At 33.8% G+C, this 72,089-nt stretch overlaps 3 protein-coding genes across 52 annotated transcripts; all 3 read left to right on the top strand.

Annotated features, from left to right (window-relative positions):
- Positions 1–22,131: 22,131 nt before the first annotated feature.
- Positions 22,132–23,669, top strand: LOC136063239 (uncharacterized). The gene is made up of 3 exons (XM_065763287.1): positions 22,132–22,846; positions 22,942–23,319; positions 23,449–23,669. Exons 1-3 carry the CDS (start codon positions 22,132–22,134, stop codon positions 23,667–23,669), a joined length of 1,314 nt encoding a protein of 437 aa, XP_065619359.1.
- A 24,936-nt stretch (positions 23,670–48,605) lies between these two features.
- LOC112036513 (TMV resistance protein N-like) lies at positions 48,606–49,155 on the top strand. Its single transcript, XM_065763286.1, has 2 exons — positions 48,606–49,069; positions 49,131–49,155. Exons 1-2 carry the CDS (start codon positions 48,606–48,608, stop codon positions 49,153–49,155), a joined length of 489 nt encoding a protein of 162 aa, XP_065619358.1.
- A 2,158-nt stretch (positions 49,156–51,313) lies between these two features.
- Positions 51,314–68,463, top strand: LOC111992719 (uncharacterized). 50 transcript variants are annotated; one of them, XM_065763305.1, is made up of 19 exons: positions 51,314–52,281; positions 52,403–53,553; positions 55,019–55,182; positions 55,285–55,311; positions 55,440–55,516; positions 57,134–57,238; positions 57,640–57,714; positions 58,553–58,710; positions 60,061–60,200; positions 60,478–60,613; positions 61,941–61,975; positions 62,669–62,745; positions 63,018–63,113; positions 64,057–64,156; positions 64,669–64,773; positions 65,599–65,701; positions 67,050–67,207; positions 67,743–67,986; positions 68,071–68,463. In XM_065763305.1, the coding sequence occupies exons 1-2, from the start codon at positions 51,445–51,447 to the stop codon at positions 53,501–53,503; spliced, it is 1,938 nt and encodes a 645-aa protein (XP_065619377.1). In that variant the 5' UTR covers positions 51,314–51,444; the 3' UTR covers positions 53,504–53,553; positions 55,019–55,182; positions 55,285–55,311; positions 55,440–55,516; positions 57,134–57,238; positions 57,640–57,714; positions 58,553–58,710; positions 60,061–60,200; positions 60,478–60,613; positions 61,941–61,975; positions 62,669–62,745; positions 63,018–63,113; positions 64,057–64,156; positions 64,669–64,773; positions 65,599–65,701; positions 67,050–67,207; positions 67,743–67,986; positions 68,071–68,463. The 50 variants fall into 50 exon arrangements, with proteins under 50 accessions (XP_065619377.1, XP_065619398.1, XP_065619382.1 ...); XM_065763326.1 differs by adding an exon at positions 62,508–62,534 and having other exon boundaries at positions 62,669–62,720; positions 67,743–68,463; XM_065763310.1 differs by adding an exon at positions 62,508–62,534 and having other exon boundaries at positions 67,743–68,463.
- The last annotated feature ends 3,626 nt before the right edge of the window (positions 68,464–72,089 follow it).

Here is a 72,089-nt window from a genome sequence, read left to right as displayed (position 1 = left end):
AACTTGGGAGAAAAGATGGAGGATTTTAAAATTGTAAGGAAGATCCTTGGGTCACTGCCAGAAAGTTTCCGTGCCAAAGTAACGGCCATTGAAGAGAGCAAGGATCTTGACGATATCAAGGTTCAAGAGTTGGTTGGTTCATTGCAGACATATGAATTGTCCCTGCCCACACAGAAGAAGAGCAAATATCTTGCTCTTAAAACAATTGATGAGAGGGTGGCATCTCATGACCCTTCGAAATAGGATGTAGTAGATAATGATGTGGCGTACCTTGTAAAGAACTTTCGGAAATTCTTGAAACTCAAGAACGGTGAGACATTTGGCGACTTGTTCGCAGGTGGAAGGTCCAGTCGCGAGGGGTACTCAGAGATTTTCGCGGCTCTTCTCGCGACTATCATGCGGGTAGACCTTCCAGTCACGAAAAACACTTAGAAGATTTTTTGAAAATCTTGGTTTTACAGTGTTTCGTGGCTTAACCTGGTAACTAACTGGCGACATAATCCAGTCGTGAAAAACGTGTGTTTTGCGTTTTAAAGACAGTTTTTAAAATTATTTTTCAGTTTTTCCCTCGAATTTCAGTGACTGTTCATTGTCTTCCCCATTTCTCTCTCTCAAACACTCCGTGTCTCACTTGAAAAAGCTTCATTTTTGCATCATGTCTTCATCAAACACCAAGAAAAAGGTATGGGTTTTCTTGTCTTCACTTCATACTTCATGTTTTTATTGTTGTTTTCTTATATCTGGGTGTTGTGATGTTGGTTTGTGTTTTGAAGCATTCAAACATGGGTTTGCCTAAAATGTTGGGTATGATTGTTTGAGGTTGTTTTCTCTTGTTGCTGAGGTATTTTAGTGTTATGTGTTTTCATCAGGTTGCTAATCTTGGCCTGAGCTTTGATATTTGATAGATTTTTGCTCTTTGGGCATATGGGTTTGGGGTTTTCTGTATTTCTATCTGAATGTGGTGTTAGTTTTATCAGTTTGTTTGAGTTTTTGGTGTATGTGGCTGGCATTGTTTTTATTTTAAATCACCATATCTTGTGTGTGCTGCTGCCTTTGATTTCTTTCTTGCACATTTCATACTCATTATGTCATGTCTCATTGGCATATGCTTACATCTATCTGAATGTGTTTTACAATGTCATTTTTTTTTCTTGCTCTTGTCTGCACTGACAGGAATTTAGACCCCTTAAACACACAGATTGCGTAGCCTAGATTAATTAGCCAAGTTGTTACTTAGTCAAATTAAGCAATTCTAGGTTAAAACAATCCAAACAATCATATCAAGAATATAAAGCAGCGGAAAATAAATAACACAAGATATGATCACCCAGGAAACCACACGGTAAAAACCTGGGGAGGATTTGACCCACCGATCCTCAAGGCTAACCTGAATTCACTATGAAAGAATTGAAGTTCATACAAAAGGACTACAAGCTCCCCGCTCGACTTCCTAATGCTACCCACCAGTAGAACTTCCTGACACGACCACGCGCAGGCTCCGAATCCACGGACTACTTCTTTCTTGAATTCTTCAATCAGCTACAAGCTCCCCGCTTGCTTTTCTTTTAATCTCCAATGGTTGCAACAATAATGATCTTCAAGATGTTGAAATAATCTCCACCATGAAAACCCTAAGTTTTGTGTAAAGGAAAGCTCCTCAAAGATCTCACACGAGATTCACACAAAACAGCAATGTATGAGCAACAATACAATATGGACAACCTTCAAAAACGTGGCTAGGGTTTTGTTTATATACCTAGGGTAAAAACATAAAACCCTAAACGTTTAATGAAGTAGGGCTGAGTTGGAAATTCTGCAGAAAATTCAACCTGTGCGATTTTCGATCGATCGAGTCTATTCTTCGATCGATCGAGCCAGGCCGAAAGTCCCAAGTACTTCTGCAGCCACTCGATTCCAACTTTACAATATTAAACCAACTTTGAGCAAGTCTAAATAAGACTAAATACAATGTTTTGATCATGGTTTGCCAACATTACAAATTAGAGTTCTAAATACATAAAATCCTAAGACCTTAGAACCTAACAAACTCCCCCTTTGGCAATCCGTGACAAAACCCTAATTAACAGCTCAAAGTTTTACAAATAAAAAGCCCTTTACAAAGATAATGCTCATAAAATTCAATTCAGCCTAACTACTATCCATAGTTGCAAGTGTAGACAGCAGCTTAGTTGAATCAACCTGTATAATCCTGAAATACTCAACAAACGCATAAACGCATGTGTGACAGTAAAGAGTAAAACAACAGGTATAACATTCTTGTAAGATCCACACAACACAAAATAAAGACATATAAAAATGAACAAGTCATAAATATAAATCAATACGCAGTGAATCATAAAGCAACAAGAATCAATAAAAAATATCATGTATATCAATCAATGTTACTCCCCCTAACATGAATATCCCAAAAAATGATATACAAAGTGAAGCACATAGATACAATCTAAAACTCCACAAGCTCCTCTAAAAAAAAAAAAATCTCCCCCTAACAACAAAAACTCTACTACAAGTCAAAACTCCACTCCCCCTTTTTGTGACGGAATGCCAAAGGGCAATCACAAGTCGCCATCAAAAGGAGGTGGTGAGGGTGAATGAAGACGCGCAAGATCAGCTCGGAGAGCACGCATCTCATCCAGCAAGTCCACCAAAATCTGACCATGAGCCTGCTGAACAGTCATGACAGTCTCCAAAGTACGACGAACATCAAAGTCGGCCGAAGGAGGTGGAGGAACATCAGCAGCAGCAGCATCATCACCAACAGGAATAGGAATATCCTCACCAGCCATACCTGCAGAAGAAGAAGGAGGAGGTGCGCTACTAGAGGGCTCAGATCTAGGGTGTTTAGAACCAGCTCGAAGATGAGCGGCCCTCTGTCTAAGAAAAGACGCACCTAAAGGACCTATCACATGGACGGGCTCAGAGGAAGGAAAGTCACTAAGACCAAGATAGAGAAGAATCCTATGAATGAAAATAGGATGAACAAGAGCATGAGCAGTAGATGAACTCCTATAAACTTCGTTCAAAGAACGAAGAAAAAGATGGGGAAAACTAATAGGAGCATCAGTAACAAGAGCGTACAGAAATACACACCTCTCAAGAGGAATGGTGTGAACATGGGAAATAGGCCAGATCGAATGACAAGCTATCCGAAAGAACAGATAGTGCAACCCAGAGAGCTCAGCAGAAGTGATCCGAGGATCAGAACCCCACTGGACAGTAGTACCAGTGACGTATGACAAAACATCGCTAATCTCGGGAGACTCATCATAAGGATAGACAGGATGCTGGACCAAAGGTACCCCTAGAGCATCAGCCACTACCCGAGGAGTAATGGTGTACTCTACGCCTCGTATCCAACTCTTAACTAGAGTGTTGGAATCATAGACGCGGATAGAGATGTTCGAATAGAACTCTCTAATCAAGGCAGAAGGTGGAGGAGGATCAGAAACATCCACCAAGGGTAACCAACCCCGACGCTCAAAATTTGCCCTAATGGCAGGATCAAGCTCATCTAATAGCACAGAACGCTCAGCCCAAATCTTTCTCTTAACGGTCAGTTTCTCAAAAGTCTCTTGGTTTGCCTCACTCGGAAACCTCTCACTATCAAAGGATGGAGGGGGTGAAGGAGAAGGTGAGGGAACACTCCTACGGGCTCTAGTTTTCCTAGGCATAGTGCTAAGGAAAGGACAGAGACACACAGAGAAAAACACAAAGAAACAAGAGAAAACAAAACCAAGGGCAGACTGCAAATTAGCACAATAAATAATATAGAACAAAAATCTATATGATGCATGAACAATAACATGTTGTGATGCATGATCTAAATGCAGTGACAAATTAATTTTAATTGAGAGTAATTGGACAAAATTGGCTTGAACAAGGAATTTCTATCAAAAATCCCAAAATTTGAAAAACCACTTGAAAATTTTGCAACAAATTGATGAATTAAGCATTACAAAACACAGCACATAGATTATAATGCTTAATTACACCAACACAACAAGCCAATTTCATCAAATTCTATCCAATTTAACAAAAGCCCCAATTCGGATCAAGAACAAACCCTAGAATTTTCAATTTTTCACAAAACACAAAATTGATCAAATTAACCACCAAGGATCATTAATATAATGTGTCCCCACAAAAACCCAATGATCAATTTCATAAAATAAGGTTTGAATCAACAGAAAATCCAAAAAGAATAAAGTCCGAAAATTACCCTTAAATGCATGGATTTATGCATGAAATAATGAAAATAACATCAAAAGGAAGGGCAAAAGAGTCTTACCGGCTTGAGGAAAGAGAGATTTTGCAAAAACAACGGAGGAAAACGACAAAAATCTGAACTGTGGAGTCTTGCCAACGCGGAGAGAGAGAAAAAGTTTGAAAAAGGTTTGAATAGAACCTTTGAAAAAGTCAGAACTGGACTTTTAAAAAGCTTTTCCACGATATTCGATCGATCGAAAATTACATTCGATCGATCGAAAAGCACAGTCATTTTAAGACAAATGAGAGCACTTTTTCGATTGATCGAAAAACAGGTTGGATCGATCGAAATGGGCAGAGGCTCACTAAATTTTGGAAAAATCACAGTTTTTGAAAGACACAAGCCGAATTTTGAAAATAACTCCTCAAAGCATTAAATTGAAGAAACAAAATGCATGAGTATGAGATGGAATGCTTTTTCAAAAACCCAAAATTTTGAACCCAATATTCTTAAACAAATTGCAATCAAACTCCCATTGTATTTTCTCAAGCAACAAATATGTTGTGCATAAATCTCAAGATATTTTCAAACTTGGTTGGTCAGACCAAAAACACACACTAGCATGTACAGTGTTTAACAAAGAGTAACTTGTGTCGTGTGTGATACTAGCAAAAACTTGAGATACATGTGAGGTGATATGTGAATAGCAATCAATCACAAAGTCTACACAATTCATCACATAGAATTTAAAAGAGACTATCACCTAAAGAGTTACATCCTATAACTCCCACATCTCCTAGAACAAAAGCTTGCAATCATGTAAGTTTCTTGCATTTTTGCCTCTTATTTGTATGAGATGGCATTCAGCCTAATAGTACACACCGGTTTGAATTAAGTGAATTGGCATCAAGCCTAATAGTACACACCAGTTTTAATTTAATTTGAGGCTACACCTTATGTTCTTTTTGTGCATGTGCTACACTTTCTCGAGCACAGAATCTTATGATATGCACTAAGGTGTTCATGATTGGCTAGTGAACAGTGGTGAGATGGTTATTTATGCCTTTCTCAAAAGGATCAAGTCCGACAGTCAAATAACATGTGACTTCAAGATTAAGACAAAGTGATAAACACCATAAACATCTTTCCCACACAACATGCACTACAAAACTTCAACTAGTAAAGTGCAATAAATAAGCTTATCAAAGCTAAACAAGGTACATAAACATGTTATGTAAAGATAATATGGCCAATCCTTGATTATAAATCCAAGATATATAATACAAAACACAAAAATCTTTTTGGTTTTAACAAACTTTATAACCAAAAACAAAAAAGCACATATTATGCTAAATGAACAATGCAAATGCAATGCATGACAGTGCAAAACTAAGCTATAAAGGGTACACAAACAAGAAATATCAATTTCTTAATTAACCCTTGAGTACATGTACAAACTAGTACATACTCATTCAAAATCAAAAATAGCTTAGCACAAACTATTCAAGTTTCTCCACAATGTCAGGCATGTTCTAAATCAAGAGAGATATAACAATTCATGTAATCCTCAAAAAGAAAAACTAGACACAAAATAAAATATTTTTGTCTTTTTGAAATTTTTCAATGTTTTTGGTTTTTTTTTTTTTTAAAAAAAACAACCTAAAAAACAAAACAACCAAAAACAAAAAACAAAACATGTCCACAAATAATTGAAAGAATTAAATCAAGAACAAGTTAGCAACACTCACCTTGGAGAATCTTTTCTCACCCATTTAGCACGAGTATTCGGCTTTGTAGGTGAAAATCCATGAGAAGTAGAGTGCATTTGAGGAATTATACCAATCTTTTGAGAGAGACTGAAATCCTGCAAATTCCTTTCACAAACCAACAAGCTCAAATTTTTCAAAAGCATATGAAATAATTTATTTGAACCTATGGCAGGAGAAATATCATCACATATCCTAAATTGAAACATAGAATGCTTAAATTTTAATTTATGACAATTAGGACGAATGTGACCGGAGACACCACAAAAGTGACAAACAGGAACAAATTTAGGAACATCAGTATTCCTAATAGCAAATCTAGTCTCAGATTTTGGTTTTTGCCTCAACAAAGAACAATTTGGTCTAATATGACCAACAACACCACAAAGGTGACAAGTAGGCACAAAAACAGATTTATTATGCTCTCTAACAGTAGGATTAGACTTAGGTTTAGAAACTTCAGCGTCTACATCAGAACTTTTACCTTTGTCTAACCTAGCAAAATAAGCCTTTTCTTTATTATTCCTCTTAAAAGGAGGGATATAAACTTTCTCAGTTTTAGGCTTAAGAGAAACAGAAACACTTCTGTTATCATCAACAAGTTTGGTATTAGACAAATTTTCCAATTTAGCTTCAGCCTCAGCTAACTTTTGTTCCAAACTTTTCATCTTCTCATCTTGAGAGGAAATTTGATTTCTCAAAAATTCATTCTTTTTATTAGACTCATCTAATCTCACAATCAAATCCTCTTTTTCAAGATTAGCCAATTTTAACTCTTCCTTGAATTTCTTAGAAATTTTCAAAGATTTAGATAATTCCTTACGAAGAGTTTCAAAAGCATCAAAAAAATCAACAGAAACAATAGTGTCCTTTTTATTCAAAACATCACAGGCATCAATAAAATCAGCAGAAGCATGAGCAGAAATATGATCAGAAAGACACTTCAAATTATCCATGACAACAGGGGTCAAGGATCAGCTCTTAGATCAAAAGATCTACAACAAGAAGAGCTACCCGCTCTGATACCACTTGATGGAAATTTAGACCCCTTAAACACACAGATTGCGTAGCCTAGATTAATTAGCCAAGTTGTTACTTAGTCAAATTAAGCAATTCTAGGTTAAAACAATCCAAACAATCATATCAAGAATATAAAGCAGCGGAAAATAAATAACACAAGATATGATCACCCAGGAAACCACACGGTAAAAACCTGGGGAGGATTTGACCCACCGATCCTCAAGGCTAACCTGAATTCACTATGAAAGAATTGAAGTTCGTACAAAAGGACTACAAGCTCCCCGCTCGACTTCCTAATGCTACCCACCAGTAGAACTTCCTGACACGACCACGCGCAGGCTCCGAATCCACGGACTACTTCTTTCTTGAATTCCTCAATCAGCTACAAGCTCCCCGCTTGCTTTTCTTTTAAGTTCCAATGGTTGCAACAGTAATGATCTTCAAGATGTTGAAATAATCTCCACCATGAAAACCCTAAGTTTTGTGTAAAGGAAAGCTCCTCAAAGATCTCACACGAGATTCACACAAAACAGCAATGTATGAGCAACAATACAATATGGACAACCTTCAAAAACGTGACTAGGGTTTTATTTATATACCTAGGGTAAAAACATAAAACCCTAAACGTTTAATGAAGTAGGGCTGAGTTGGAAATTCTGCAGAAAATTCAACCTGTGCGATTTTCGATCGATCGAGTCTATTCTTCGATCGATCGAGCCAGGCCGAAAGTCCCAAGTACTTCTGCAGCCACTCGATTCCAACTTTACAATATTAAACCAACTTTGAGCAAGTCTAAATAAGACTAAATACAATGTTTTGATCATGGTTTGCCAACATTACAAATTAGAGTTCTAAATACATAAAATCCTAAGACCTTAGAACCTAACATGCACATATACTGATTAAACTTGTTTGATTTGATATGTCCATCTTTTGGTTATCAACTATGCTTGATTTGTGTTCTGTCTGGTCACTCTGTTACTCTCTTTGTAACTAACTTGTTACTAATGTGTGTGCATTTCCACATTTTGTGTTTTGTTCTTGTTGTGGTCATTTCTGCTTGTTTACAGATGGCTGCATCTCCTACAAAGAAGAAGACTGCTGCTAAGAAATCTGACAAAAGGCTGAAAATGGACTCTAACTTATTTAGGTCGGTTCAACACTTTGAGAGATATAGGGATTTTTTCTTGAAAGGAACCATCATTCAGGAAAGATTTGTTGATCTAAATGAATTGAAAGATACCTTCATTCCAGAATGCTTTGAAGGCAGGGGATGGGAGAAGTTGCTGGGTGACTTACCCCTTGTGTGTGAACCCTTGATACGGAAATTCTATGCAAAGGTTGTTATAAAGGAGGATGAGCTGAACTATTGGATTAGAGGACGTGAGTTCACCATAGATGCTCATGATATTGATGAGGTTTTGGGGCTAGAGAGATTAGAGGATTATGAGTTCACAAACTACAAAGACAGGATGCTATCTTTGGACATTGTCCAGTCTCGACTTGGTGGTGTTAAAGAAAAGAGATCTCTCAACACTACTGATTTTTCTACTGAATTGAGGTGTTTGACCACAATCATGATGTTTAACTTGTATCCTATAAGAAAGATGACCACTCTTACAAATGCCAGAGCTATCTTCCTCATGGAGCTCAAGGAGAAAACTTTCATTGATATAAGTTTTGACATATATGACACAATTGTGAATGAGACTAGAACTACCTCAAAGACCAAGCTGATATTTCCTAGTCTTCTCATGAGAATTTTCAAAGCAAAAAGAGTTGCAATCCCTCAAGATATCAGTACCATGACTCCTCTATTGGCCATAAACAAATTTACTCTCACAATGACACAAAGTCATCTTCCAGGTGAAGAAGAGGAGGATGTCCAAGAAGAAGGTGATCCAATGGAGGCTGAAGCTGAGGCTGCAGGACAGACATCCACACCCAGAAGCAGAGCCAAGAGGAGCAAAGCTTCTACTTCATCAGCTGTACATCCTAATGCATTTCAGACCATCCTAGAGAGGCTTAATGGACTCTGAGATGTTCAAAATCAGCATACTGAAAGGATGATAGCAATGCAGGATTAGCTTGATGTAGCTAAGTTTGACAGCATCCACACCAGCTAGGAGCACTGACCCTTTGGCCATTCTGGTCAAAAAATGGGAGAATTTTTGGGGATACACTTGAGGGGGAGTGCTTGTTTTGAGGGGGAGATTTCTTTATCATATGATGTTTTGTGTACAGCTTTGATATTTTTTTTGGTTATCTGCTGTTATTATTAGTTTGATACACTGTGGTGTTAGTTGTTGTTTGGCTAAAACTCATAACTCTTGGTTAGTTTGAATTTTTGGTGGTAGTTATTCAGTATATAATATGATGTTATTCATCATATCTTATTTTTTTGTTTTTGGTTTGTACCTAGTACCTTTGTAGGTTTTTAAGGTTTCTGTTTATGATTTGTACACATATTGCTTTTGTAAGCTGTTAGGGTTTGCTTTTATGCACTTTGTAGGCTTTATGATATGTACCTTGCTTTATACAGCCTGTATGCTTTGCTAAATCAGTACTTATAACTAAATGTTATGCATTTTCTTCCAAGTACTATCACTCTTGTGCTCGTGTAAGACTTTATTCCTCGATGCATATACTTCATGTACTGTGCATTGGTTGAGTGTTGGTCATTCAAGTGATTTGCTTTGTGTTTGTTAGCTTGAATGTCCAGATGTTCATTTCAAGTGTGACTGAGCATTGTGATCACTTGTTTATAGTGATTGCTTGTTTTGGTCTTTTCATGGTTTATTGCTTTATTTCATTGTGCTTGATCGCATTATGCTTGCTCCATTTGCATTACAAGTTTTCTGCATACAATGAGCTTATTGTGTTGTTGTGTTTCAGGAGTTACTTATTCTTATAGTTCAAAAGCTTCACAAATTCTAGAGTTAGATGTGAGTGAGTTTTCTAATTGTTTCCAACTCATGCGTTAAGTCTAGAGTTTGTTACAGGGTTTTGTCACGGAATAGCCAAAAGGGGAGATTGTAAGATTGAAATTTATCGACCATCTTGTTGACTTTATTCCGTGCCAATTTGCTTGTAATTTAGCACTTAGTAACCCTATATTTAGGTGGGATTCATGTAAGGGTTGTGTGTGAAGAGAGTGTGAAGAATTGCTCAACTTTGTGCCAAGAAGCAGGGACTCGCAGCTAGGACTCGTGACTGACTCGCGACTTGCAAGCCGTCAACTACTGTGCATGTGAGAAGCATGCGGAGAGGTGAAGGGTCACACCAGCTGTCGCACTACAAGACAAAAATCCTAGATTGGGCAGGCCGTTATCTCGCGACTTGAACTCACGACTTGGACAAGTTGCAAGGCCAAGCCGCCAATTAGCCCTGTTTGGGAAAAACTGACTCTTCGTATTTCAAACACACACCACTATATATAGACCCTTATACCCATGAAATGTAAAGAGCTTCCGGAGAGAATTTTGTGAGAGAAACCCTAGAGAAAAAAAAGATTGCCTCATCCCCAATCTTCACTAAGAGACTCTACAAATTTCTCTACTCTCTTCCTCTCCATTGATACATCCTTGAGAGGTCATTGACCAAATCCTTTTCTCATCACACCCACGTCTGTGAGAAGGTTCATTTAGTGCTAAGGGAAGCAGTTTGGAAGGGACCAATGGTTATTGGTTGATGCTATGGGTTATAGCGGAATCCGGTAAACTAGAAAAGAAAAAGGTTTGACGCAACCTTGTTGGAGCAAGAAGCTTGGAGGGCTTAGGTACCCGAGTAGATTAGGCTTGGAGAGTCTATTGCTATTCATGTATCCCAACTACATTTTCTAGTGGATTATTGACTGCTTGGAGAGAGGCGAAGAGGTTTTACGCCGAGGGCTTCAGTTTCCTCTTCGATAACACATCGCGTGTTGTCCTTGTGTTTGCATCTCTCTTCCCTTTATCTTTACCATTTAATTACTGTTGTGATTGTGATTATGTATGGTTTAGATTGTTTATCAATTCTATCATAAGGTTGTTATCATTTTTCGCACATATATTGTTTGATATAAAGCTTGAATTGGTAATTTTGTAATTAAGGGTCTAAACGTTCATAGTGTTTTCCATGCTATTTGAACATTCATATCGAATACCAAATTAAATGGCCGATGGATCGATGTTTCTCCCATGATCAATCAAGGAGACTTCATTTCTTCTTCCACTCGCCAATGGGACTATGACGTTTTCTTGAGTTTTAGAGATGAAGATACTTGCAATGGTTTTGCTAGCCATTTATACGAAGCTTTGTGTGAGAAAGCTATTAAATTTTGGTGGAACTTTACAAAGCTATTAAATTTTCAATGATTTCAATTATCATATTTTCAATGTTATATTAGTTACTTAAGGAGTCAAAGAAACAAAATTATGTCCTTCGAAGACTAGATAACGTTATAGTTTCTCCCACCAATTTTTTTTTAATCCAAAATTTCTTGATTGTTTTGGTCAAGTATGGAAAGCCAAAATATGACTGAGTAGACAACCACTCAGGGTGTAATGGATTCACTTTAACTACTTCCAATTAGATGGCCAATTAAATTAGAACAACCACTCAGGGTGTAATGAATTCACTTTAACTACTTCCAATTAGATGGCCAATTAAATTAGAACATTGTGGTTAAGATGAGTGAGGAAAAATATTAATAAAAAAAATGGGTTTAATACCATCTTATGGTGATGCCTCAATTTCCTTTATTTTATTTTTATTTTTCAGAAGTGCCTCAATTACCTTTATCTTTAGCTCAAAGGTAACACTAAAAAGGAGAGTCCCTCCAATCTAAAAGGATAGATAAAAAGAGATAAAGTTATGACATCATTATTTTTTGTTGTAAATTTACGAGATGGCAGACCATGAATGCATTCTTCATTATACAAGAAAAGAGGTTGCTTGCCTCAGCAAGCACCCTGTGGGTGCGATCAGTATGTGATGAGAAGCTTTATTTTATTTTATTTTTTAAGTAACTAAATGCGGTGGGTTGGTAGCTACCCAAACAATCTCAACAGTTTAATTTAATAATCCATACTTGTAGTTTGTTAAATGCCCAGTTAAGTTTATCATCGTAGCTTCAAACATCTCTCCTAGCCAACATATTTTTTTGAACACCTTCTTCCAAACTCTCTTTTTGAAATAGCAATCAATATACAAATGATTTTTTGAATAATATTTTGGGTTGCTATGATTTCTTATCATGATGATGATAAATGTAGGATCTATGATGCTTGCTTAGTATATTAGTTACATAAATGGTTTGTTTCTTTTAGATATGCCGAATAAAACAAAATAGACTACAAAATTGTTTTCATCTCTAAACATTACTAAAAGTTCAACTTTCGTAAACTTTGAAATGTTCATTTTTGCCCCTTAACTTTTGTAAACAACTTTATTTCATGTCAATTCCTCTATCTCCGTTAGTTTATCTACTACAAAGTCTAATTGAGTTTTCAAGACTTTTGTTAATTCAAACCCAATATGTTTTCAAAAAAAAAAAATCAAATCCAATATCCTTCATTCATGTATGACAAAATTAGTGATTGTGTTGACTCATTCAAAGCGTTAATTACATAAGTTTTGTCATGTGTGACAAAACTTGTGATCATGTAGACTCATTCAAACCCAAATTTTGTTTTTCAAAAAAAAAAAAAAAAAAGAACTGTGGCAGTTGGGACTGATGTGGCGGTGAGTGTTGTGGCTAGAGCGTTGAAGCCGTCGAGGCTAGCTAGGTCTGGCAGTGGCACACAAAACAGAGGGCCTCCGATGAGCTTGCGGTAGAGTGAAACTAAATAAGTTTGGCCATTTGGTTCGATGGCAGAGGCTGGGGTTTTTTAATGTGGGTTTGGTTTCTCTAGATTTTCGAATATGGGTAGAATGAATATGCATTGTGGGTGGTTTGATGGGTTGAGTGCTTTTTATTTTAATAGATGGTGGTTTTGGAGAATTGGATCAAATTTGATGTGAGTTTCGGGCATGAGCATTCACAGATAAATCCCACCATCAATAAAAGTTCATGTGTTTCAATCGATGGAAAGGCAAGTCCTGCGCCTTTGCCATCATTTTCGATTTATTGCAAAGTCGTTGTAAGACGCATATCATCTCGAATGGCTCTATCATGTTTGCTCAAAGTCGTTGTTCCATCCCACATGTGTTACCTACACCAGTTTTCACTGTAAAAACTAAAACTTTTTCATGGCGGTCTTTCTGTACTCATTTCTCTTTGTGGTTTTATCTACCACCCTTTTCTTCTTTCTTCATTCCTCACGTTGCCGGTGGCTAAGATTGTCACCTGGGAATCTTGGGCTTCCTTTTATTGGTGAGACTCTACAACTTTTTCAGCTTACANAGGACACATGGTAGATAAACAATCTAAAGGCTAAAAATATGCCATGTCATTCTCTCAAAAAAAAAAATTTTTTGGGGTCTCTTTTTCCCTTCTTTTCCTCTTTCTCCTGTTAGCACTCTCATGGTCTGAGCATCAGAGGTGTTCAGTTCAAAACATGTTGGAAATTTTTTGTTATAGTTTGGTTACGTGCGACTGTGAGGGACACACCCAAGAAACTGTGGCAGTTGGGACTGATGTGGCGGTGAGTGTTGTGGCTAGAGCGTTGAAGCCGTCGAGGCTAGCTAGGTCTGGCAGTGGCACACAAAACAGAGGGCCTCCGATGAGCTTGCGGTAGAGTGAAACTAAATAAGTTTGGCCATTTGGTTCGATGGCAGAGGCTGGGGTTTTTTAATGTGGGTTTGGTTTCTCTAGATTTTCGAATATGGGTAGAATGAATATGCATTGTGGGTGGTTTGATGGGTTGATAGTGCTTTTTATTTTAATAGATGGTGGTTTTGGAGAATTGGATCAAATTTGATGTGAGTTTCGGGCATGAGCATTCACAGATAAATCCCACCATCAATAAAAGTTCATGTGTTTCAATCGATGGAAAGGCAAGTCCTGCGCCTTTGCCATCATTTTCGATTTATTGCAAAGTCGTTGTAAGACGCATATCATCTCGAATGGCTCTATCATGTTTGCTCAAAGTCGTTGTTCCATCCCACATGTGTTACCTACACCAGTTTTCACTGTAAAAACTAAAACTTTTTCATGGCGGTCTTTCTGTACTCATTTCTCTTTGTGGTTTTATCTACCACCCTTTTCTTCTTTCTTCATTCCTCACGTTGCCGGTGGCTAAGATTGTCACCTGGGAATCTTGGGCTTCCTTTTATTGGTGAGACTCTACAACTTTTTTCAGCTTACAAGACTGAGAACCCAGAACCCATTATCAATGTTCCTTCAAAAAAAAAAAAAAAAAAAGGAAAAAAAGAACCCATTATCGATGAGAGGGGGAACCGGTTCAGCCCCATATTGCACACTACTATTTGGAACAATTTGAAGTATAGGTTATTTGATGTTACTATTTTGAACATGTAAATTTAGTTAGTAATTTTTTAATTAAAAACATGCCACATCATTAAAAAAAAGTGTCAAGTTATTGTTCCGTTAGTCACGTAAGTAACATCGTTAACACCCGTTAGTAAAAGGACTAATACAACTCAATTTTAAAACTTAAGGGACTAATTGTGCTCACTTCAAACTTGAAGGACCAATTTCGTACATAGGGCAAACTTCAAGGACCAATAATATAGTTTCACCTAAAAAAAATGAAAAGCCTACCCTCCCCCACTTGACTCCTTGTCTCTATTTCCACTTTTTACCCTTCCTTTCCCCGTTCTTTGAAACTTCATCTTTATCTTCTTTTATTTGTATGTTTTCATTTTTCTAGTGTTTAATCTGTTGATCAGAGCGAAGACTGAAATAGTCAATTGCGCGTTGTCAAAACAGTCAGAATATTCATTATTTTGTCATTCCCACTTTATAATTTAAAAAAAAAAAAAAAAAAATGAAAGAGCCAATCTGTTCGAAGGTTTGTGCCATGGAATCTTCGTGGAAGTGATACTTTACTTCCCTACTTTTAATTTGCAAACACAATAACACATCCGATGAGCTTTAATCCCATGATCTCACATTTCACCCACACTTGTGAGAGGAGTGTGAAAGGAGGAAGTGTTGTTTAAATAATGGCTTAGCACCATAATCCTTTCTAAAAGTATTATAAATGGGTTTTCAATAGGCTTGTTACCTCATCTAAGGTGAAGTTTCCATGCAACTACTTGCCAAAAGCTTAAAACAATTTCTTATTAAAAAAATAGAAAAGAAGAGAATTAATCAAATTCAAAGTTGTGAGTAAAGTATAGAATGACCTATATAGCAGTTTGGCAAAGAAACCAAATTATGCCTTTCGAAGACTTGATAACTACCACCGCACACTCTTGGTGTGATGATCACTCTACAAATATAAGTGCTTGTGGAGTGTGGGGGACAAGGGCCGGGTTTCAAGTCTCTAGGAGGGAGCTTCACACGCATATACACTTAGATTAGGCTAGAGTAGAATTCTATTTTGCATCCAAAAAAAAAAGACTTGATAACTCTATTGCTTCTTCCACAATTTTTTTTTTTTTTTTTTAAATCCAATATTTCTTGATTTTTTTGGTCAAGTATGGAAAGCCAAAATCTTATTCCCAGAAAAAAAAAAAAAAAATGAATGATACTTCTCACATACTTGAATTATGTCCTTTATTTCAATTGATAATATGTCAAGTATAGGCTATAATATACAAAACTAGACATCTTGATTCTTTTATTTTCATGTTCATATTTTCAACTAGTCCAACTCATTTAATTAATGTCTCGTATGCTTTGTGATTGGGCAGCAACCAAGAATACAAAATCATCCAAGAAATTATCGAAAATATATCGAATACCAAATTAAATGGACAGATCTATGTTTCTCCTATGATCAATCAAGGAGACTTTATTTCTTCTTCCACTTGCCAGTGGGACTACGATGTCTTCTTGAGCTTTAGAGAAGAAAATATCTGCAATGATTTTGCTAGCCATTTATACGAAGCTTTGTGTGAGAAAGGTGTAAAAACCTTCATTGTAGATGAAATCCAAAGAGGAGAATAAATTTCAATGGAACTTTACAAAGCTATTAAATTTTCAATGATTTCAATTATCATGTTTTCTCAAAACTACACATTTTTGACTTGGTGATTTGAAGAATTTGTCAAGATTCTTAACTGAAAGCAAAATGGACAATTGGTTCTACCTGTTTTTTACGAAGTGGAGCCATCTGAACTATGTAAGCAAGAAGGTAATCTCAAGGTAGCACTAGCTAAAAAAGAAAACAAATTCAAGAATAACATAGAGGTGGAGGTGAAGGGCGGCTCTAGTTTGGTTGGAAGGCATTTTGAGGATAAGTATGTATCTTTTAACTAATGTTATGTGCTTTTATAACATTAGACTTCTAATGGTTTTGTTACAACCACAACATGCCAATTAAATGTGAAAAAAAAAAAAAAAAAAAAAAATCTATCATTATCATCTCTACAATTACTAAGGCAACTTAGCCTATAGAAATAGAATAATTTAATCATACAAATTAAGAGTTTCTAACTTTTATTTTTTGAGTTTTTTCCCCTATTGGTAAGTTGCAAACATATTTGATGAGCTTTAATTTCATAATCTCGATCAACTTTCATCCACACTTGTGAGAAGAGGAAGTGTTGTTCGAATCAAGGCTTATCGACATAATCCTTTCAAAAGCATTTCTCTAATTTTCTTAATCATTTTGTTCAAAGTATTATGGGCTTTCAATAGGCTTGTTACCTCACCTAAGGAGAAGTTTTATGCAACCACTAGCCAAAAGCCTAAAACAATTTCTTACAAGAAAAAAAAGAAAAAAAAAAAAAAAAGAGAATGAATCAAAATCATAGTTGTGATAAAGTATAGAATATCATTTTAGTTTGGCAAACAAACACAATAAATATACCTTTCGAAGACTGATAAATGTTATAGTTTCTCCCCCTAATTTGTTTTTTTTTTTTTAATCAAATTTTTTTTGATTATTTTGGTCAAGTATGGAAATCCAACATCTTATTCCCAAAAAAATATTAATGATGTTTCTCAAATCCTTGAATTATTTCCTTTAATATAATCCATTATGTGTCAAGTGTAGGTTTTAATGCAAAAAAACTAGACATCTTGATTCTTATATTTTCAACTAGTCCAACTCATTTAATGTTTCGTATGCTTTGTGATTAGCTAGCAGCAGCCCAAAATACAAATTCATCCAACAAATTATTGAAAATATATCGTATACCATTTTAAATGGTTGACAACTATTTGTTGCTAATTATCCTGTTGGAGTAAATTCTAGGCCCAAGGCCATAGAATCGCTTTTAGATATTAAGGTAAATAATTTTCAAATGGTAGGGATTCATGGTCTTGGGTAAATAGGTAAGACAACTATTGCAAAAGCTGTTTATAACATAATTTTTGAGCATTTTGAAGGAAATAGCTTTCTAGAGAATGTTAGGGAAAAGTTTGGAATAAATGATGGCATAATCCAACTACAAGAGAAACTCCTTTCTAATATCTTAAGGGGAAAAAATTTGAAGGTGGAGAGTGTAGCCCGTGGAATCAATATGATAAAGGAAAGGCTTGATAGAAGAAGGGTTCTTTTAATTCTTGATGTCGTAGATAAATCAAAACAAATAGAAAATTTGTTTGGAAATTGTGATTGGTTTGTTTCAGGAAATCTCTCCTTATAACAACAAGAGACGCACACTTGCTAGCTACTCTTGAAAAAAATTGTACAACTTACCAAGTGAGGGAATTGGACAGACATGATGCTCTTGAACTCTTTAATCAACATGCCTTCTGAGGAAATAAACTTGAGAAAGATTATTTTGAACTTGCAAAGGAAGTAGGGGTCTTGAATTTGTAGGGAATTCAACCGAAATTCCCAACCTGTGAGAAACAAAAAAATAGATAAAACACATGCCAAAGAAAACAATCACACGCACAAGAAAATATTTACGTGGTTCGATAATTTGCCTACGTCCACGGAATTGCAGAGATTTCACTATTATCAGGGAAAAAATACAAAGTGCTGCTACAATATTTTCACTCTCTCAAAAACAACAACAAGCCCAAAACCCTAATCACCAAAAACGGTTTCTATATCCTGCGCACAAGATTCATAGTGGGTTACAAAATAGGCCAAAAAAAATTTCCCAAGGGCATTGCCCCCGGACCCCCTAGAGGCTTGTCCATGAGCGTCTGGCTTGGGCTTGTCAACCCAAGCATCTGCTCCATAGACTAAGCCTCAAAAAATATCCCATTAAAAACCACACAATATTATTTTAGGTCGGGTCACCAACCGAATCAAACACAACTAGGCTCCACAAAGCTCAACAGAATTTAAATCTCTATGGACATGCAAGTCAGAAATCCAAATTTAAATCTCAATGGATATTCAAGTTAGAGGTCCAGAATTTAAATTTTGATGGAAATGTCAGTCAGAAATCCAAAATTTAAATCTCGATGGACATACAAGTCCGAAGTCCGATCCAGAATTTAAATTTCGATGGACATATCAGTCAAAAATCAAGAATTTAAATCTCCTGGTTGAAATTATAACAGATTTTGGTTTCTCTTTTAAAGTGTATTGTTACTCTCTAAAAGATTACTTCATAGCAAATAAAATGAAAAGCTTTTGAAGTTATACTTTCTCCCCATTTGTTCTAATTTCAAGTGCTAGTTTGTTCTTCTGTATACTGTGTAAAACACACTTTTTTTGGGTACTCTATCACTCTCTCTTGATGTATAACTTTTTCATTGTTAAGAGTTTCAAAACAATTTTTTAGTTTGGGCTTTTGAACGTTGTGAAAATCCATATATTTTGGGTTCTCTCGAGCTGGCATGACCATTTTTTTTAGTCGGCTATGATGGAAAGATATGCCGCCATGATTTTGTTTATTTGCAGTATGTAAAAAATTGGTTTGCCAAAGCAAGAATATATTCACTATGTTGATATTTCCCAATGTATTGTATATTCATTCCTCCTAGACTCGTTTCAAAACTTTCTGATACCTAATTTTGTAATTCTAGTTTTGTCTTTTTAGTGGCATAAAAGAATAGAATGAAAAGAACCGACAAACACAACACAACGGAGGCTATTCATCTCAAACCGAACGCCAGATCCAAGTGGCCCTTCCAAGACTATCCATAAATTTGATCTGTTTCAAAATTTGCAATTTTAAAAAATTCTAAAATAGTACGAGGTAGGTTGTCAAGTGGTAAATAATAATAATTTTTTTTTTTTGAGAGGTAGTAAATAAGGATAATTCTAATGTCACAATTTGTGCCACAACTCACCTATGTGACGAGTTATGATTGGTGGAAGAGTGATGGTAGGTTTATATGGGAAAATCGCCCATGTGGCACTGGCAATGCTCAGTAAATAATTAATCTTGTTGGTAAAACCCATCAATTTTCTTCGCAGTTTTAGCATATTTTAAATTGTAGCTTTGGAGCAGTTAAAGAAGTGTACAAAACCCAAAAGTATAGAGTTATACAGCCAAGGCAAGATCAAGAATTGAAAATTGAATTTAACTAAAATATTCCATCAATTACGCCTGAATCAAAGAAACCCAGTTGGGAAGAGAGAGATGAGAATGTGATTCAAACAAATGGAAAGAAATTTCGTTTCTCCTTCATCTACTAGTAAAGGACAGACAACTCCACCCACTTCCTTAATTTGCTGAGAAATATACAAAACCCCAAGAAAGTTCCACCTTTTTACACTCTCCTTACTAAAATATGTATATAACTCACAGGCCTGCGTTCTAATACATGCGCTCACGCTAGCATCATTACCCATAACATGCAGACACAGCGTGCTTGCGCGAAGTTACGTCGAAATTCCATGCCGACTCTCTCTGTTATAGTATTGGGTAAACTATTCATTAGATACCCACGCCACCTTTTGCCTTTTGTTTTTCAAAAGCAGATACCTATATTTTTTTTTTAATACAATCTACTAAAGATTGTTCATTTCTTTGCTAATATATTACTATCCCAGCTCAAAGCCCAACTGTCCTCCATTTGGATTTTCAATCATGAGAAACTTCGTGGAAGATGGATTTTCGCTTTTCCTTTTCTTTTTTAATTCTAGATATTTCCATTTGAATTCAATTTTTTCTTAGGTAAATAATAGAAGAGAAAGAAAATGTATTCTTCAAATTGGGTTCGGATTGTTACTTCAAGATTACCTCTTGGAGTTTGCACATTTATTTTTTTTTCTCTTCGACATGCTAATTGATCTGCTCACATATTAGACGAAATAAAGGGAATTTCAATTTTTCTGCTTAATTTCATGTGTTTGTGGTGATTTAATTTAATGTTTTGTTCAATTAACTTTTTAATGGTTGTTGGTGGGCCCGAAGCTTCGAGGTTGGACACAACCTCAGTCGTCCAGTGTTCTTATCCCAATACTTCTCACTTTGAACAACCTTTACCCCATGAGTTGGCCCCTCATTCCCCAGTTCTTCTTTTGCTTACAAGGTTAGACTTGGGGAATCCAATTGTTGGAAACATAATAGAACCAAATATTAATATATGTGAGGATTGTCAAAAACTAAAAATGTTTTCTAAACCAACTGCCATATTAATATAAGCTTATACAAATATATTCCTTATTTTAGCTTGGTTTGTAAATAGCTTCGTGAATTTATGAGAATACAAAGAGATTAGGTCATATAAATGTATCATTGATGACTAACTACATTAAACACATATACGACAGTCATATGTTGAAACTCTCTAAAAAAAAAAAAACACATATACAACAATTAATATTTAGACTCAATTATCAAGGAGAGAATCACGATTTAGTCTCAAGAGACTTGCCTATCACAGTATATGGGATCTGTAAGGTTGAATTTAATCAACCATCTAATTGGCTTTATTCCGTGACCAATTTGCTTGTAATTTAGTACTTAGTAACCCTGTATTTAGGTGGGAAAATTGTAAGGGTAGTGTGTGAGAAGATGTGAAGAAATGCTCAAGAGTGTGCAAGAAAAACAGAGTCTCACGACTAGGACTCGCGGGTGGTTCACGACTGGCAAGCCGCGAAAGGCAGTCACGTGAGAGGCACACTGGGAAGCTGAAGGGTCGCGCCAGCTGTCACGTTACAGGACAAAAGTTCCAGTCTGGCCAGGCCGTTACGTCGCGACTTGATTTCGCGACTTGGCCAAGCCGCGAGATCAAGTCGCCAACTTGCCCTGTTTAGCAAAAACTAATGTTTTGCATTCCCTTCTCACCCTACTATATATACACCCTTATACCCATCATATTGAGAGAGCTTTCCAAAGAGAATTTTGTGAGAGAAAACCCTAGAGAAATATAAGATTGATTCATCCCCAATCTTCATCTAAAGAGACTCTACAAATTCCTCTACTCTCTTCCTCTCCATTGTCATACCCTTGAGAGGTCATTTACCAAACCCTTGTCTCGCCACACCCACGTCTATGAGAAGGTCCATTTGGTGCTTTGGGAAGCAGTTTGGAAAGGAACCAATATACATTAGTTGATGCTATGGTCAAGTAGCGGAATCCGGGAAGTTAGAGAAGAAATAGGTTCGGCATAACCTCGTTGGAGCAAGAAGCTTGGAGGGCTTAGGTACTTGGGTAGATTAGGCTTTGAGGGTCTTCTGCTGTTCATGTATCCCAACTACATTCTTTAGTGGATTATTTGACCGCTTGGAGGGCGGCGGAGAGGTTTTACGCCGAGGATTTCGGTTTCCTCTTCGATAACACATCGTGTGTTGTCCGTGTGTTTGCATCTTCTTTCCCTTTACCTTTGCCTTATATTTACTGCTGTGGATGTGTTTATATTTGGTTTAGATTGTTCTATCAATTCAGTTATAAGCTCGTTATCATATTCCGCACATTAATTGTTTGATATAAAGCTTGAATTGGTATCTTTGTTATTTGGGGTCTAAACGTTCAAAGGTGTTTTATACTCTTTTTTAACTTTCAATTGGTATCAGGGCGGATGCACTTGTTGTGGTTTTAATACCTGAGTGTGATCCTTGACCCCTTGGTGAGATGGATAGGTCTCAATCTCTCAATGTTCCACCATTTTTTTATGGTAATAATTATGCATTTTGGAAAGTCCGAATGAGGGTGTTTTTGTGTTCTATGGATGAGACTGTATGGGATGCAGTTGATATAGGTTGGACTAAACCGGAGGCTCCTAAGGCAAATTGGGATAAGGATGCTCTTGCAGCAGCAAATGCAAATAGCAAGGCATTGAATGCTATCTTCTGCGATGTTTCTCTAGAAGAATTCCACCGGATTTCTCACATCTCCATTGCTAAGGAAGCATGGGAAATTCTGGAGACAACCTATGAGGGAACTAAGAAAGTGAAGGACACAAAACTTCAAATGCTGACCACTCGTTTTGAGGAGTTAAAAATGAGTGAGGAAGAGTCGTTTGATTCATTTTATAGCAAACTGAACGAAGTGGTTGTTGGTAAATTTAACTTGGGAGAAAAGACGGAGGACTCAAAGATTGTAAGGAAGATCTTCCGGTCACTACCAGAAACTTTCCGGCCTAAAGTTACAGCCATTGAAGAGAGCAAGGATCTTGACGACATTAAGGTTCAAGAGCTGGTTGGTTCTCTACAGACATATGAATTGTCCATGCCCTCACAGAAGAAGAGCAAATCACTTGCTCTTAAAACAATTGATGAGAGAGTAGCATCTCATGATATTTCAGAAGAAGATGGAGTGGAGAAGGAAGTAGCATATCTGGCGAAAAACTTCCGAAAATTCCTGAAGATGAAGAACAGTAGAAAACCATTCAATGATAGGAAATTTTCATCTTCAAGAGGTGATAGGAAAGAGTTTACGAGAAAAGAAGGGAAGGAGTCTCAATCTTCCTCGAACACTTCAAAAAGGAATGTCCCGATTATTTAAAAACAAAAGGAAAGGTCTATGCCACAACTTTGAGTGATGCTGATTCATCAAATTCTGACTCTAAAGATGGCTGTGACGGAGAAGGAAATTACTCCGCTTTCATGACCATTGCACATGTGGAGACCTTGGATGAGTTGGGTACACTTGTAAAGGAGCTTGGGGAACATTCTGATTTGGAGTCTATGGGAATAGTCGAAGAGTCTGAAGATGAGGAAGTTGGAGAAACAGTGGGATTGCAAGAGACTTACAACTCGCTCCTTGAGAAGACCGGTGAATATGCTAAAATGGCTAATGCAACCATCAAGAAGATGAAGAGAGCTGAGGAAGATTACAAAAGTCTCCTGGCACGATATAAGGAGGCAAAATGTGAAATTGAAACACTTAATGGTGAGCTATCAGAAGCTTACACTAAAGTGAGATTCCTTGAGCAAGAGGTAGTACAATCTCATGCCAAGGTAGATAGGATCTCCTCCAGGAAGCTAGATGATGTTATTTCATCCTAAAAACATGCCTCAGACAAGTCCGGGTTGGGATATACCGGAGGGAGCAGCTCATCAGCCAAAGTCACCAAGGAAGTAAAGTTTGTAAAAACCAATGAGACGGTTGTTGATAAGCCTGCTCTAGAGATAGTTGAGGCCAAGAAGAAACAGAATGTGGCAAATCAACGGGAATTCAACAAGTCCCGAAATCAATCTGAAGTCAGATTTGGAGCTAGAGGAAGATCTCTTCCAAGATAGCAGCAGGGTCCTAGAATAAACTATATTTGTCACTATTGCGGACTGCAAGGACACACTAGACCCAACTGTCAAAAGCTAAGAGCAGACAACAATGCGAGTATACCTCGGTCACGAGGAAGAAGAAATGTCTTGAGGTCTTGGGGTGGTAAGCAATCAAGGAGCCAAAACCATGATCCCGGAATGGCGGACGTGATGAAAATGATTGGCGCCTTCACCACCTGCTTTGAGAGCTTCAACAGGAGGTTTGAAAGTCCTAACTCTCGTACCCGATCCATCAAGGATATCACCCCAAACGCATGTGACGTGTGGGTGACAAAGGGTACTCATACATAAGCATCATAACATGTCCATGCATCAATTCTTCCTATGATTTGTGGATAAGATTGGTTAGTTGCTTTGTGTTTTTGAGCATTTGTTTAATTTGTGGTTTGTTTGTGTTTAAAATGCTTTTATTTTTTTTCTTTCTTCTACTGTTTTTGTGTCAAAAATCCAAAAACACATAAAAAGTTGAAAATCCAAAAAGTTTGATCACTTTGTTGAGTTTTGTCTCCAAGCATGTTTTGCCCTGTACCTTTGTACTTATGGCTTTGTGCATTTAACGAGCTTAGCTTGTCTCTCATGCACTCGTATCTTTGTGGAAGAAATTCTGAAATCTATGTGATTGTTGTAAATTGATCTTCAACCTTGTCATGAATGATTAGTGAATGGTTTTGTTGATCTGGAGACATGCATAGACTCATGCCTATATATCTTCCCACTTTTTATTTTTATGCTTTAAAAGAGCTCTCTAAATGTAAATCTCCAAATGAAAAGAGATATAGAGCTGCAAAAGCCTGTCGCACACACTAGTATTTGACTAGGAAAAAGGGAAAGCGACCAAAATAGAATGTAATGAAAGATGCCCAAAAAGCCAAAAGCTAACTCATAAATTGAAATATCAAAAATTTCAGGCATCTATCTCTCAATGAGAGTATCTTTGCTCAAAATTGGCAAATGATATGTGTATTTGGAGCAAAATGAAAAGTTTCAAAGAATTGTTATCAAGTACTTGTGGGAGGTCATATATGCATGTTTCTACAATTGAGATAGGTCACATTATCTAGTGCTAGTTGTGTATGCCTTGATTGAATTGATCATTGAAGCTTCACATTGGACTAAGAACTATCTCATTTTTGATATCCACACACATCACACAAGTCTATGCTCAACGAATGCCATATTCATTTGTGTGATTGTACTTGTTTAAATGTGTTTTCACATGCTCAATCGTAGTGGACAAACACAAAAAGATTTTTGAATGTTTTGTTTTGTTTTTGGAAAGTACTTTGTTTTTACAAAATTGTGAAATTTTCTCAAAAACAGTGGTACCCTGTTTTGGCGACTAAGTCGCGGGTAAGCACAGTCGCAAGCCCCAGTCGCGAGCTCAGTCAGAGATTCTCGCGATTTACTGGCGAGTTACTACTCTAGTCGCGAAAAATACTTAGAAAATTTTTGAAAAATTTGTCTTTTGCTCTTTTCGCGACTCATTTTGGCGGCTTCTTCGCGGGTGGAAGGTTCAATCGCGAGGTTTGCTCAGAGATTTTCGCAGTTCAGCTCGCAACTTTTTCGCGGCTAAACCTTCCAGTCGCGAAAAACACTTAGAAGATTTTTCTAGAATCTTTCCTTCACAGTGTTTCGCGGCTTGATTTGGCGACTTACTGGCGACTTGGATAAGTTGCGAAAAACGCGTGTTTTGCGTTTTAAAGACAGTTTTTAAAATCGTTTTTCGATTTTTCCCTCGAAGTTTTATGACTGTTCACTGTCTTTCCCATTTTTCTTTCAAACACTCCGTATCTCACTGAAAAAGTATCCATTTTTACATCATGTCTTCATCAAACAGCAAAAGAAAGGTATGGATTCTTTCTATCTTCCTTCATTGTACTTGGTTCAAGTATCTTTTTGGTGTGAATAGTGTCCCTGTTGTGATGAGTTGTAATGGGTTTGAACATGTGTCTATGGGTTTGTATGTTGTGTGTTTTGATAGTTTTATCTTGCCCATACTGTGGTTCTCTGTATTTTTTTTGTTCATGAGTTTGTCTATTGAGAGACGGTGTTATATGATGTGGTTCTAGACTGTGTTGCATACCTCATATTATGTTTTTGGCATTTTGTCATGTGTAATATTGTGAGTATCTGTTCTGAAATGTTCTGCTACTCATTATATTTGGTGTTCCGTGTTGTGGTTAGTCTAGTTAATATTTTGCTATTGTGCTTTTGTGAAAAATCTGGTCCTTTCTTTCCTGACATTAAGCAATCTGATGTTTGATTCCTGTGGTATTGCATTTTGGTTCTTCTCTATATGTCAACATTGTTGCAGATATCTCGTTGTTCATCCAGAGGCAAAGGCATTGTCACTGATGATCCGCCAACCCCGGTTGCTAAACGGACTCGTTTATCGTATAAGTCATCTGAAGAATCTACATTTCAAAGGTTCAGGACTCCTACTGACTCAAAGACCTACACCGATATCTTCAAAGAGTCCACTCCCATTGTAGAAAGAGTGGTCAAGTTTGATACTCTAGAGGCAACATTTATCCCTAAGATATTTGAAGGAAGAGATTGGACTGACTTATTTGGCAAGTTTGAGGATCCAACTGAAGATCTGGTCAAGAAATTCTTCTCAAATGCCAGATACACAGGAGTCGAGTTAAAATGCTGGGTTCGAGGAACAGAATTTTCCATAAATGCAGACTCCATTGCTAAGACTCTTCACATCACCAGACCAAAAGATGTGAATCGAACTCCATACGATGATCGGGAACTTCATGCACAAGACATCCTTCATGTTCTGGGAACTGAACATGAAGTGGGAAGCACAGGATCATCTATAAGCACTGCCTTATTTTCACCAGAATTGACAACCTTGAAGCTGATCATGTTCTCCAATCTCTATCCACTGTCAAACACTACCTTCATCAACCTTGGAAGGGCTAAATTTCTGTGTGATCTTATTTCTGGTGCCCCAATTGACATCTGTGCTCATATATTCCATATCATCGGGAAAACATCGGCCTGTTCAGCAACACGAACAATTCATTGGTATCAGAGCGGGTGCACTTGTTGTGGTTTTAATACCTGAGTGTGATCCTGACCCTTTGGTGAGATGGATAGGTCTCATCTCTCAATGTTCACATTTTTTTATGGTAATAATTATGCATTTTGGAAAGTCCGAATGAGGGTGTTTTGTGTTCTATGGATGAGACTGTGTGGGATGCAGTTGATATAGGTTGGACTAAACGGAGGCTCCTAAGGCAAATTGGGATAAGGATGCTCTTGCAGCAGCAAATGCAAATAGCAAGGCATTGAATGCTATCTTCTGCGGTGTTTCTCCAGAAGAATTCACCGGATTTCTCACATCTCCATTGCTAAGGAAGCATGGGAAATTCTGGAGACAACCTATGAGGGAACTAAGAAAGTGAAGGACACAAAACTTCAAATGCTGACCACTCGCTTGAGGAGTTAAAAATGAGTGAGGAAGAGTCGTTTGATTCATTTTATAGCAAACTGAACAAGTGGTTGTTGGTAAATTTAACTTGGGAGAAAGACGGAGGACTCAAAGATTGTAAGGAAGATCTCGGTCACTACCAGAAACTTTCCGGCCCAAAGTTACAGCCATTGAAGAGAGCAAGGATCTTGACGACATCAAGGTTCAAGAGCTGGTTGGTTCTCTGCAGACATATGAATTGTCCTGCCCTCACAGAAGAAGAGCAAATCACTTGCTCTTAAAAAATTGATGAGAGAGTAGTCTCATGATATTTCAGAAGAAGATGGAGTGGAGAAGGAGTAGCATATCTGGCGAAAAACTTCCGAAAATTCCTGAAGATGAAGAACAGTGGAAAACCATTCAATGATAGGATTTTCATCTTCAGAGGTGTAGGAAAGAGTTTACGAGGAAAGAAGGGAAGGAGTCTCAATCTTCCTCGAACATTTCAAAAGGAATGTCCCGATTATTTAAAAACAAAGGAAAGGTCTATGCACAACTTTGAGTGATGCTGATTCATCAAATTCTGACTCTGAAGATGGCTGTGACGGAGAAGGAAATTACTCCGCTTTCATGACCATTGCACATGTGGAGACTTTGGATGAGTTGGGTACACTTGTAAAGGAGCTTGGGGAACATTCTGATTTGGAGTCTATGGGAATAGTCGAGAAGAGTCTGAAGATGAGGAAGTTGGAGAAAGTGGGATTGCAAGAGACTTACAACTCGCTCCTTGAGAAGACCGGTGAATATGCTAAATGGCTAATGCAGCCATCAAGAAGATGAAGAGAGCTGAGGAAGATTACAAAAGTCTCCTGGCACGATATAAGGAGGCAAAATGTGAAATTGAAACACTTAATGGTGAGCTATCAGAAGCTTACACTAAAGTGAGATTCCTTGAGCAAGAGGTAGTACAATCTCATGCAAGGTAGATAGGATCTCCTCCAGGAGCTAGATGATGTTATTTCATCCAAAAACATGCCTCAGACAGTCCGGGTTGGGATATACCGGAGGGAGCAGCTCATCAGCCAAAGTCACCAAGGAAGTAAAGTTTGTAAAAACAATGAGACGGCTGTTGATAAGCCTACTCCAGAGATAGTTGAGGCCAAGAAGAAACAGAATGTGGCAAATCAACGGGATTCAACAAGTCCCGAAATCAATCTGAAGTCAGATTTGGAGCTAGAGGAAGATCTTTCCAAGACAGCAGCAGGGTCCTAGAATAAACTATATTTGTCACTATTGCGGACTGCAAGGACACACTAGACCCAACTGTCAAAAGCTAAGAGCAGACAACAATGCGAGTGTACCTCGGTCACGAGGAAGAAGAAATGTCTTGAGGTCTTGGGGTGGTGCAAATCAAGGAGCCAAAACCATGATCCCGGAATGGGGACGTGATGAAAATGATTGGCGCCTTCACCACCTGCTTGGAGAGCTTCAACAGGAGGTTTGAAAGTCCTAACTCTCGTACCCGATCCATCAAGGATATCACCCAAACGCATGTGACGTGTGGGTGACAAAGGGTACTCATGCATAAGCATCATAACATGTCCATGCATCAATTCTTCCTATGATTTGTGGATAAGATTGGTTAGTTGCTTTGTGTTTTTGAGCATTTGTTTAATTTGTGGTTTGTTTGTGTTTAAATGTTTTTTTTTTTCTTTTCTACTGTTTTTGTGTCAAAATCCAAAACACATAAAAGTTGAAATCCAAAAAGTTTGATCACTTTGTTGAGTTTTGTCTCCAAGCATGTTTTGCCCTGTACCTTCCTTGAGAGGTCATTTACCAAACCCTTGTCTCACCACACCCACGTTTGTGAGAAGGTCCATTTGGTGCTTTGGGAAGCAGTTTGGAAAGGAACCAATATACATTGGTTGATGCTATGGTCAAGTAGCGGAATCCGGGAAGCTAGAGAAGAAATAGGTTCAGCGTAACCTCGTTGGAGCAAGAAGTTTGGAGGGCTTAGGTACTTGGGTAGATTAGGCTTAGAGGGTCTTCTGCTGTTCATGTATCCCAACTACATTCTTTAGTGGATTGTTTGACCGCTTGGAGGGCGGCGGAGAGGTTTTACGCCGAGGACTTCGATTTCCTCTTCGATAACACATCGTGTGTTGTCCGTGTGTTTGCAACTTCTTTCCCTTTACCTTTGCCTTATATTTACTGCTGTGGATGTGTTTATATTTGGCTTAGATTGTTCTATCAATTCAGTTATAAGCTCATTATCATATTCCGCACATTAATTGTTTGATATAAAGCTTGAATTGGTATTTTTGTTATTTGGGGTCTAAACATTCAAAGGTGTTTTATACCCTTTTTGAACTTTCAGGATCAATACTTGTCACACACACACACACATATATAGGAAAATGCTAATGAGTGCTCTTAGGACACTGGTTAATAATCCATTTAAAGAAAGTTTTTATGGGAAATGAAAAAAAAGTAATTAATATTTTAACAGCTTTTTTTATTTCCCATAAAAGTGGTATCAAAACTTTCCTAAAATGGATTATTAATGAGTGCCCTAAGAACACTCATTAGCATGACCCATATATATATATATATATATCAATTTCACTATTAAATTTCCCATTGCAAAGTCTTGGATTTTTATGTAACTAAATACGGTGGGTTGGTCGCTACCCAATCAATCTCAACAGTGCAGTTTTAGAATCCCTTCCCGTAGTTTGTTAATTGCCCAAATAAGCTAATCTTCCTAGCTTCAAACATTTCTATTTAGCCAACATTTTTTTAACACTATCTTTCAAACTCTCTTTGTGAAATAGCACTCAATATAGAAATGATTTTTTGTATAATTTCTTGGATTGCTATGATATCTTATCATGATGATACATAGAATCTATGATGCTTGCTTAGTAAATTGTTACATAAATGGTTTGCTTCTTTTAGATATCCAGAATAATAATAAAAGACTACAATACTATTTTTTATTTTTAAACTTTACTAAAAGTTCAATTTTCATAAACTTTAAAATGTTCGTTTCTGCCCCTAAACTTTTGTAAACTTTTTGACTTTATGTCACTTTGTCTATCTCCGTTAGTTTATATGCTACGTGGTCTAATTGAGTTTTAAACGTTTTGACTTTATGTCACTTTGTCTATCTCCGTTAGTTTATATGCTACGTGGTCTAATTGAGTTTTAAGGCTTTAGGCAATCTAAATTCAATATCCTTCATCATACTCTAAGTTACTTTTGGATTGGATTTCATAATTTTTTTTTTGGGGTAACATTTTTGAAATCGTATGTATGTGACAAAACTTGTGATCATGCAAACTCATTCAAACCGTTACTTACATAAGTTTTTTCAGGTGTGACAAAACTTGTGATGGTGTAGACTCATTCAAATCCAAATTAAATTACAAGGTAGAAAATTCTCATTTAATTAATTTCTTTTATTAAAAAAATCTATTCATATCATGGTAGTGTGACAAAAAGTGTGTTCACCACTTATTGCTATTGGTTTTGGTCACTAGAACGGAATATTTGGGTACCAATACATACGGATGCACCATTTAGAGATTACCATAGTATACATTTACATAAAAAATATATATATAATAAAAATATTATTACTTAATACTATTGAGCTAAAATTCTAATTGACAATAGAATAAACAAAAATTCTAATGAACTGAATTGGTGGATATGGTTTTTTTTTTTTTTTTTTTATGTAAAAATTTGATGCATAGCCCTAGGTTTGGAGAATAGAAATGGTGAAAATTGATGGGTACAGTAGCATGAATTGGCAAAGAAGTGAGAGAAAAATGCTTTTTTGTTTTAATTCTTTAGATTTTCTCTTATTTAAATTATCATATTATCACACATTAAACAATAAAAAATTCATTGAGGTGGACCTATTAGTGTAATTTTACACAATTTACAAACCCAGCTAGGTCATATGGTTTGCTTAAATCTCGTTGGGTTTTACTATTTTTTACTTGGTTTTGTGCACGTTCGATCCAATTGATCACCAACACCGGACACCGTAAATGCATTCTCCATTAAACTATAAGAGGCTGGTAATGGGTGGCCAAATCTGCTTGCCTCAGCAAGCACCCTGTAGGTGCAATCAATCAATGAGGAGAAGCTTTTATTATTATTATTATTAGTCCCAAACCCGCGCATTGCGCGTGATAATTTTTTAGATAAAATACTATTTTAGTCCTTAGACTTTATAAAGAGTTTTTTTTTTAATTTTTTTTTTAAATAGTTTTATCATATTTTTCATAATCTTGTCTATAATTTTTTTTTTACCATTGTCCTATATTTATTGGTTGATGATTTGCATAACATTTTTTTTTTTTTTTGAGAATGTTAAGCCAAGAATGTATTGACCCCTTGTGATAAATTAATCAATTAATTTAGCTAAGTTAATTAATTAAGTTAATTAACATGCAACATGCATGGTAGTACAAAAAAATCACCAACTAAAATAAAATGCAGCGGAAAATAAAGTTGACACGGTGATTTGTTTACGAATGGGAAAAACCTCCAAAACAAAAACCCCACCGGGTGATTTTAAGGTTACTACTCCCGAGAATCCATTATTATCACAACAAGCAGTTACAAGTAAAGGAATCCTAGTACCTTATACCAACCTACAGTTGAACCCTTACCCTAATACTCAATTGGACTTATTCTGTAGTGACAGTCTCTCTTTTCAATGCACGGCTCCCAGTACGTGACTAACCAATTCGATGTGTGGATCCCAGTACGTGGCATACATACCAACTTGAGAAGGATGTTAACTGCAAAGCTCTTCAGTTCATCAACACGATGAAGATCACGAAACTCCTTGGTCACAAAACCCAATAGCGTACAAATGCAGTAGCTTCTTCAAGAGAAAGATGAACTATGGCAAATTCTGTCTCCAGTCACAATTTGCATAAACAAAACTTTGTCTCACACTTGCGCAACCTTAGACGGCCCTTAAAATAATCCTTATATATGTTTAAGGTTGTGAGAAAAGAAAGCCTAAACATTTATACACGAATTGGATGAAAATCAGAACAGAAAATCTATTTTTCATAAATCTTGATAGATGCTCTATCTGTCGAGCAGCTGTCGAGCATCGAGCTTAAACAACCTTTTAAACCTTGATAGATACTCACTATCGAGCTAGTTGCCAAGCTTTAAAATCTGGCACTTCTTCATTTGATTCTTGGATAGACTTGCATGGCTTTAACACTTGAACTTGAAACCTTGTTTCTTAAAACATTAAACACATCCTATATCTATCCAATTACAAGTAAAGTACGTTTTGTCAAATGATTAGCCAATTCTATATTGACATATGTTCCTAACATGATTCACATGTGTCCTAACAGAGTATAAGAGGTAGACCTATTCATTAAATTTTTTTAAGTCATGGTGTATGAAGATTATAATTTTATACTGAATGGTTTTAGACCCATGAACCCAACTAGATTAACCTAATTAATTAGCCAAGTGATTAACTTAGTCAAATTATGTCAATCTAGGTTATCACAATCAAACAATCATATCAAGAATATAATGCAATGAAAAAGTAAATAACACAATGATATGATGACCCAGGAAACCACACGGTAAAAACCTGGGGAAGATTTGACCTAACTATCCTCAAGGTAAACCTGAATCCAATATACAAAAGAATTGAAGTTCATACAAAAGGACTTACAAACTCCCCGCTTGACTTCCTAATGCTACCCACCAGTAGAACTTACTGACACAATCACGTGCAAGCTCTGAATCTACAGAATCCTTCTTTTTTGGATTCTCCACAAGATACAATCTACGCTTGTGTTTCTTTAAGCTCCAATGGCAGCAACTGGGTTGATCATCAAGATGTTAAAGTAATCTCTACCTTGAAAACCCTAAGTTTATGTGAAGGAAAGCTCATCAATAATCTCACAAGAGATTCACACAAACAGCAAAGTATGAGCAACAATACACTCACAGCAACCCTAAAAAATGTGGCTAGGGTTTTTCCTTATATACCTAAGGCAAAAACATAAAACCCTAAACGTTTAATGAGGTAGGGCTGAGTTGGAAAATTCTACAGAAAAACATTTTGGCCTACTTTCGATCAATCGAGTCTAACTTTCGATCGATCGAGCTAGGCCGAAATGCACCAGTGCATCTGCAGCCTCTCGATTCCAACTTTACATTAATTACACAACTTTGAGCAAGCCTAAACAAGACTAAACACATTGTTTTGATCATGGTTTGCCAACATTACACATTAGAGTTCTAAATACAATCTTTAGAACCTAACATATACATACATACATACATACATACATATATATATATATATATATATAATTTCCCTAGTTAGAGTTTGATTTTTTTTTTTTTAAAGTTTAAATTTTGCATTATTATATTTAATTGTTGATTTTATTGCACTATAAAGTTTTCAATGTCCTCTGTATAGCCATCTTTATTTTATTTCTTACTCCTCTTGACCACCTTTTTATTTTCCAAATAACGGTTATTAATAGACGTTGATTTCATTTCTTTTTTTCTTCCTTCGTTTATTCTTTATTACTTTGTGTGTTCCCTTGCTAGTTGTAAATTTTATGGTTATCAATAAGAAATAGATATCATAGATGGTTTAAATAATTATAAAGGTAGTTACAATAGTAGTATGTCAAGGGTTTTTTTTTTTTTTCCTTCTGAATTTTCCAGGAAATATGAAAGGCATTTATCTAGTTTAGTCTCAATCAATTAAGATATCTATATTATATTAACGGAAGTAATAATGAGCCTTAAATTTTTTAATGTATGAAGTGGTTAGATTAGTGGTACGTCAAAGGTTTTATAAAAAAAAAAAATTAAAAAATAATTCCAAGGAAATGTAAAAGGTCTTCTTTTGAAAAAAAAATCATGACTTTTTGAATTGTAGAAATATGATTGTTTTAATTTCCTTGTGTATAGATTTCATTATTAAGTTATAAACATCTAAATTAAAGTAGATGAATATATTAATGCAAAATTATATGTAAAGTTACAACCGCACAAGATAAATATGCATAGATAAATTTTTTTTTTTTTAATTATTCATGAATCATTATTTCATTGTTTACTTATAAATATCTAAATTAAAGTTTTTTTTTTGAAAACAAAATCTAAATTAAAATAGATGAATATGTAAAGGTAAAATTATATGAAAAATTAAAACTACCCAAGATGAACGTTTAACCACTTGTAGATGTGTGTTTTGGAAGACTAAAAGTATTCACAATTGCTTTAGTTGGAACTATATATACTATGCAAATATTGTTGCAAGTGGTTCCATCATTTGCAAATTATCAAGTTTGGTGGCCTTACAAAACAAATATTTCATTTTGCAAAAAACTTTACATGAACTCCTCTTTTGTGACACATTTTTTTTTGCCAAACAACTTAAGAATATTAAGACTTAAGTTAACACATGTGGTAATTGTAAAACACGTCAGTGATATGAAAAATAGAAAGATTTAAATATTTAAAAAAAAAACATTTTAGTAGATTGTAATATGAAACTCCTTTTTAATATCTTAAGGGGCAAACATTTGAAGGTGATGAGTGTAGCTCGTGAACCAATATGATAAAGGAAATGCTCCATGGTAAAAGAATTCTTTTAATTCTTGATGACGTGGATAAATCAAAACAAATAGAAAATTTGTTTGGAAATTATGGTTGGTTTGCTTCAAGAAGTAGAGTCCTTATAACAACAAGAGACAAACACTTGCTCGATTATCTTGGAAAGTTTGTACAACTTACAACATGACGGAATTGGACAACTGTGAAGCTCTTGAACTCTTTAATCAACATGCTTTCAAAGGAAATAAACTTGAGGAAGATTATTCTATACTTGCAAACCAAGTCATACAATATGCCAATGGCTACCATTAGCTCTAACAATAATAGGTTCTGATTTGTGTGGAAAACCAAGATCTCAATGGGAAAGTGTAGTATAGCAATGTGGAAAAATTCCTAAAGGAGATATTCATAATATACTTAAAGTAAGTTATGATGGATTGGAAGATACGGAAAAGGATATTTTCCTCGATATTGCATGTTTCTTCAAGGGAAGGGACGAGGATAATGTTGTAAATGTATTACATGCTTGTGATTTATATCAAGAAATGGTATTCCAAACCTTGTTAATAAATGTCTCGTAACTATTAGTCATTATGGCATATTGGGTATGCATGACTTGATACAACAATGGGTAGGGAAATTGTTCGGCAAAAATCACCAAAAATCCTCAAAAAACGTAGCAGATTATGGCATTATGAGGATGCTCTCAAAGTACTAACTGAAAGTAAGGTATAACTTCTTTTTATTTAGTTTTTCATTAGGTAGAAGTAATATGTTTTTTTTTTTTTTCCTTTGATATTTTTTTCTTTTTAACATTATATAAAATATAAATTTAATAGTATCATTTTTGCACAAAATTTCAGATTATTATAGTTTTGGCAAATTCTATTGTGTTATATGTTTCACTTAATTCCTTTTTCAAATAGGGGTCAAACAAAATTCGAGGTATAATGCTGCATTCGCCTAATCCAATAACAGTGCAACTACATGCTGAAGCTTTCAAAATGATGGAAAATCTCGAATTTCTTATGGTTAGAAATGTACTCATTTCTAAAGAACTTAAATATCTCCCAATGGATTAAAGTTACTTGAATGGGACCAATATCCTTTTTCCTTGCCATCCAATTTTTGTCCTCAACAACTTGTTGTACTTAAGATGCCAAGAAGTAGTTGCATCAGATTGGAGAAGCTATTTGAGCAGGTATGAGCAATTAGTATTGATGAATTTTGATTTCTTTAAATGTTATTTCTAAAATTTGCCGAAGAACAATTTTTATATATTTACTTTTTTCCTTGTAGGGTACCTTTTCAAAATTTGAAAAGTATCAATTTGGAGCGGAATTTAACCATTACAAAATTACCTGATTTGTGCACCCCAAACTTAGAGGAATTGGACATTAGTGGTTGTGAAAATTTAATTGAGGTTCATGAGCCTTTGGATCACTTTATAAGCTTCAAAGTTGGAAACAATCGGATTGCATAAAACTCAAAATTCTTCCCAGCACCCTTAGGATGAAATCTCTAGAAACTATTCATCTATACGGTTGCAAGAGCCTTGAAAAGTTTCCCAATATTTACCCAGAAATGGAACCTCACTATTTAAATCTTGATGGTTGTAATATTAGAGAATGGCCTTTATTACTGGGGAATATGTTTAGAGGGCTTACAAGGTTAAACCTAGTTAGTTGTCAAAACCTTGGCAACTACCTAGGTTCTCTCGTTAGCTTTCCAGATATGAGTTTACGAAATAATACACCCTCACCAAAATTGTCAATCTATTTTTCTTTTCTTTTTTGGGAAAATTTTGTCAATCTAATCTTTTTGATATATTTGTAATAGTAATTATCACTTTATTAATCACTTATATTGTATAAGAAGTGTTTAAATTACTTTTTTTTTTTTAAATGGTATAATTAATTTTTTGTAAAGAAATGATATAAAATTTTATTCAACTTAAAAAGGTAAAAAGTTAAAAGATTACAAAATTTCTAATCTTAAGACTGAGAAAAATAAACTCTTTAATTTTTAATCTCTTAAAAACTATTGTACAATGCAATAGCTCATAATCCTTTCACAAGTATTCCCCATTTCTTGTACAATTAGGACATTTACAAAGCTTCGTTTCCCATTTTATGCCTTCAATTTGTAACTATTATGCATGTGTTCTCTCCATTTCACTCAACAAAGCTTGTTAAGTTGATAGATTATTATTGATTTTCATATGGTCCCACCATTAACACACTTTATTATCTATCATTAATAACTTGCCACATCAAACAATTGTGAAATTTGTCATGAATTTTGTTGTTGCTCTAGATTTATTGTTAATAGAAACATGTTTATTTCATTAATTTCTTCTCACCGAAGTGAAAGCATGGGTAGTATTAGACTATTAGTACCTAAGATTAGATAGTCACTAGTGGTATCTTGTTAGGTTAAGGAGCATCAAAACCTATTACAATTACTCAATTAGTACCTTACCAAAATTAAAGGGCAAACAGAACTACGGAAGTTATAAAAAAATTGCCAAGATAATGTCCAAGAGTCATAAGAGATTCGTTATAAGCATCTCGAATTCAGTGCTTAAAGAATACAATTAAATTTCCTACTTAAATGTAAAGAAAAGAGAACACAAGGAAAAGGAAAAAAAAAAAAAAAATCGATGCGGTAGAATACAATTAGTCACACGGTCAGAAAAAAGAAAAAGAAAAAGCACTGCGATATCTTAGGAGTCTTCGTTGCATTCTTTAGCCTTATCTTCAGTAATTGTCTCCAAATACAGGGAAAATGGTGACTTTACTAGGAGAAATGAGAAGGGCTGGTGCAATCTCAGTCCAAGAACTCAAATCTCTGATCTTTTTCGCCATTGTAGCAAAAGAATCGCTTTGTCCTGCTAATAAGCCAAAGACCCAAAAATTCAACCTGTGGAGCAAACAGGTAGAGACCCTTGTAATGAAGATGAACACATAGCACGATGATAGTTATTTCTTTGCAAGAGAAGCAGGATTGAAGGTAAGGATTCGATAGCTAGAGAACCTGAATTCTATGGAGGTTTTCTTCTTTGCAGTGAGAGTGAGAGTGAGAGTTGAGAGTAAAATGAAAGGAAGCTGTATCCAAATGATATCAAAACTATAGAGTGAGAGTGAGACTTGAGAGTAAAATGAAAGGAAGCTGTATCCAAATGATATCAAAACTATAGAGGTAATAATAAATAATTTAAAGCTTCAAAAGTTTTTTACATGTGGGATAAATGGAAGAATTAAAGGAAAAAAGTAAATTACAATTATTGGTGACAAATCTAAATTGTAATTTTGAATACACTTTTAAAAGCATAAGAAATAAGGACTTTTATCCAATAGTTTTTTTCCTCATATAATCATATCTTAACCAAGTTATTGATAGAGCATGGGAAGAATTGGAATTGAAGTTGACAAAACTAAAATCCGTTGAATTTATCAGTAAGTACAATTAGTTTATCAACATCTGTTGAATGTTTCTGTAGCTCTTGACAAGAAGTAGGATTAGAAATTAAGATCCGTTTTGTACCAATATTTTGTCACATGAGGAATGTTAGGAGAATGATTCTCCATATGAATTTATGAGCTCAATTACTTGTGCAAATATGATTTTAGGCTTAGTTTCAAATACATTTTTAAAATTTGAAGATCTAAGCCCAAATTTCAAATTTGGAAAGAGTTTAGTTCCAAACTAATTGAAGTTATTTGGTTTCAACCCATTATATGAGAATTAAAGGAATCTTACTTTTGTAATGAAGAATGTGGTTTGTTTGAATAATAAACACATAAATACTTACATTATTCACTATGTAATGAGTTGGAATATAGTTTCAAACTAGTTTGGAACCAAATTTTATTCTTTATGCGTAATAATCCAAACTTATGACACTTGCCCCTTTATAGGTATTTTTTTTAATTGATGTAATAAGATTTAAACTTAATTATTCATCCCGTGATGATTTTTATTTATCATTAAATTATTTTTTTTATAATTAAATTTACACCAAAATCTTTTATTAAATAACAAAAAAACTTTTACTGGTTCAATTAACCAAAATGGCAAAACCTGCTTGAAATTTCACTTTTTGCACAAATTTACCACACAAAAAAAAAAAAAAAAAAAAAAAACAGCTGTAAATCTTTTATTCATTTATTTATTTATAAGAGCTGTAAATCATTTTAATACAAGCAAAAGGGCTCCGGATTAGAGCCACATATAGTCTGAAATGCAAGCAGCTCTTCAAGAATCCAAGACAGAAGAAGATGAAAAGAAAACAACCCAGATTATGAATCATCATCGTATTCCTCGGCACCCTCTTCAGCAATTGGCTAAAGCTTTGGTGAATTGGAAGGCTTCTGAGGGTAAATAATAGGAGCTGGGGCTACCTCAATCCAAGAACTCAAGTTTATGTATTCCATGGCAATTGAAGCTTGATATAACGAAATACAAATAATGTAGATGATTTTTTCTCTTCCTTGTATCTAAAGAAAGATTAGAGAGATAGGATTTTCCTTAGAACTGTTCTATAATAGGCTTTGTAAACGCAGAGCACAAGAAATTGACTGTGATGAGTGTGAAAGTGGAGGCAGATATTAATATTTGAAGAGAAGGAAGTAAACAAATTGGAAAAAAATATCTAGAAGGAAAAAAACAAAGAAAGTTCTCAGTCATGGAGTTAATTGACGATTGTACACGGGTCCATGTGGACAATGCTGAAAATGAAAATGGCTTGGAAGTTGGAACAGAGGAAAATTCGTATCATGATAGAATAAGCCACTCAACAATATTCACAGAATAGACAAAACTTTTAACGTGTGAGAAATTTGATGGGACATGGGAGCCCTCACCAAAATTGCCAATCTTAGGGTGAGTTTGGTTCAGCTTTTTGTAAAAGTGCATAATAAAAAAGTGGAGTTTTCAAAAAGTGCATAATAAAAAAGTGCATTTTCAAAAAGTTGAGTGTTTGGTAAAAACTGTTAAAAAGTGCTTTTTGAAAAAGCTGAGCGTTTAACTAGCACTTATAAAAGTGGCAGTTTGAAGAATAAATTACCAAAAAGGACAATGTATATATAAGGGAGTTTATTTCATACTTTTTTTTTTATGTGAGTTTATTTCATACTTTTGGCTAAATAAAATCTTGTTACATATTTTAAAAATTATGTATACTAAACAAAGAAAAAAAAGAAGCAAATCTCAAACTAAGTAAACAAAAGAAGGGAAAAAAATGCTAAAGGCTTAAACTTAAAGAAATAAACAAATAAAGCATAAAAATTATAAACAAAATAAGAAAAAGAAGGTTTAAGCAATAAACTATATAACATATATTGATATATTCATACCTACCTACTAATTGGCTATGTGAAACTGAAAAGTGATATGTTCAGAGCAGAAAAAATTGATGCATAGCTTTAGGTTTGGAGAATTGAAACAGTGAAAAGTGATGGGTACAATAGCATGAATTGGCAAAGAAGTGAGAGAAAAATGCTTTTTTTTTTCTTTAGATTTTCACTTATTTAAAATTACCATATTATCACACTTTAAATAGTAAAAAAGTCTTTGAGGTGGACCTATTAGTGTAATTTTACACAATTCACAAATTCAGTTAGATCACACGGTTTACTTAAATCCGATTGAGTTTTACTAGTTTTGACTTGGTCTTGTGCATGTTCGATCCAATTGATCACCAAGACTAGACACTATAAATACATTCTCCATTATACTATAAAAGAGGCTACTAATAGGTGGCCAGATCTGCTTGCCTCAACAATTGTATAATGTGTGTGTGTGTGTGTGTGTTTTTTTTTTTTTTTGGAGAAATAATTACAACATGTTGCTAATTTCGCAACTCGAACCATTTCTCCCCTAGACCCCTAAGCACTTTGTTCATGGGAATGTGCTAATTCAAATATAAGACCTTTGACAACTATATAATGTGTTAATGTGTAAGTATTGTAGAATAAGAAAGAGAAGTTTAGATAAAGAAGAAACTTATGCACATAAGGCTCTTAAGTTTAGATAATAAACTTAAGTTTAGATAGAGAAGTCAAATACTAATATTAAAAAAAAAAATTTGGGGGGCAATCAATGTTTAGCTCCATTCGCTGCTTGTTGATGTTGGTTTTAGTAACAAGAACCAAATATTTACATACTTGTAGATATCGGTTTACTATTTTGGAATTAGTGCAATATACAATTATATAAATATATAATAAAATTATTACTTATTACTTATTATTATTGAGCTAAAATTTAAATTGATAATAGAATAAACAAAAATTCTAATGAACTGAATGGGTGAATATGGTTCTTTTTTTTAAGGTAAAAATTGGTTAATTGCACNTTCTTGGGATTTTTGTAAAAATAATCATTTTATTATCACTTATTTAACATGTGTTTAAATTACCCCAGATTAATATAGATATAAGTTCACTTACATTTATTTCATTAATTTCTTCTCACCCAAGTGAATTATCAATTTGTGGGTTCCAGTTAACTTAACTGGTAAAGTCTCTGATAGTTGAATAAAAAATTTGTGATTCAATTCCTGCTTACACCAAAACTAATTAGTGTCTTAGTTTGATGATAAAGAACTATTATTATAAGTGGACGCCATAGATTGGAATTCTCTAAATAAAAGTGAATTATCAATTTCTTCTATAAAAAAAAAAAATGTGAACCACCAATTTATGGTAAGACAATAGTTATAAAACTTAGACCGGACATTGACCTGGTCTATGAGCCACTGGCTCATTTGTTGAATCGCATGATCAAATAATTTTTTTTTAATAAATTATATATATATATATATATATATATATAAACTAATAAAAGTAAGTATGAGAAATCATAACATGAATATGTGAATTTAAAAAAAAAAAAGTAGGCATATGTCTAAATTAAACTTCCCATTATAATTCAAAATCAAGGTTTCACAAGCAATAGCATTGGAAATTCTATAAAATTCACAAGCAAAATAAACAAATGTTATAAGATTGCAACTAAGTCTTTGCTAAATAAAATCTTGTTACATATTTTAAAATTATGTATACTAAACAAAGAAAAAAAAAGAAGCAAATCTCAAACTAAGTAAACAAAAGAAGGGAAAAAAATGCTAAAGGCTTAAACTTAAAGAAATAAACAAATAAAGCATAAAAATTATAAACAAAATAAGAAAAAGAAGGTTTAAGCAATAAACTATATAACATATATTGATATATTCATACCTACCTACTAATTGGCTATGTGAAACTGAAAAGTGATATGTTCAGAGCAGAAAAAATTGATGCATAGCTTTAGGTTTGGAGAATTGAAACAGTGAAAAGTGATGGGTACAATAGCATGAATTGGCAAAGAAGTGAGAGAAAAATGCTTTTTTTTTTCTTTAGATTTTCACTTATTTAAAATTACCATATTATCACACTTTAAATAGTAAAAAAGTCTTTGAGGTGGACCTATTAGTGTAATTTTACACAATTCACAAATTCAGTTAGATCACACGGTTTACTTAAATCCGATTGAGTTTTACTAGTTTTGACTTGGTCTTGTGCATGTTCGATCCAATTGATCACCAAGACTAGACACTATAAATACATTCTCCATTATACTATAAAAGAGGCTACTAATAGGTGGCCAGATCTGCTTGCCTCAACAATTGTATAATGTGTGTGTGTGTGTGTGTGTTTTTTTTTTTTTTTTGGAGAAATAATTACAACATGTTGCTAATTTCGCAACTCGAACCATTTCTCCCCTAGACCCCTAAGCACTTTGTTCATGGGAATGTGCTAATTCAAATATAAGACCTTTGACAACTATATAATGTGTTAATGTGTAAGTATTGTAGAATAAGAAAGAGAAGTTTAGATAAAGAAGAAACTTATGCACATAAGGCTCTTAAGTTTAGATAATAAACTTAAGTTTAGATAGAGAAGTCAAATACTAATATTAAAAAAAAAAAATTTGGGGGGCAATCAATGTTTAGCTCCATTCGCTGCTTGTTGATGTTGGTTTTAGTAACAAGAACCAAATATTTACATACTTGTAGATATCGGTTTACTATTTTGGAATTAGTGCAATATACAATTATATAAATATATAATAAAATTATTACTTATTACTTATTATTATTGAGCTAAAATTTAAATTGATAATAGAATAAACAAAAATTCTAATGAACTGAATGGGTGAATATGGTTCTTTTTTTTTAAGGTAAAAATTGGTTAATTGCACACAAGAACCAAATATTTACGTACTAGTAGATATCAGTTTACTATTTTGGAATTAGTGCAATATACAATTATATAAATATATAATAAAATTATTATTACTTATTACTTATTACTATTGAGATAAAATTTAAATTGATAACAGAATAAACAAAAATTCTAATGAACTGAATGGGTGAATATGGTTTTTTTTTTTTAAGGTACAAATTGGTTAATTGCACACATCATACATTTGTCCTTACATATTGTATTCCACCTGTCTATAGTCCACACCGATTGGTGACACAAGGAAAAAAAAGATGGCACTTTCGTAAATAAATATGCCTGGAATGGTATTTGTAAGTAAAGGCACCTTCCAAGAAGTTTATTTCAACTTAAAAACTGAAAAGTCTACCCTCCCCACGTGATTCCTTGTCTTTATTTCTACTTTTTACTTTTCCTTTCCCATCTTCTTTTTCTTTCATTTGCGTGTGAGTAAACACAATGATTTAGTCAATTCCGCGTCGTCAAAAAAGCCATTTTATTCATTGTTTTCTCACTCACTTTTTGACAGATGAAAGAGCCTCTGTTCAAAAGTTTGACCATGGAATCTTCGTGGAGGTGGCCGGTGGGACTTCCCTACTTTCAAGGCCTTCATTTCCATTCAAAAAAAAACAGAGGCATTTTTGTAAATAAATATGAATGGAATGGGGCCAAAATGGCCAAGTATCACTATTTGGCAAAATGTACTTACCACAAATTGTAAAATAATTAGAGATCTACCACTTTTTAAAAAAATTCGAGTATGCTAGATAACTCGAGTTCTTTGGAAAAATTTTGATGGAACTCGAGTTCCAAAAAAAATAACACAGCAAATTTGAAAACTATATTTTCAAAGAACTCAAGTTTCTAAAACTTAAACTTGAGTTCTATGACAAATTCGAATTTCAAAAAACTTAAGTTTCAAAAAAGTATAAATTGCTAAATATTTTACAAATAGTGGTATATTAGTAAATATTTTGTCCAGAATAGTATCCTGGCCATTTTGGCCCATGGAATGGTATTTGTAAGTAAGACACCTTCCAGGAAGTTTCATTTCAACTTAAAAATTGAAAAGCATACAAACCACCACCCCCCCCCCCAAAAAACGTGATTCCTTGTCTTTATTTCTACTTTTTACTTTTCCTTTCCCAATTCTTTGACATTCCATCTTCTTTTTCTTTCATTTGTGTGGGAGACAATGTATGGTATGTTTTCCTTTTTATTGGTTTTTGTTGATTGGAGCGAATGTATGTGTGAGTAAACACAATGATTTCGTCAATTCCGCGTCATTTTATTCATTGCTTTCTCACTCACTTTTTGAAAAATGAAAGAGCCTCTGTTCAAAAGTTCGCACCATGGAATCTTCGTGGAAGTGGGACTTTTCTACTTTCAAGGCCTTCATTTCCATTCGAATATGCTTTGTCAAAAAACTTGGAGCTTTTACTCTTCATTTTCATCCAAGATACATCTATTAAGATATAATAAGATATAATAGCAGGGATTAAATTGACATGTCACTAAAAGATTAGAAACTAAATTCACACAATTGAAATATTAAGACCAAATTGAAATATAGTTTCATCATTCTAATAAAAGCAAAAGGGGACACTGCAAAATAGAATGTTCACGAAATGATCCTATTATGAACTGAGTAGGAGCTGGGGCAACCTCAATCCAATAATTCAAGTTTATGAACTCCTTAGCCATTGAAGCTTGATATAAAGAAAATCAAATTATGTTGATTTTTTCTCTTCCTAGTATCTAAAGAAAGATGAGAGAGATGGGGTTTTCCTTCGAATTGTTCTATAGGGGAGGCTTTGTATAATGCAGAGGATAAGAAATTGACTGTGATGAGTGTGAAAGTGCAGGCAGATATTAATAAAGGAAGAGAAGGAAGTAAACAAATTGGAAAAAAAATATCTAGACGGAAGAAACAAAAAATGTTCTCAGCCATGGAGTTAATTGACGGTTGTACACGAGTCCATGTGGACAATGCTGAAAATGAAAATGGCTTGGAGGTTGGAACAGTCTGAACAGAGGAAAATTCGTATCATGATAGAATTACTGAACAATCTTCACAGAATTGACAGAACTTTTAACGTGTGAGAAATTTGCTGGGACATGGGAGCCCACAAATAATACACCCCTCTGAGTCTCTGACCCTCACCAACATTGTCAGTCTTAATCTTTCTTGAGATTTTTGTAAAAATAATCATTTTTATTTTCACTTATTTAAGATGTGTTTAAATTACCCTCAATTAATATAGAAATAAGTTCACTTACATTTATTTCATTAATTTCTTCTCACCCAAGTGAATTACCAATTTCCTCTATTAAAAAAGAAAATAGGGATGTTTATCCCATATTGGTTGTGTATGTCTAGTGTCCGCTGTTTATAATTTTAGCCTACAACTACAAATGTTTGACTCTTTTGTAGTTATACTCTTATTATGTAATGTATTATAAACTCAGTTTCAAACACTAGTATTATTATTTTCGTGTGTGTTCAAATAAGTATTACTCCATCCGTCCTAATTTGTTTGCTTTGTTTCAAAAATCAAACTTTTTAAGGAAACATTATTTATTGTTTTGTCTACCTTAAAAAAATGTATAAGTTTCTAAAACTACCCTTAAATAAATTTATCAAAAAATAGGAATATTAAATCTGAAATTCCGGGCTCAAAAATATGCTCCTTACTAGCATTAGCATTTTTGAAATTACATAGCACAAATTTTAACCTATCCTTTTAATCAAATTTGAAAAATCTACGACTACCACAATACAAAAACTATTGGGTATTGGCTCCAAGCAATTTTGGATTACTTCAAATACAAATTCTAGTTTATCTTTTTAATCAATATTTATTTTTTAAATATTTGTTGGTTTTCTTTTTAAATGGTTTTGAAAATAAGTAGGGGTATAATAGGAACATTATTAAATTAATGACTTCAAATTTTAGAAACAGGGCAATATTTTGGGACATCCCAAAATAGAATAGAGGACAAACAAAATAGGACGGAGGGAGTACTGTTTACTAAAAATAAAAAATAAAGATGTTTATCCCATTCGTAGTTGTACTTAGTATTATAAATTTGGTTTAAAACACTAGTATTACTATTTTTGTGTATTCTAATAAGTACTATTTACTGAAAAAAAATTTCTTCTATAAAAAAAAAATGTGAATCACCATTTATGGTAAGACAATAGTTATTAAACTCAAATTGGATATTGACCCGGTCTATAAGCCATTGGCTCATCTGTCAAATCGCATGATCAAATAAATTTTTTTTAAAAGTTAAATATATATAAACTAATCAAAGTAAGTTTGAGAAATGATAACACAAATATGTAAATTAAAAAAAAAAAAAAGTAGGCACATGTCTAAATTAAACTTGCCATTATAATTCAAAATCAAGGTTTCACAAGTAATAGCATTAGAAATTCTATAAAATTCACAAAAAAAATAAACGAATGTCATAAGATTGCAACTAAGTTTTTGCTAAATAAAATTTTGTTACATGTTTAAAAATTATGTATATTAAACAAAGAAAAAAAGGGCAAATCTCAAACTAAGTAAACAAAAGAAGAGAAAATAAAATGTTAAAGGCTTAAACTAAAAGAAATAAAGAAATAAAACATAAAAATATATAAACAAAATAAGAAAAAGAAGGTTTAAGCAATAAACTATATAACTTATATTGATATATTCATACCCCTAGCTATGTGAAACTGAAAAGTGATATGTTCAGAGCAGAGAAAATTGATGCATAGCCCTAGGTTTGGGGAATTGAAACAGTGAAAAGTGATGGGTATAGTAACATGTATCGGCAAAGAAGTGAAAGAAAAATGCATTTTTTAAAAAAAAATTTCTTTATGTTTTCTCTTATTTAAATTACCATATTATCATACATTAAATAGTAAAAAAATTCATTGAGGTGGACCTATTAGTGTAGTTTTACACAATTCACATCCTAACTAGGTCACATGGTTTGCTTAAATCCCATTGGGTTTTACTAGTTTTGACTTGGTCTTGTGCACATTCGATCCAATTGATCACCAAGACCGGTCTATATACCGGGTCATCAAAGAACACCATAAATGCATTCTCCATTATATTATAAAAGAGGTTGCTAATGGGTGGCTAGATCTACTTGCCTTAGCGAGCACCCTGTAGGTGCAATCAGTCAATGAGGAGAAGCTTTTTTTATTTTTATTGGTAAGCATGCACCAAATAGGTCTTGAACTCACAACTTTACCCTCCACCTAGAACTTGTAAAAGCACGAGTTGCCAGTTGACAAAAAGAATAATCTAGCACTTTAACTGTATAATGTGTTAATGTATAGTATTGTAGGATAAGAAATAGAAGTTTAGACAAAGAAGAAACTTCAGCACAGAAGGCTATTAAGAGACCGTTTGGCGTGGGTGGAAAAGCTGAACGCGTTTGCGTTTCAGCTTTTTTTTTTTTTTTTTTTTTTTTTTCACGGGTTTCAGTCTTTTTTACTGTTTATTGTACTGTAGCGGCTACTGTTCAATGAACAGTAGCCGCAAAGTTTGACTTTTCAACCTAAATTTACTGTTCACGGACTCACAATTTTCACTTTTCAGCAACTTTTTCATTAAAAATGGGTCCCACGGTACTATTCACACATTTAAAAATTATTTTGCTACAGTGTTTTCAGTTTTCAGCTGTATCCAAACAGGCCCTAAGTTTAGATAATAAACTTAAGTTTAGATAGAGAAGTCAAATACTAATATTTTTTTTAAAAAATTGAGGGGCAATCAATGTATAGCTCCGTGTCTATGTTCGCTACTTGTTGATGTTGGTTTTAATAACAGGATCGGAATATTTTCATACGGGTAAATATCGGTTTACTATTTCAAAATTAGTGCAATATACAATTATATAAATGTATAATAAAAATATTATTACTTATTACTATTGAGCTAAAATTTAATTTGATAATAGAATAAACAAAAATTCTAATGAACTGAATTGGTGGATATGGTTTTTTTTTTTTTTTTAAATGTAAAATTGGTTAATTGCATACATCATACATTTGTCCCTACATATTGCATTCCACCAGTCCACCGTCCACACCGATTGGTGATACAAGGAAAAAAAAAAAAGGTACTTTTGTAAATAAATATGCCTGGAATGGTATTTGTAAGCAAGACACCTTCCAAGAAGTTTCATTTCAACTTAAAAATTGAATAGTCTACTTTTTCTTTGATTTGTGTGTGAGATAATTTATGGTATGTTTCCCAATTTTTTGGTTAATTTGTTGATTGGAGCGAATCTATGTGTGAGTAAACACAATGATTTAGTCAATTCCGCGTCGGCAAAAAAAGTCATTTTATTTATTGTTTTCTCACTCACTTTTTGAAAAATGAAAGAGCCTCTGTTCAAAAGTTTGCACCATGGAATCTTCGTGGAAGTGGGACTTCCCTACTTTCCAGGCCTTCATTTCCATTCAAATATCGCTCTGCCCAGAATCTTGGAGCTTTACTCCTCATCTCTCCTAATTCTCATTTCATCACATCTTTCTTCTTCTCAATTTTCTGCTTGTAGATTCTAATGGCTTCCACTCGCCAGTGGAAGTACGATGTTTTCCTGAACTTTAGAGGTGAAGATACCCGTAATGGTTTTACTGGCCATTTATATCATGGTTTGGATAACAAAGGTATCAATACCTTCATTGATAATGATATCCCAAGAGGAGAAGAAATTTCAGGTGAACTTCGCAATACTATTAGATCATCAAGGATTTCAATAATTATATTCTCTCGAAATTATGCATTTTCGAGTTGGTGTTTGGAAGAACTTGTCGAGATTCTTCAGTGCAAGCTACATGGGCAATGGGTTGTACCTGTTTTTTACAAAGTAGATCCATGTGAAGTACGTAAACAAGAAAAAGGTGATTTTAAAGCAGCATTGGCTGAACAAGAAAACAAATTCAAGAATAACATAGAGAAGGTGCAGAAGTGGAGGGCAGCTCTAAATAAAGCAGCTAGTTTATCTGGATGGCATTATAAGGATAGGTATGTATCTAATAACTAATGTTTTGTGCTTTTATGACTTTTAATCTTCTAATGGTTTTAGAGCATTCCCATCAGCTCTCTCATAAAAAATGTCATTTTAACACATCAAAAACCTACTTTATCATTTTAGCACATCATTTTACAATATCTCATTTATCAGATGTTCTATTCTTCCATTCTATACGTTAAAATAATATTTACTACACATTAAAATAATATATTATCTCAAATCCCAGCCAATATACAAACACCAAAAACTCAGTGGCAGTTGCCACCAACCAACCAACCAACAACCACCGCTACAACCACCACCAACAGCACATCAACTGCCACAAACTACACCCACAATCACCGGATCTTCTAACAAATTCCAAATCCAAAAACCTCAACAAAAGAGGAAAAAAAAAAAAAAAAAAAAACTCAACCAACCAAAAAAATAAAGAATAAAATGCCGACCCAAACTCAACCAACAATCGATGATGGCTGTGGANTGTACTGGGGCAATGTTTTAAAGGATTTATTAACGTGAGCCCTTAAGGCATATATTAATAATCAATTTTAGGAAATTTTTTATGAGAAAACGAAAAAGTAATTCACTGTTTTGACAGTTTTTCAATTTTCCATAAAAACTATCCCAAAATTGATGGTTAATTTGAGCCCTAATTAATCGGACCCATGTTTTAATATCTATTCTGACAGTTTGACACAAATATATGTCCTCAAATTTAAACATAATTTTGATAAGTTCTTCAAAACTTTTTTGTAAGTTTTTTTTGGCTGAATGAAAAAAGAGGTGTTAGGTGTTGAATCATCAACCTCATGTCACATGACGATAATTGGTAATATTACATGTTACATGTACCACTGGTATTTTGATGAGACTATCACTCAAACTGTTCACCTATAATAAAGTGATACGAAAACTTCGGGTATTTTGATGAGACTATCACTTAAACTATTCACCTATAATAAAAGTGATACGAAAACTTCTATTATCAAGTCGCACCTTAATAAAGAGGGGGGGTATATTTCAAGATATGTAACCAATTGAATCCTAAACAACGGATAATATTAGGAACTAAACAAGATCAACAGAGGTTTGAGGGAAAAGCCTTTCATAGTACACTCCGAAAATATCATAGTAATACAAACTTTATAAATTGGCTTTGATAATTTCATTGCACAAACGTAACCAATTGAATCCTAAAGTTTCAAAGGTGACCGATTGAATCTTGAAATTTCATAAAACTAACAACTTAAATCATGAGTCTAACAGACACATACAACGTAAAAAATTTCAAGTTATTTTGTGTAATGTCAGAGGTTTAGGGGTGTTCACCAAACTGCATAAACTACACCAAAACCACCCACAAAATGGCATAACCGCACTGCACCGCAAGTAATAATGCACCACACTGCACTGCATGATGCAATGCGGTTTGTGGTTTTACAATAAGAAAACTGCACAAATCGCACCGCACCACACCCTCTCTATATATTAATATATTTAATTATTTTTAATATTAAATATATTATTAATAGTTTAATAACCCTAGTTTTCAAAATATATATATATATATAGTTTGATAGTCCTAGCAAGTGTTGATTAGGAAAGCCAGCCCAAAATAAAGAAAAACTAGCTCAATAGTTAAAAACTTGGTCCAAAACAAATGGAAAAATTAGTTTTGAGCTAAGTAGAAAAAGCTCAAAATTTGAAAAATATACCAACTTCAAATCATTCAAACTACATCTTCTACACCACACCGCATATGTGACCACAAAAATGAGGTGTGGTGCGGTTATAGTTTTAGCTAAACTTTAAATTGCATTGCATCACACCGCACCACACATGTGACTGCAAAAATAAAGTGCGGTGCAGTTATGGTTTTAGCTAAACCGCATCACAAAGTGCAGTGCTAAAAATGGTCCAAAACCGCATCACACCGCATTGCGAACACCCCTAGTCAGAGCTAATGCCTAATGGTGTGATTGTGAGGGTCTATGGGACTTGAGGTTTAATTTGTTGTATCTTTTAAATTTGAAGGATTAGTTTATTATTTTCAAAATTTTAAGGTTTTATTTGTAGAACCCTCTAAATTATAGGTTCTAAAATATAATTTTGTAAAAAAAAAAAAAAAAAAAACGTCACTTGCAAAAAGAATAGAAAGGAAAGGAATTTTATTTATTTATTTATTTATTTTTGGAGAAAAAGGACTCTGCTTTTAGATTAAATTACANATCTCAGAGAATGCAAAAAACTTCAAATTCTTCCGAGCAGCTTTAGGTTGAAATCTCTTGAAGAAATTGATCTACATGGCTGCGTAAGTCTTGAAAAATTACCTGACTTGGGTGCTCCAAACTTAGAATATTTGAACATGGGTAATTGTCAAAATTTAATTGAGGTTCATGAGGCAATTGGATCTCTTGATAAGCTCAAAAGTTGGTATCTCAGAGAATGCAAAAAACTTCAAATTCTTCCGAGCAGCTTTAGGTTGAAATCTCTTGAAGCAATTGATCTACATGGCTGCGTAAGTCTTGAAAAATTACCTGACTTGGGTGCTCCAAACTTAGAGGAGTTGTACATGGATAAATGTGAAAATTTAATTGAGGTTCATGAGGCTATTGGATCTCTAGATAAGCTTAAGCAGTGGATGCTCTCGGATTGCAAAAAACTTCAAATTCTTCCTAGCACCCTTAGGTTGAAATCTTTAGAACTTATTAGTCTATGCAGCTGCGTAAGCCTTGAAAAGTTTCCCAATATTCACCCAGAAATGAAATGTGGCAGATTGTATTTTGGTGATGATAATATTAGAGAATGGCCTTTGTCACTAAAGTATCTAATTAGTGGGCTTACTCAATTAGGCCTACAAGATAATTGTCAAAACTTTTGGGATTCTCTTGTTAGCATTTCGGGATATAAGTTTACGAACTTGGGAGAACTGGAAGTCTATAATTGTGACAGACATATAATTGAATCACATATTTTGATGAAGCCCGATTCCTTCCCCTCATTAGAAGAACTAAGAATAGATGGCTCTAATATTGTTACAATCCCGGAAAGCATTATTAGATTTACTACATTACGGTGCCTTTTCATGCGTGATTGTGAGAACCTACGAGAAATTCCAAGGCTTCCACAGTCTATAAGAAGAGTGGTCGCATCAGACTGCATGTCGTTGGATCTACCATCATCATGCAGACTATTTAATCAGGTGCGCTCTCTCCCCTTCACTCTATATATTTAAGTTTAAGTGATATGTATATATATATATATATATATATATTACAAGAATCTCTAAATTTCAATTTCTTGTTTTTGTTAAATGCAAGCAGCTTCTAGAAATATTCATGGATCTCTCGGTTTTTGATTACTATTGTGATTATGATCTTGTACTACCAAGAATTGAGATTCCGAAGTGGTTCAAATTGAACCATCAGGGTGTTGGAAATTCTGTATCATTCGTGGTTGGCCGTGAATTTAAAAAATTAATTGTTCGAAATTCTGTATCATTCGTGGTTGGCCGTGAATTTAAAAAATTAATTGTCTGTTTTGCTTTTCGATCGGCGGAGGTCAAAGCTGAAGGAGCAACTTGGTCCGTTGATTCCACCAATGGTTTTTCAGAAAAATATTTTGCATCGCTAGACTCTATATCAGGAGTTTCTGAGCATCTCTATTTACGTCCTGTATATATTGGGAGATGGAATGAATCAAATCCATCTGAACAGAATCACGTTACGATTACAGTTGAACTCGAGTGTTGGGACGTGTCCTCTTCTTCTGATGACCCCAAAATTACATGGTTGGGAGTCCATGTAGACTGCATCTGTTGTGGGTCTTCATCGGTTCCTGATGACATTGATCACCCTTCTTTTCCATCTGATGTGGGGCTTCAAATGGACACCACAAATGGGCTCGACTTACCCATGGGTCACCCAGGTTTGGGATTTACTTATGGGATGGATGATCTGGATTCATCTTCAATTGCCAGGATTTGTGATAACGCTGAGCTACCGCCTTTACCAGCTATTTTCTCCACTCCTTTTGGTTCAGATTTACATCATGGGGTTTTCAACACTGGAGGGGTTTCGGGGCTTTTGATGGAGCCAAACTTTGAATCAACATTTCATGGTGATGTGCACGATTTGGATTCATCATCAATTGCCTATCCGTTTGCAAGAATTGGATATCTGGACTCAAATGCTAGTATAGATGGTTGCTCTCCCCTAGTCCTTGATGACATTGAGCACCATTCTTTGCCATCTGATGTGCTTCCAGTGGATACCACAAATGGGTTCGAATTAAGCTTGGGTCGGCAAGATTGGGGATTTAGTGATGGGTTTGATCAGGGTTCCTCTTCAGTGGCCCATGCCTTTGACAACAATAATTCTGACTTCAATCTGTTTCCACCATCAAAGAAGGCAAGAACATCTTGATCAAACTTCCAAGAATTATGCTTCCACCTGAAAGCAACCTCGATGCCAAGGTATGCCTGCTTTAATTGCAATATCGGATTCACATTGTTGGATTTCTGCTCAAGTATTTATAGGAAATCAAGCTGCTAGGCTTTGTATTTATTAGTTATAAAATAAGTATTTATTTTATTTTATTTTAATGCTGTTGCTGTTGAAGTAATTGGTAGGTCCAAGATCCATTTCCACCTTGCAATTTGATTTTCATTTATTGTAATATTTGTATTTTATTCATTTGATTTGTCTGCTTCTAGTGCATAATTTCCTCTTACAAGATTTTCTAAACTTCAATTTTATTAAATAAGTAGTTTGCTTGTTGTTTGTTTGAAATTGAAATTTAAGTCAAGCACACAAACTTCTAGGGCATAATTTACTTAAATTTTTCATCATTTTATTTAGAGGTAAGTGACAACTGAACAAGAATGCATCAAACGTATTACCAAGAGAAATAAAAATCGACTTTGCACTAAACTATGGACTCAGAATCCTTGAGTATCCTTCATTTCTCAAAGAGGCTATGGTAGCAAGTTAAGTCATAGTGTCTAATATAATCCTAGGCATATAGTTGGTACCAAGTAGTCCTTTGGGGGTAAAAATAAGTTGAAGGACAAAAGTTTGAAAAGCACCATAAGAAATATGGCTAGGTTTGCGGTGGTTTATTATGTTTGGCTTGAAAGAAATGCTTATGTATTCTGCAGCAATGTCAGGTATGAGGAAGCAATAATCTATTAAGGACCCGGTTGAGTTTGCCATAATTGAGGGTTTTAGTTTGATTCTTTGTAAGTTTAGTTGCACCTTTTATTTAGTTTCTTGCTTGCTCTATTTTTGTTGTTAGGTGTTACAGCTTTTAGATACTGATGTTTGCTGTTTTTATAGTTTGTTTCATGAATAAATTCATTTTCTCATCAAGAAAATAAATAAAATAATCTATGATTTTACTTGAGGACGTTGACCATTTTCACATACTTATTTTCTACATTGCCAAAAAAAGAATAAACTACAAGGAAAGTATGAATTCAAAATGGAATTCCATTGCAGCCAAACGTTAATGTTCTAACTAAAGTAACTTTTTTTTTTTTTTTTTATTGATTGCATTGCTCATATGGTTACTGTGTTTTTCCATTTACTGCTTTTTTTTTTTTTTTTTCTTTCTTTAATGTGGTTTAACTATTGAGAACTTCTTGATTTGGATGGAAAACATAAGAATATACAACTTTGAGAAGTCTCTATGCACTATGCAATCCTATCATCTCTTTTTTCCCCTAATTGGGGATCAATTTGTATATTTTCTTTCTACTTATTGTTAAGATATTAAATTTACTGTAAAGCAGATTTAGGTGTCTGAAGTTTAACTCTCAGAGCTGAAAATGCTTTAAATCTATCCAGCCAAGCTGAATCATGTAATGGTTAGTGTGCTAAAATGTTGAAAGGTCCTATTAGTCTAAATGTTTATCTTTGTTGTTTCTTTCTACTTTTTAGGTTTGAAGTGTCTGCAGGAATTCAAAACGTCCGAGGTATGACCATGGAAATGTTATTTTGTGGATCCTCTACTTTAGTGATCAATGTTTTGGTGAATATTTTTGGATGGGAGGATGGTACCAGGTCGATGAGTTAAATTTCAACCTTTTCATAATAGTTCAGTGGTATTGAACTCTCTTGTTTTCTTTGAAAATATCTTAAACCAATTTCCTCGTTCATTAAATGCTTAAAAAATATATAATCATTTTTTTTTTTTGGTTGCCTAGATTCAAGTTCGAGAGCTAAGATGAGAGGTAAAGAGTAGACTCCTCTACTGTGGCATGTACTAATTTTTTTTTATTTGCTATCACTTGTGATTTAGAGATTTAAATAGTTTTATAAAAATTTATTGTTTCAAATCTTTTTGGGTCTTTTTGTCTAGGAATGTGGAGCACTCATTAAAGGACTAGATCCTATGTCAAGGTCATAAAGAGGTACTCTCTACAGTTAAAAAGTTAGGTAATTTATTTAAATACTTTTGGAAAGGCATCTTTGAAAGTGCACCTTGTTCTTAATGTTCTAAAAATTAAATAAAATTTTTGGATCACATATTAAGATAATGAGTTGATTGTTAATCAATATGATGATCTTTGGTTAGTTTTATTGACAAAATACAAACAGGTGTTTGTTGAAATTTTTGTTTTGTTTAATTCTAAGTCATTTGCACTTGAAAAGAGTTTGGCATAATGTTATCAGAAGACTATTCAAACAGCTAAACAATAATTTTAGAGGTTCTAAAAGCTGCAATTTTGGAATTGACTGCCAAAGGAAGGTATTTGCAATTGAGAAGAATTGGGATTACGGAGTCTATCATAAGACTATTGATGTAGCAAATCGAATAAGGAGTGTTTAATTAGGATAAGGACTCAAAGATTGGCTTATTTATTTATTTAGTTTATTTGATTTGATTTAATATGTATTAGAATGTGTTTCCTGATCATAATATTTAAGGTTTTTTTCCTAGGTAAATTGGGGAAGGGGTGGAGCCCCAATACTAGAGATCATAAGAGGTGCTTGACCCACTATAGTATCCCTTAAGCCCCTCATATTTGTGACTGATCATTTAATATATTTGGTTGGGATTTGTGGAAGAATATTATTTATATATGATTGGTTGAGGAATTATTTTTAGAAACAAAATATAAAATCGCTTGTTTTTTTATTTACTGGTTAATCTTTTGATAATTAGAAATATTTGAATTAATGAGGATTAACAGGGCCACAACTTCATCATTGTTGGGATCGCAATTCGCAACTGTACTTGCAGATAAAAAATTTTCATCCTTTAAGTTCATTTACATGCTTAAAAATGATATTTTCATTTGCATGCTTAAAGATCTTTCTATCTATTAGGTTACTTTGTTCACATCTGATAGACCATTCTCTAAAGCTCAAACTAAATTCTCAAAGTAGTTTCGAGTCATGTTGCCATTGCCCATTGGAATACAATATTAAAAACTAATTCGGAAGTAAGGGAAAACTGATTTGGCTCCATGATCAGTCAAGTCTCTTTATGATCAAGATAGCCTACTGGCTTATCCATAATGAATACTTAGATGGAAGGAGCATAATTCAGAGATATAGTTCTCAGATGTGGGGCTGCCTTGTGGAGAATGATATAGTACTCAGATGTGTGGGCCTCCCTGTGAAAGATTTAACTCCCTTTCAAAGCCATCATTTTTCCTATGGGAACTATTATATGATGGTTTTCTAGTGAGAAGGGAGTTAGCAATTATGAATCTCGTCATTGATGTTTCTTACCCTTTATGTGCTGCAAAAGAGGAATGCCTAGACCACCTATTTATTGCCTATGACTTAGCTAGTGCAATGTGGTTCACATCATCGCTTGCCATTTGAACTTAGGTCCTAGAGCCAAAGTCAAGTCAAGATTAGGTTTCTTCTTGGCTGGAAAGAGTGTTTCAGTCACAAGACTAGTGCAATCACTTCACTGTCATCTTTGCCAACACTCTTTGAGCTATTTTAATACATAGAAACAAAGTAATGCACGAAGGAATAACTGTTAATGCTAGCTTCTAAAGTCTTAAGTCATAGTGCTTACCTTTCTTCTATTTGTAGGGATGCGGCAAACACATGCGAAGTAAACACTGCATTTAAACCACTTGATGAACTTTTCAGTAGTTTTCTAGAAAGTATAGCACATGACATGATCATATATTAGAGGTATGGATCTCTCTCTTTTCATGATATGTCTATATGATAGTGTAAAACCTATAAAGAATTCAGTAAGTAAAATTATTGTTGTATGCTTCATACGGTTCTATGTATTATATGTGGCGCGTATGAAGATTATAAAATTTAAAAAAAAAAAAATGCGCTGTTTAGCTCCATTAGATATTTCATAATTGGAAACTCATATGATGGGGGCAATTTCTTGAGTCAGTATTTTGGGGAAAAGAGGGCAGTTTCTTGAGATTATCTAAGTGCATTGGTTGAATGAGTTTATATTTGCACCCATATTTCAATGTGATGTCATGATCCATGTAGTTGTTTATATATTATTTTTTATTTTAAAGTTTATATCATGTCAAAGTAATTTTCGAATGTTTGGAACTTGATGCCAGCATGCGTGATGTGGTTAGTGTGGATAGAGCGTAATAACGGTATTTTTGTGAAGGGTGTGAGATCTATTGAGAAAGGTACATGCCATAGCAGAGGAGTCTACTCTTTACCTGGTCTTCTATAGAGTTTTATGTAATAAAATATATCCGAAGTCTTTCATCTATTGAGTGATATTATTGGATGAGTGAGACATCTATTACATATCTTGCTTAATTGATCCTTAAGTATCTTCTTTAAAAATTATTTTAATAAGTATGCTTCTAAACCATTCATTTGAAGATATGTTAATATGTTTAAAACTATTGTTCTGGTTTAAAAAAATAAAAGATTTTCTTGAATAATCCAGTTCTAATTACTGTTTTGGGGAGATTGGGGGGTGGGGCTGAAGTTAAAAGCTGTGTACACTCTAGTATTCTTTCAGTTGTATAGAATGCTCAATGAATCCCTAGATGAGGGGTTGCTAGGTAAATTCCTAGGCATTGTTTAAATCAATATAGCTCTTATAAAAAAAAAAAAAAAAAAAATCAATATAGCCAGCTCAAATGTTCTTACGGTTGAGATATGGTGCTTAATGCTACCTAGTACATATGCATTTGTGATCGCTTTAAAAGCAAACCAAAAGTACATCGTAGGATTTGCATTTGATTGTGCAATGGAAGTTGTAAGCAACACATGCTTTATAATTGGGATTTGAGGTTATTGTGTTATACATTGCATCTAGATAGCTCTCAAATATATTGTAACGTTTCTTTAGATGATGTGGACAGTGTAGTTGAACCTTATAAATTACCAATTTTTTCATCATCTTTCATATGATCTTTACTAGCTTGTCTTTTCAAATGCTATTAACATGCATCATTTATCTTTCGTTGATCCTTTGCACATAAATTTCTGTATAACCCAATTAACTACCAGGAGTTCCGGAAATATTATGTGGAGTTAATGCAGAAAGTCTTTAATTTGGAGCTGCACTATGGGGAATTTATCTTGTAGCAACTAAAGTGATAATTGGTGGTACCTAGTGATTTAAAGGGTATTTGGATCAAAGATGTTTGGATCCCTTGTAGAATGAGGTCAGTCAGTTTGGGATTTTCATGTACTTGTCACTAGAGAATATGGATCAATTGATTGATTTTTCAAATATATGGAAACTGAAGTGTGGGTTGATATAGTTTTCAAAAATCTCCAAACTGGAATTTCAATGCACTTTGAATTTCAATAATACTATGTATGTTTCTAATTGATGATCTTTTTCTCTTTTCATTCATAAGTGATTTGGTTCTCGCTTTTGGAGTTATGTGTGCATTTGTAAAAGACTATATAGTGATTATGAATCCATGTGACATTCAATCGCTTCCATAATCAATCATCAATCAATATATATATATATATATATATAAGTAAAGATCTCATGTGGGAGAGTATGAGGTTCTACCATGTGGCTCTCTATTGGAGTAACTTTTGCATTTGACTTTCCATCTCACCTTTTCTTAAAAAATGGAATTTTAATGTCCTTTTAGAATTTGAAAGGATGTGGATTATTTAATTGCTTCAACAAAAACCATCGAACTAGTACACCTCTCTTTCTCTCTTAACTGTTCAGCTCCCCTTTAAATTAATGCACACAATATTGTTTCTTTAGAAATCAATATCATTTCACCAGGTTCCTCTGTCTCTCCTTTTCTAAAATTTCAAATGTTATGCTCTTCTCTTTCTCATTCAATTTTGAAACAAAAAAAAAAAAAATCAGATTATGAACTTCTTTGAGAATCTTAGGGATTCTGTAGGGGTAGGCTTTGCTGGCCAGCCCTTGAAACTCTGTCTCCAACTGAGCGCATCTTGGCGTTTTTGTTTTATCCATATGTACTCCTACCTGTATTCTCTGTTTGTCAGCAATTCAGAAATTTGTATTGAAAGTTTTCCTACCAAAACTAAATGGAATATGAATAAGTAGCACCTCAGAAAGATATCACTTTATTCTCTGTTTGTCTTTTAACATTTTGAATGATTCCAGGAATATAGGACTAACGCAGAAGATTAACGATTGACCTGTCAAGGTAAAAAGAAAAAAAAAAAAAAAAGAAGAAGAAAAAAACTTTGTTTGGGTTTTTTAATGCTATAGTTAAATTCCTCCTTGGCAGCTTTGATGTGTCAATGGCTATATTGGACAAATCTTTTTCAATAGCTCTATTTTGGCCCTCTTTTTTTATATGCCATACCAATTAACAAAAGACAAATGACCAAGAGCAATCTTTGAAATTCCTAGAGCCAAAGATGTTTGTCACTTGCATGAGTTATCTTATGGTTAATGAAATTGCTATATTTGACATGAACCTAATCATATTATGATAAATATTTGGGTCATTCATAATTATGAGTTGCTATTGAAATTTTGTCCTTCTCAAACTTTTTTGGCTTCATAGGTTTCACCTTGGTTTGATTGTGGTTTTCAAAGAACTTTTCTACTCATAACAGATTTCCAGTAATTGCATTTTTTGCACCTATCTCAGTGGTGCATAAAGTGTTGCTCAAGATGGAGGATTGGCATGCCTTTCCGTTGAAGGTAAGCAGCCCAAACAATAATTGCAACTAATGATTCTTAATTTAATTTATATAGTTCCAGATGATGAATCAGCTCCAATTGGAACTACAACTTAGCGTGCGACATTCTTCGAATATTTTTGAAAACAATTACTACCAAATCTGGTCACTAATGCTGCTTCTCTTCACTTAATGAAATTCTTTAGGAATTTAATAGATATCCTACTTTGAACATGATTGCATTAAAGTTCATCTATGAATGAATATTTACACAGTTTCTTTTTGAAATTTTCTTTCAGGTTTTAACTACTGTTTTTGATTACCACAAGGGCAATCCTTAAATAATTGATGACATATTTGCATCACTTGGATTGAAGATTCATGATGGTGAAAATGGCCATTATGTGTGGGATGTTTTTTCAGTATTAGTTATTGGTATGTAAGACTTGGTATTAGTAGCAAATGATATATTTCTTACTATATTTGGCCATAAATAATGTATATTGGAAGCTTCAAGGAGGCTGAAAATTCATTATAGATTAATCATTACAATTTTGTTAATAAGTTGAACAAAATGGTCAAACTTCACCCTTTCGTTTTTCTTTATAAAGATGGTTGTGGTTAAACAAAAATATCTTCCCGCTGGACTCTATTGCATATCTTCCTGTTGGACTATGAGTTGAACAAAATGGACAAACTTCACCCTTTCATTTCCACCTTGCAATTTGATTATCATTTCTTATAATATTTGTCTCTTATTCGTTTGAGAATTTTTCTGCTTCTAGTGCATAATTTCTTCTTATGACATTTTCAATTTTACCAAATAACAAGTATGCTTGCTAATTGTTTGAAATTGAAATTTAAGTCAAGCACACAAGTTGTTCAATGAAATGCTTTGTCAAGATATTGAACCTGTTTGCTTAGATGTTTCTGACCTATGCAATTCATTAAGCCAATTGTTTATGTTTTATTGTTAATTTCTTAAAAAAAAATTGTTTTCAGTTTTTTTTTTTACAACAGAACAAGAATGCATCAAACATATTACCGAGAGAAATAAAAGTCAACTTTGCACTAAACTATAAACTTAGAATCCTTGAGTATCCTTCCTTTCTCAAAGAGGCTATGGCAGCAAGTTAAGTCATAGTGGCTAATATAATCCTAGGCATATAGTTGGCACCAAGTAGTCCTTTGGGGGTAAAAATAAGTTGAAGGCCAATAGTTTGAAAAGCACCATAAGAAAAATTGCTAGGTCTGCAGTGGTTTATTATGTTTGTATACTTATTTTCTACATTGTCAAAATAAGAACAAACTTCAAAGAAAGTGTGAATTCAAAACTGAATTCCATTGCAGAATGTTCTAACCAAAGTTACTCTTTTTTTATTGATTGCATTGCTCATATGGTTACTACATTTTTCCATTTTTTGCCATTTTCCCCCTTAATGTGGTTTAACTATTGAGAACTTTTAGATTTGGATGGAAACGTGAGAATATGCAATGTTTGAGAGGTTTCTATGTGGTTTGAAATCCTATCCTTTTTTATTTTTCATAATTGGGATTCAATTTGTATATTTTCGTCCTACTTATTGTTAAGATATTAAATTTACTGTAAAACAGAATTGAGTGTTTAAAGTTCAACTCTCAGAGTTGAAAATGCTTTAGATCTATCCAGCCAAGCTGAATCATGTAATGGTTAGTGTGGTAAAATGTTGAAAGGTCCTACTAGTCTAAATGTTTATCTTTGTTGTTTCTTTCTACTTTTTAGGTTTGAAGTTTCTGCTGGAATTCAAAACCTTTGAGGTAAGAGCATGGAAATGTTATTTTATGGATCCCCTACTTTAGTTATAAGTGTTTTTGTGAATATTCTTGGATGGGAGGATGGTACCAGGTCAATGACTTAAATTGCAACCTTTTCAATATAGTTCAATGGTATTGAACTCTCTTGTTTTCTTTGAAAATATCTTAAACCAATTTCCTCTTTTATTCAATTGCTTAAAAAATACATAGGGTCCGTTTGGATTTAACTTATTATTGCTGAAACTGAAAACTGAAAATACTGTAGCAAAATAATTTTAAAATGTGTGAATAATACTGTGAAACCCATTTTTAATATTTTAAATGCATGAACAGTGATGCTACAGTATATGAACAGTACTGCTACAGTATATGAACAGTACTGCTACAGTAAAAACTGTCCCCTGCACAGTACATCCATGTGATTGTACTGTTCATGTGCAGGAAAAAAAAAATCTGAAAACGCAGACTGAAAGACACGGACGCCCAATCCAAACGCTCACATAATCTTTTTTTTTATATTTTTTTTTATGCCTAGATTTAGATTCTAGAGCTAAGATGGGAGGTAAAGAGTAGACTCCTCTACTATGGCATGTACTCTTTTTTATTTTTTATTTGCTATCACTTATGATTTAGAGATTTAAATAGTTTTTATACAAATTAATTGTTTCAAATCTTTATTTGGGTCTTTTTGTCAAGGGATGTGGAGCAGTCATTAAAGGAATAGATCCTATGTCAAGGTCATCAAGAGGTACTCTCTACAGATAAAGAGCTAGGTAATTCATTTAAATACTTTTGGGAAAGCATCTTTGAAAGTGCACCTTGCTCATAATGTTCTTAAAATAAAATAAAATTTTTGGATCATGTATTAAGATAATGAGTTGATTGTTAGTCAAAATGATGATCTTTGATTAGTATTGTGACAAAAAACAAGAAGGTGTTTTGTTGAAATTTGGTTTTGTTTAATACTAAATGATTTGCACTTGAAAAGAGTTTGGCATAAAGTTGTCATAAGAATATTCAAACAGTTAAAAAAATATTTTTACAGGTTCTGAAAGCTGAAAATTTGAAATGGGTTGCCAAAGGAAGGTATTTGAAGTTGAGAAGAATTGGGACTATGGAGTCTGTTCTTAAGACTACTCAGGTAGCAAAACAAATAATTAGTTTAATTAGGATAAGGAGTCAAAGATTGGCTTATTCATTTATTTGGTTTATTTTATTTGCTTTAATATGTATTAGAACATGTTTCCCAATCTTAATATTTAAGAGGTGTTGGAACTGCTAGAGTATCCCTTCAACCCCTCAAATTTGTGATTGATCATTTAATTAAAAAAAATAATAATAATAAAATCATGTGTTTTCATCATTGAAGGGATTGCAACTGTACTTGCTAATAAAATTTCTTCATCCCTTAAGTTCAATTTCTTTTTTAAAAATGATCTTTCTATCTTTTAGATTCCTGCGTTTGAATCTGATTTACCATTCTCTAAACTCAAACTAAATTCTCAAAGTAGTTTTGAGTCATGTTGCCATTGAAATACAAAATTATAACTAATTCGGAAGTACGGGGAAACTAATTTGACCGCATGATCAGTCATATCTCTTTACTATCAAGAGAACCTATTGGCTTCTCCATAATGAATACTTAGATGGAAGGAGCATAATTCAGAGATATAGTTCTCAGATGTGGCTACCCTGTGGAAGATGATATAGTTCTCAGATGTGGGCTTCCCTGTGAAAGATTTGTCTCCCTTTCAAAGCCATTATTTTTCCAATGGAAACTATTAAATGATGGTTTTCTAGTGAGAAGGGAGTTAGCAATTAGCAATCTCATCATTGATGTTTTTTGCCATTTATTGCCTATGACGTGGTTCACATCACCACTCACCATTAGAACTTAGGTCCTAAAGCCAAAGTCAGGTCAACCTTAAGTTTCCTCTTGGCTGGAAAGAGCGTGTCAGTCAAAAGACTAGTGCTATCACTTCACTATCAACTTTGCCAACACTCTTTGGGATATTTTAATACATAGAAACAAAGTAGTGTATTACTGTCCCAAGTCATAGTGCTTAGCTTTCTTATATTTGTAGGGATGCAGCAAACACATGGGAAGTGGACACTGAATTTAAACCACTTGATGTACTTTTCTGCTGTTTTCTTGGATGTATAGCACATGATCATATATTGGAGGTGTGGATCTCTCTCTCTTTTCATGATATGTCTATATGATGGTGTAATACCTATAGAGAATTTGGTAAACAAAATTATTGTTGCATGCTTCATACGGTTCTATGTATTAATATTTTTGGATCACATATTAAGATAATGAATTGATTGTTAATTAAAATTATGATCTTTGGTTAGTTGTGTTCACAAAAAACAAACAGGTGTTTGTTGAGTTTTTGGTTTTGTTTAATACTAAGTGATTTGCACTTGAAAAGAGTTTGGCATAAAGTTGTCATAAGACTATTCAAACAGCTAAACAATAATCTTAGAGGTTCTAAAAGCTGCAAATTTGGAATGGGCTGCCAAAGGAAAGAGTGTATCAGTCACAAGACCAGTGCAATCACATCACTATCATTTTTGCTAGCACTCTTTGGGCTATTTTAATACATAGAAACAAAGAAGTGCATGAAGGAATAACTGTTAATGCTAGCTTCTAAAGTCTTAAATCATAGTGCTTAGCTTTCTTCTATTTGTAGGGATGTAGCAAGCACATGGGAAGTGGACACTGCATTTAAACCATCTGCTGTACTTTTCAGCAGTTTTCTTGGAAGTATAGCACCTGACATGATCATATATTGGAGGTATAGATCTCTCTCTTTTCATGATATGTCTATATGATGGTGTAAAACCTATAAAGAATTTGGTAAATAAAATTATTGTTGGATGCTTCATACGGTTCTATGTATTATATGTGGCGCGTATGAAGATGAAAAGATAAAAGTCTAGCTCCATTAGATATTTCATAATTGGAAACTCATATGTTGGGGGAAATTTCTTGAGTTAGTATTTTGGCGAAAAGAGGGCAGTTTCTTGAGATTATATAAGTGAATTGGTTGAATGGATCTGTATTTGCCCAATGTGATGTCATGAACCATGTAGTTGTTTTAATTTTTTTTAATTAAAATAAGTTTATATTATGTCAAAGTAATCTTGAAATGTATGGAACTTGGTGCCGGCATGCATGATGCGGTTAGTGTGGAAAATTTTAGGAGGGTATGAGATCTATTGAGAAATTGAAGTCCTTGCTACTTCTCACTTTGTTTGAATGATCTCAAGCATTTTACTAACTGTACTTCTATTTTTATTTTCAATTTTGTCTTAGATATTCTTTTTGATTTGCCTGTACTTCTTCAAGGTGCATTGTGCTCATCATTGTGAACACACTGTAATTCCTTTCATTTTGCAATAAAATTTCAATGACTTATCAACAAAATATATATATGTATATATTTGTATATATATTTGAAAAAGTAAGGTGAAGATAGAGATAGTCGTTTCAAGACTCGCTGGATTTGGGTATAAATAAATAAATATATGTTTGACACACATTAACAGTATCTTCTTTTCATTATGAGCATCATATCAGCTCTCTACATTTCCCTATTTAATATAACTTTGGTATTTAGATTATTTATTTTGAGGCTCTGGAAAAGCTTGAACAAGTCCGGCTGCCAAGGAACAACAATAGTTTTGAGATGGATGTGAAAATTAGTCCAAAGATTAACAAAGGTATACCTCGTCTTTTGTAGAATTTTATGCGATAAAATATATCCGAAGTCTTTCATCTATTGAGTGGATATTATTGGATGAGTGAAACTGAAACATCTATTACATATCTTGCTTAATTGATCCTTAAGTATCTTATTTAAAAATTATTTTAATCAGTATGCTTATAAACCAATTCATTTGAAGATATATTTAAAACTATTTGTCTGGTTTTGAAAAAAAAAAAAAATATATATATATATATATATATATATATATTTTTCAAATAATAATAATAATAATAATAATAATAGAAAAAACTAAATATATTTGAAAAAGTAAGGTGAAGATAGAGATAGTAGTTTCAAGACTTGCTGGATTTGGGTATAAATAAATAAATATATGTTTGACACACGTTAACAGTATCTTCTTTTTATCATTAGCATCATATCAGCTCTCTACATTTCTCTATTTAATATTTGGTATTTAGATTATTTATTATGAGGCTCTGGAAAAGCTTGAACAAGTCCAGCTGCCAAGGAACAACGATAGTTTTGAGATGGATGTGAAAATTAGTCCAAATATTAACAAAGGTATACCTGGTCTTTTGTAGAATTTTATGTGATAAAATATATCCGAAGTCTTTCATCTATTGAGCGGATATTATTGGATGAGTGAAACTGAAACATCTATTACATATCTTGCTTAATTGATCCTTAAGTATCTTCTTTAAAAATTATTTTAATAAATATGCTTATAAACCAATTCATTTGAAGATATATTTAAAACTATTTGTTTGGTTTTGAAATATATATATATATATATATTTTCCTTGAATAATCCTGTTCTAATTACAATTTATGGGGGATGGGGGGTAGGCTTGCAGTTAAAAGCTTTGTACACTCTAGTACTCTTTTAGCTGTATGGAGTGCTCAATGAATTCCCAGATGAGGGGTTGCTAGGTAAATTCCTAGGCATTGTAAATCAATATGGCTAGCTTAGATGTTCATATGATTGAGATATGGTGCTTAAGGCTACCTAATACATATGCATTTGTGATTGCTTTAAAAGAAAACCAAAAGTACTCCCTAGGAATTTGCGTTTAATTGTGCAATAGAAGTTGTAAGCAACACATGCTTTATAATTAGGATTTCAAGTTCTTGTGTTGTTCATTCATCTAGCTAGCAGTCAAATTTTTTGTAATGTTTCTTTAGATTGTGGACAGTGAAGCAGAACCTTATAAATTACAGATTTTTTCATCATCTTTCATATGAACTTTACTAGCTTGTCTTTTCAAATGCTATAAATATGGATCATTATCTCTTGTTGATTCTTTGAACATAAATTTATGTACAACCCTATTAATTGCCAGGATTTCCAAAAATATTTTGTGAAGGTAATGCTGAAAGTCTTTAATTTGGAGCTGCATTATGGGGAATTTATCTTGTTGCAACAAAAGTGATGATTGGTGGTACCTGGTGATTTAATGGGTATTTGGAGCAAAAGAAGTTTGGATCACTCGTATATGAGGTCAGTCAGTTTTGGGATTTTTATGTACATGTCACTAGAGAATATGATCAATTGATTGATTTTACAAATATATGGAAACTGAAGTTTGGGTTGGTATAGTTTTCAAAAATAGCCAAACTGGAATATTGGATGGTCTTGTGTGCTTCTCTCTTCAATTTTTCTAAGACAATAATACTGATTTAGGTTTCTAATTGATGTGCTTTTTCTCCTTTCATTCATAAGTGATTTGGAGTTGTGTGAGCATTACTGCATTTTAAAACACTATCTAGTGATTATGAATTCGTATGACATTCAAACCTTTCATGAATTATATTTTATTGATGTAATTTTTTATATTAGTAAGTTATACATGCACCTAGTGGGTTCTCCACTCATCTTGTGGGGGGGAAAAAGTGTAATTTGAGTTAAAGCAGATTGGCTTTAGTATTGTGAATTTCTTAAATCTATATCTGAATTATTTTTCTTCTCCTTTCAAAATCTAGTTATAATATCAAGGCCTTTGTGAAATGACATTAATTTATATACCTTGATTCAGTTTTTGGGCAAGAAGACATGGATGGAAAATAGCCTTACAATTAAACACAAGTGGGATTGCTGGTAATGGTGAGCAAGAGAGCCTCAATGGCAATAACCTTGATTTTGGTTGCACTTGATTGGGTAGAATTGAAGCATTGTTCTGATGCAAATTGTTGTTTACAATAATATGTTCCTGAATTGATCCTACTACGACAGCTAAGGGCTCCAGATCAGAGCCACCTATAGTCTGAAGCATTAAAATGGTTCGTCTCCTTTTTGGATAAATAATAATATCAACTTCAGCTCAACATAAATCTGAATTCTCGTAGCCTTTGAAATGCAAGCAGCTCTTCAAGTATCCAAGACAGAAGAAGATGAAAAGAAAACATTCCAGATTATGAATCATAATTGTATTCCTCAGCACCCTCTTCAGCAATAGGCTCAAGCCTTGGTGAATTGGAAGGCTTCTTCAGAGGGTAAATAATGGGAGCAGGGGCTACCTCAACCCAATAATTCAAGTTTATGATCTCCTTAGCCATTGAAGGTTGATATAAAGAGAAACAAATTCTGTAAATAATTCCTGTCGATGATTTTTTTTTCTCTCTCTCTTTTCCTTGTATTTAAAGAAAAATGGGAGAAATGGGATTTCCTTAGAATTGTTCTAGGAGTTTTCGAGTAATGCAGAGCACAAGAAATTGACTGTGATGAATATAAAGTTGGGGCTCTTATTAATATAGAAAGAGGAAGTGCAAAACAAATAGGAAAAATATATCTAAAAGGAAGAAACAATCAAAGTTCTGAGTGATGGTTAATTGATGGTAGTACTCGGTCCCTTGTGGACAATGTTGAAAAAAATGAAAATGGCTTGGAACAGAGGAAAGTTCGTATCATAATAATTTAAGCCACTGAACATTCACCACAGAAAAGACAACGTTAAACGCGTGATAAATTTGTTGGGCCTTCAGATGGGAGCCCGCAAATAATACACCCACACCAAAGGAATATCTTTAAGTACTTTCAAAATATAATGAAATGGTACTCATTTTTTTCATATTTACAGTGCGCTTACCATGAATTTAATGAGTGTACTTTACTATAAATTTGAGATGAATGAGCATTATTTACTGTGCTTCAATAGTATCTAAAAATTACTCCTCGACCTGACCTTGATGGCTATACGGCTACCAGTAGTGTTTTTATTTAGGCCGAAAACAAAATGGAATCAAGAGACAAGTTATATCCCACCTACTCTCACACCCACACACCCACGTGCCTGTATGACGTTACTTAATAAGGGTTTTTGACATTTCCTATCTATAGAAATCAGGTTAATTGACTACACCAACTATCTTGATTGTGAAAGCATAAATGCCGAAATGAAAAATCCCTTCTAAATATCGAGCTTAGCAAGCTAATCAAGGAAGTAACTAAAGAATCATTCTTTCTTAATTTATAAAATTATGATGCAATAAAAATTTCTGTTGGTTGTTGATATGGAGAGTTTGTTCTAGATTAGAAGAAGCAGTTAAGAGGCCCTTTTGGGAGGAGACATGTTACCCATAAGAGAAATTGTTGTGCCAATTGTAAATGTATGTATGTATCAGCAATCCTGTGAAAATTTAATGAAAGGAGATTAAACATGCAACCCAAATGTAAAATAACCATCAGGCTAGGGGCGCCACCACATTATCTTTAGGTGGTTCGAATGAATCCAGGACTTGGGGAATTTTTTTTTTTTTTTTTAAAAAAAAGCAAGCAAGCCAAACAACAAAAATTAGTAATTTATTGATCTTAAATCTTACAAAAAGAAAATTAAGTGGGCAGTAAAGTGTAAACACTAAAAGACAATTAAGTTTGAGGTTGTGGAAATAAGGCATGAAACAAAGGGGAATGAAAATAATTTTTTTTTTTAATAATTGCATTGTTGTGTTAAATTATTAATTGAGTAATGCAAAAAGTACAACAAAAATATTTCTTAATGAATTGCAAAAACCAATAAGTTGTCAAAGTTATGTTGAATTGTTAAATGAAAGAATTGAAAATAGTAAAGACATAAACTAATAAATAATATATAAAAGTATTCTAAGCAATGATAATTAAAGTTCACTTAACAACAATAATTTATCTTAAACAACTAATTAATAACTTTATTATAGTAAGACACAATAGACGATTTCTAATATTTAATCTTGGAATTGGATTGGGTGCAATTGCTAGGGTATTGCATCTGATGCAATTACCCCATTCTTACTCATAAATTGTCTTTTACAATTTTTACTTTTTAACTTTCATTTTATTTATTTAATGGTTGAGATTAAAAATTACTTTTTTCAACTCTTAATCTCAGCCATTAAGAGCTATTGCATTAGGTATTGCACCTGATCTCAATCCTTTAATCTTAGTAACAATAATTAATGTTTTCAAAGAAACAATATGCCCAATAAACTTATAGATTATCCTTTATTCCCTTGCAAATACTATAAATAAATTTATGACAAGGAAATCACATGTACCACAAGATTCATCTCCTACCTAAAATTCATATTCTAAGAGAACTCATGTTTATTGAAAAATCTTCTTACAAATCGTGGGTGACAAGAAAATATCGCACTTTCATCTTAACAATCAAGATGAAATGAGAAATATTATTAGAGGTCATTGTCAACCTCTTCAATATGAATTTGAACGACCTCTTAGAAAATATTCCTAGAGGAGCTGCCAGCCTGCCACTACATCATGCTTATTATAAAATCAGCATAAAAGATACATAACTCACCAAATAAAATGCAAGCAACCTCTAGAAGTTCCAACTTCTGTTTTTCCCAATTACTTGGATCTCAGATAGTCTGCTTAGTAATTAATTTATAAGTGACATTGCAAATGGACATCAAGCATCAGACATAATTAAGGTAGGAAGCGATCATATATTCAATAACATTAGAAGTTCTAATGATAAATGAGTTGCAGCATTCTGAGTTTCTTGCATAAAGAGTGTTAAACTTAAGGGAGAAATTCAAAACGAAAAGAATTCTATTAAGATGGCAGAGACTGGGCTTAGTCAAGTATTGGGGTTCCTAGGTTGGATTATGGCTAGAGAATTTATCTAAAATATGACTGAGTAGACAACCACTGAGTGTGTAATGGATTTAGTTTAACTACTTCCATTTAGATGGCCAATCAAATTAGAACATTGGGGTTAAGGTGAGTGAGGAAAAGTATAAAAATATGAGTTTAATGCCATCTAAAGATGATGCCTCAATTTCCTTTATTTTATTATTATTTTTCAGAAGTGCCTCAATTACCTTTATCTTTAGCTCAAAGGTAACACTAAAAAGGAGAGTTCCTCCAATCTAAAAGTATAGACAAAAAGAGGTAAAGCTTTGACATTAATATTTTTTTGTTGTAAATTTAGGAGATGGCAGACCATGAATGCATTCTCCATTATACAAGAAAAGAGGCTGCTAATGGGTGGCCAGATCTGCTTGCCTCAGCAAGTATGTGCAATTAGTGATCAGTGACGAGAAGCTTAATACAGGGGAAGAGTTTATAAAATAAAGGAAAAGTTTGTAGGAAGAAAGCAAAGAAGTGATAAGGGGGATCATTATGGATTTAGGACTTAAAGAAAACTCTTCCAACCCCCACCCCCCCTTCTTTTTGATTGGTAAGAATGCTGCAAATGGGTCTTGAACTCAAAACCTAACCCTCCACCTAAAATTTGTAAGAGCACGAGGTGCCAGTTGAGTTGGCTAAAAGAAAAACCTAGCACTTTAAGCTTTAATTGTATAATGTGTTAATGTATAAGTATTGTAGGATAAAAAAGAGAAGTTCAGATAAAGAAGAAACTTATGCACACATGTTGAAGCTTTCCTGCCAAAGGATATTTAATTAGTAATTTAATTCAATCCACTAGCTATCAAAAAACTAATAATCCCTAAAGCTAAATAGTTTTTGGACAGTCTGATAAAGAGCCTGGTCTTCAGAAAAGCTCTAATAATTTAGAATTGATTTTAGCAACTAAAATGAGTCATCTAGTTTTTTCAATTAGGAACAAGCACATACACCAATCACCTTTTTAGTTCCCATCTAACACAATATTAAATCTGGGAAAACTATTAACCATAAGCGCATAGCACAACCATCCTCCAAAATAACAAACTGAAGAAGATTTTCAATGCAATATAGAATATTGTTCTTTCCTTAATTAATACTTGGTGAAAACCTTAAACTAAAAAAAAATAAAAAATAAAAATAGGGTTTACATGTTACGATTTGAAACTATGAGTCTATAATTTTTAGTTTGTAATTGTTCTAGACTTTTGGATTCAATTTAAAGCTTTTAAAATTGTAAGGTATAATTTCATTCAAC

This window comes from Quercus suber, unplaced genomic scaffold (genome assembly GCF_002906115.3).
Source record: "Quercus suber isolate HL8 unplaced genomic scaffold, Cork oak 2.0 scaffold_502, whole genome shotgun sequence".
Lineage (NCBI taxonomy): Eukaryota > Viridiplantae > Streptophyta > Magnoliopsida > Fagales > Fagaceae > Quercus > Quercus suber.
The sequence above is the reverse complement of the archived record's forward strand: the minus strand, read 5'-3'. Positions and strand labels throughout refer to the sequence as shown.

Coding starts and splice junctions, on each gene's coding strand:
- LOC136063239 (XM_065763287.1), top strand. CDS start 22,132: ATGAGGGTGTTTTTGTGTTCTATGGATGAGACTGTATGGGATGCAGTT. Junction 22,847..22,941: donor GAAATTTTCATCTTCAAGAG/GTGATAGGAAAG, acceptor TAAAAACAAAAG/GAAAGGTCTATGCCACAACT. Junction 23,320..23,448: donor TGAAATTGAAACACTTAATG/GTGAGCTATCAG, acceptor AACATGCCTCAG/ACAAGTCCGGGTTGGGATAT.
- LOC112036513 (XM_065763286.1), top strand. CDS start 48,606: ATGGCTTCCACTCGCCAGTGGAAGTACGATGTTTTCCTGAACTTTAGA. Junction 49,070..49,130: donor GGATGGCATTATAAGGATAG/GTATGTATCTAA, acceptor TAATGGTTTTAG/AGCATTCCCATCAGCTCTCT.
- LOC111992719 (XM_065763340.1), top strand. CDS start 51,445: ATGGGTAATTGTCAAAATTTAATTGAGGTTCATGAGGCAATTGGATCT. Junction 52,282..52,402: donor CATGCAGACTATTTAATCAG/GTGCGCTCTCTC, acceptor AAATGCAAGCAG/CTTCTAGAAATATTCATGGA.